Source organism: Carcharhinus amblyrhynchos, chromosome 3 (assembly GCF_965287045.1).
Source record: "Carcharhinus amblyrhynchos chromosome 3, sCarAmb.v2.hapA, whole genome shotgun sequence".
NCBI lineage: Eukaryota > Metazoa > Chordata > Chondrichthyes > Carcharhiniformes > Carcharhinidae > Carcharhinus > Carcharhinus amblyrhynchos.
Genome location: NC_137326.1, coordinates 113137601 through 113209689, shown reverse-complemented (window position 1 = coordinate 113209689; position 72089 = coordinate 113137601).

Here is a 72089-nt window from a genome sequence, read left to right as displayed (position 1 = left end):
AAGAACCTTCCTCTCATATCCAAATTATACCTCTCCTCCCTCACCCTTAAATCATGTCCTCTTGTATTTGTAACCAATCTAGGGAGCAGTCTCTCACTATTGACTCTGTCTATTCCCTACAGTATCTTATATACCTCTATCATGTCCCCCCTCAATCTCCGTCTTTCCAAGGAGAACAGTCCCAGTTTCTCCAACCTTTCCTCGTAACCCAGCCCCTCCATGCCAGGCAACATCCTGGTAAACCTCCTCTGCACCCTTTCCAGAGCCTCCACGTCCTTCCGGTAGTAAGGTGACCAGAACTGGACGCAGTACTCCAAATGCGGTCTAACCAACATTCTATACAACTGAAGCATTAGACGGCAGCTTTTAAACTCTATCCCCCTTCCTGTAAAGGCTAGCATTCCATAAGCCTTCCTGACAACATTCTCCACTTGTGTCGCAACCTTCATGGATTTGTGAACCTGCACTCCCAGGTCCCTCTGTGTTTCTATACTCCTAATTTGTCTACCTTTAATCACATAGCTCCTCTCTACATTATTCCTTCCAAAATGCATCACCTCGCATTTGTCAGGATTAAATTCCATCTGCCACCTATCTGCCCAATGCACCAACCTATCTATATCCTGTTGTATCACCTCACAATCCACTTCGGTACCCACCAACCCTGCCATCTTGGTGTCATCAGCAAACTTGCTGATCACACCACCTACGCTCTCTTCCAAGTCATTTATGTAGACTACAGAGAGGAGAGGTCCCAGTACTGAGCCCTGCGGCACACCACTGGTCACTGGCCTCCAGCCGGACAAAGTCCCCTCCACAACTACCCTCTGTCTCCTATTACCCAGCCAGTTCTCAATCCACCTAGCTACCTGACCTCGTATCCCATGCGCCTTAACCTTTTCTACCAGCCTACCATGAGGGACTTTGTCAAACGCCTTACTGAAATCCATATAGATGATATCAACGGCTCTCCCATCGTCAACCGTTTTTGTCACCTCCTCAAAGAATTCCACCAGATTCGTAAGGCAAGACCTCCCTCTAACAAAGCCATGTTGCGTATCCCCAATCAGACCGCAACGCTCCAAATGCTCATACATCCTACCCCTAAGTACTTTTTCCATTAATTTCCCTACCACCGATGTCAAACTCACCGGCCTATAATTTGCAGGGTTATTCCTGCTACCTTTTTTGAACAGCGGTACCACATTTGCTACCCTCCAGTCTTCTGGGACCTTACCTGTGTCCAAAGAAGAGACAAAGATTTGCGCCAGAGGCCCAGCAATTTCATCTTTCACCTCCCTAAGCAGCCTGGGATAAATACCATCAGGCCCCGGAGCTTTATCCGTCCTTACGCTACCTAAAAGCCCTAGCACTTCCTCCCTCGTAATAGATATTTCCTGCAGCTGATCCTCAGCTCCCTCTAACAGACCGCACGATTCCGAACCCCTCTCCTTCGTGAATACCGACGCAAAGTATTCATTCAGGAGCTCCCCCATTCCCTCCGACTCAATACATATCTCCCCACTTTTGTCCCTAAGAGGACCAATTTTCCCTCTAACTACTCTCTTGCTCCTAATATAGGAATAAAATGCCTTCGGATTTTCCTTAATCCTACCAGCCAAAGCCATTTCATGCCCTCTCTTCGCCCTTCTAATTCCCCTTTTTAGCTCCCTCCTACTCTCTCTATATTCCTCCAGCGCACTCTCCGTACCCAGTCGTTTCGACCTAACATACGCCTCCCTCTTCTTCCTGACCAAGTCTTCAATACCCCCTGTAATCCACGGCTCTCTAATCCTACCTTTCCCATCCTTCCGCTTAACCGGAACATACCTCCCCTGCAACCATTTCATTTTGCCCTTAAAAGCCTCCCACTTGCCAACCGTGGACTTGCCAGCTAACAGTCCCTCCCAATCAGTGTCCTGCAGCTCCCTCCTAATCCTGCCATAGTTCGCCTTTCCCCAGTTCAGCACACTCCCGTTCGGCCGGCACTCGTCCCTTTCCATTTTTATCCTAAAGTAGACGGACTTGTGGTCACTATTAGCCACATGTTCGCCTACCTCTACCTCTCCCACCTGCCCCGGCTCATTACCCAACACTAAATCCAGTATAGCCCCTCCCCTAGTCGGACTAGTTACATACTGCTCTAGAGACCCTTCCAAAACACATTTCACAAACTCCTCTCCCTCTGTACCCCCAGCTCTAGGCCCCCTCCAATTCACTCCAGGAAGATTAAAGTCACCCACTACAACCACCCTATTCTTCCTGCACCTATCCAAAATGCCCCTGCAAATGCCTTCCTCCACTGACCTCGGGCTGTTGGGTGGCCTATAATACACCCCTAGCAACGTAATCTCTCCCTTTTTATTCCTCAACTCCACCCACAGTGACTCAATCCCTATCCCTTCTATATTGTCCTCCCTCTGCACTACTGTGATGCTTTCCTTGACTAACAGTGCCACCCCTCCTCCTCTCTTCAACCCTCCTCTGTCACACCTAAAACACTTGTACCCAGGAACATTCAGCTGCCAGTCCTGCCCTTCCCTTAACCATGTCTCTGTTACAGCCACCACATCTAACTGCCTCACAAGCATCAAGGCCCTAAGCTCATCCGTTTTCCCTACCACACTCCTAGCATTGAAACAGACACAGTTCAACCCACAAGTGTCCCTCGGAACCTCCTTCTCCCTGATACTTTTCCTTTCACCCGACTCTCTCCCAGCCACCTCCCCACCCCTCCTCCATATTAGTTTAAACCCTTCATAAACACCCCAGCTAACCTCCCCGCTAAGACATTAGTTCCCCTCCCGTTCAAATTCTCCCCACCCCTCCTGTACAATTGCCCTTCTCTCCTAAACACCTCCCAGTGATCCACAAAAGTAAAGCCCTCCACCCTACACCAATCCCTCAACCATGCATTCAGCTGCATGATCTCGTCATTCTTTGCCCTGCTGGTACTGGGCAACAACCCAGAGAGTGCCACCCTGGAGGTCCTACTCTTTAGTTTGGCCCCCAACTCCCTAAATTGCCTACGGACCTCTACCCTACTCCTCCTTCCTATGTCCCCCTCCCCTACATGTACTATGACTTCAGCCTGTGCCCCCTCCCCTTTCAAAATTCCCTCTACCCTGTCCGTTACGTCCTTGACCCCTGCTCCAGGGAGGCAGACCACCATCCTGGAGTCACGCCTCTGTCCACAGAACCTCCTATCGATACCTCTGACCCTCCCGTCCCCTACCAATATCACCTTGCCAGCCCCCTTCTGTCCCTCTAAGTCAGTCTCCTCCTCCTGCCTATCTTTCTGTGCCCCTGTCGACGAACCATGGGGGGCCCCTGGGGAGGCCGGGGGACCCTGACTACTCTTCTTCTTCCTCTTTCCCCTCCTAACAGTCGTCCATCCTCCCTTCTCTTCAGCCCTTGAGACCTCCTCCTGCTCATGGTTCCCAGCCATTATCTCCTCGTTCTCCCTGACTAGAAACGCATCTTCCAGCCGCCCCTCGAGTTGCCTGACCCGGGCCCTCAAGCGCTGCAGTTCTAAACATTTACTGCCGATGTGGACCTTGGGGACACGTGACACCACCAGGAACTCCCACATGTGGCACCTGACACAACTTACATTCCTCCCTATATTCCCTATCGTGTCCCAACCTCCTGTAAGTGCCCAAAGGTAGAAATCTGTCACTCACCTTCTCTAAGCCTACTCTCTCCTAAGCCCAGCGAGCCAAAGCCCTTCTCACTCAGTTCCGCACTCACTCCACTGCCCGCTCCCGACGCTGCCCGCTCTATGCTGCTACCCCTTTTTTATACCCCCCGCTCCCCCTTAACGACTATCCCCTGGCCTAACTTCTGGTACGGAAGTAAACTACACTCTAACAAGCCCCGAGAACCGGAAGTGCAGAAAAAAAAGCGGTTTTTTACTTTAAATCAGTCACTCACCACAGCACAGCCACCAGGTTCAATGCTCCGGAGAACAATGAGCAATAATAAAGTAATTGTCCCTAAGGAGAAGAGAGGAGAGATGATGAAGCATATCCAAATAAGCCATCAAGAAATTGAATTGATTCTGAGAAAGGCAAGTAATTTTTTTCCCAAAAGAGAAAATTGTTTCACTGACCAAGCACGAACAATGAAATTAAAGATCACATTGACCAGTGTAGTGCATGCATGCCAAGCTGAACAGGCTCGCAGACTGTTGATGGCACATGATATCCCAGACAGACCATAGATGAAGTTGGGAGTAAGCATTTTACTTTGGCACAAACTGATTATCTGGTCACTGTAGGCTATTATTCTGACCACTGGGAATTAGATTAAGGGCAGAATCTTACGCTTCCTCAAGGCCAGGTTCTGAGACACGATGAGGGGTAGGGCACTTTGAGAACTTGCCTGCCAAATCCAGATGCAGTTTCACATTTGGGCAAGGAGGGCTTCGAGTGAGAAACCCACCAATTAACTGATTAAGGCCCTTATCCTGTCCATACCTCAATTTTTAGGCTGATAGGAGTGGGTAAGGTGTGAATGTGGCACTTACACTTTTCCCTATATTGGATGGGTGGTGGGGGGGAGGGGGTGGGCGCCCAACTCTGAAGATCCTCCTCCTCCCTGGATGTACCTATCCCCCACTACCAGGACCCCAGGCACCCCCCCAGTGCTGCAGAAATGTTTCTGGCCACTGCAGCCCTATGCCTGGCCGGGTTGAAGAGCTGTTGATCAATTTAATTGATGAACAGGTATGAAGCTGAGTGGTTCTCCTAAGCACTCCAATTATGCTACATGATGCTTTCTTTGGTAATATTTGCAAGAAAACATGGTGGGATCAGCAGCCCACATAATCTAATTGCATTTCCCTACATGCCATCAACCATATATACAGTCATTGATGCACCGATGTGGCAAAAGCAATGGGAGGAAATGTCTTCATATGGTTCAGATCAGCAGTGCACTGCAGTGACATCTTCGAAAAGAACATCTATAGATAATATATGTTGTGGGATTGGCACAGTCAGTAACTGCAGCTTTGAAATTGTTTTCACCTCCTTCCAGGCACACTGAATCCAACATATGGGGATGATTTCGTGGAATAGCAATGACTTACTATAGTGTCAGTTTTACCGTAGCTCCGATCATTATTCTTTTATTGCCTCCGGATCTGTGCTTTGACTTCGGATTTAATTAATTTAATCATATTTGTTGCTTCTTCACCTTCACCCTTTCAACTTAGAAACTACCTATCTATTGCAATGCCTTATTTCTGACTCAGTTCCAGTAAGAGTCCTTGCTGGAAATGTGGAATCATGGAATTTTCGCTCAGAGGTCTTGGGGTGATTTTACTAAAAAAATTCTAAGTCCTGGACGGGTGTGAAAATGGAGAGGCTTTCATCCGTTTTTTGGGTGAGCTCAAATCAGCTATCTTTTGCACTTAGAATAAAATCCTCAAAAATGGTTTCTTGCCTGTAGTGGGAGGGTGCAGGGCTTAAATTGCCCGAATGCTGGATGAGAGCAGCAAAGGGTGCAGTTGCGTATGTGCAAGTCTCTAGCAGCAGAGGCCTGTCACTCAACCATTGCTGCTGTCAGCCAGCCTAAACAAAGCAACCCCTCTCAGCTACGGAAGAGGCCTGCAGCCTACTGTGAGCCCCCACCCACCACCCCCAGCCCAATCGCCGGTCTGGTCATCCCCCCCACCATCTCCCGTAGCCAGCCTTAGGTGTCTCATCCCTGCCCCTACCAGTCCCTGATGTAGAGTGTGCTGTGCCCCCCCAACCAACTGCCCCCATCCCCGGTCTACCCCACCCTACCAGTAGGCCCTGCCCCTTGGCACTGCCTGGTGGGCTGTGCCAGGGTGCCCCTGATCTCCCCAGAGGCTTCAATGGCCTCCTGTTCTTCCATGAGGCCTGTTGCTGGCGACCAGCTAGATTGTCGCCGGAGAGAACTTCTCCTAGCGAGGCCATAGAGACAAATGAACCGAGATGATAGCACCCCGGACTCATTCATTCAATTCTAAATAGATGCAAATTTGATTTAAACAAATTATTCAACCTCTCGCCGGAAATGGGTGTGAGGCTGATCGTGCTGGATGTGTGATGCTGGTAAGATCATGAGATGTCAGAAATTGAGCGTGAACCTGATTGCTCGGCTCTCGCATGATCTTACTGACTTGTCCAACCCATCGGCTGGAGGGGAGCAATTGTGTGTCTGTACGTATGTGTGAGCGTGTGCATGTGTGTGAACGTGTGCATATGTGTGAACGTGTGTGTGAACTATACAGTAATCCCATGTGCAGTCTAATTATGGTCCTCTGCAATTCCAAAATTACTCCCTTTCTTTATATTCTCTACTTGTAGAGACACAGCAGGGATTTGTCTATTTTTATGGTATTATACATTTGTGCTCCATCTTTTTAAAAAACCTGTTATTCTGCAAATGAGATTCCTCTGCTCAATTTAACGTCTTATATTTTTGAGGCCTGTATTGTTATTCTGTATTCTTACTTCCAAAATCTATCACTTCATTCTTTTTTTACACTGAACTGCATCTGCCCATTCCCTGACACTTTTTATATTTTACCAGTCTACGTTTAGTTATGTTCTTTCAAAACCAGCAATCCTCACTCATTCCCAACTCAGGAGGATTGGAGATTAATATAATTGCGGAAGACTTTGGGCTGACTGTAAAAGTGACAATTTTTACTTCATTTCAGCCCTGTTAAATACTATGGTTGCCCTAGGCATTGCTACTGCTGCAGCTTCTGCTCCCGCCTTGCCTAGCCTGTCTACTCCACCATCTTGACTCCTGTAGTCCTTTAATGCATCGGTGCTTGTGCAGGAGGTGAAAGCCCATCCAAGGATAGACTACATTACCCAGAATTCACCCTGGCTGTCAAAACAAATGGCTCCTTTGGACTCAGGTACTTGCTCCAGTGCAATCAATTCAAAAGTGCTGGTACTTTATCTCTGATGTGGGTATGTTGGCGTTGGACTGGCGTAAACACAGTAAAAAGTCTGACAACACCAGGTTTTAGTCCAACCGATTTATTTGATAATAGACTCACAAGCTTTCAGGGTTAGCCCCTTCGTCAGGTGAATGGAGAGTTCGGGGCTAACCCCGAAAGCTTGTGAGTCTATTATCAAATAAATCGGTTGGACTAAAACCTGGTGTTGTCAGACTTTTTACTTTATCTCTGAGCAGAGTTCCCACCATGTGCTTGTTTGTGAGTTCATAGAGGCATGAGGCAGCTACATGAGAGGGGGCACTGTTGTCCCAGCCCAGGCCCCCAAAGACGAGGTCCAGCGATTAGAACTGTGTGCAGCCTTCTCCTGGGCCTTGGCTGGGAATGAGGGTTTAAACTGTCGAATGCAAATTCATGTATATATTGCCAAGACCTGTACACAGAAAGTGATGTGCTGGTATTGTGGAAGTTATCATGTGTCTGAGTACAGGCATGCTGTGTAAAAGCTGCTAAAGCTCTTATAATAAATTGTTTAAGTTGTAGTTCTTCTTGTTATTCATATATAACCCAGCAACTTCACGGAACTCACAACCTTTCAGATTCAGATGAAAGAAATCTCCCTCTAAGCTATGGTACGTGATATACCTGTGTGGATATTAGGGAAAGACAAAATTCAACTTGGCTGTGTTGCTTTTCAACTAAATAGCCCACTGAGACTGACTGCAAATGTTCACAAATGAACAATGGTTACTAGGATTGGGTACTAAAGTGCATTTTGAACTCTACCTCACTAAGATGTTATTGCCTTTGGGAGCAGACGAGTGAAGGAGCAGAGAGACAGATAAGAAATTACCTGTTAAAAACCTGTTTAAATAAGTTTAAAGCACTTTCGTAGTAAGAACTTACCTTGTAGAACCGTTTAAATCATTTAAAAGCATTTTTGTGGGCTTTTTGTATTTATCGCTTTAAGAATTCTAAGGGAGTGGATAGCAGGGAGTTGTGGGGGAGCAGGCTTTAAAACAGTGCCAGGTTTAAAAGGAGGCCTGGTGTAGACAGCGGGCAGCGTCAGAGCGGGCAGTGGAGTGAGTGGGAAGCAGAGTGAGCTATTAGGGCTTAGGATCAAAAGGGCTTGGGAGAAAAAGGGCCAGGTAAGTTCATGTGGAAATTTTCAATATTACTACAGTGAATAATGGAGGGGCATGTGATGTGTTGTTTCTGTATGATGTGGGAGCTGGTGGACCCCAGGGTCCTTCCCAGTGACCATGTCTGCAGTAAGTGCAGGTGGCTGGAGGAGCTCCAGCTCAATGTAGATGAGCTGGCCTCTGAGCTACAGACACTGAGGCTCATCAAGGGGAGTGAGGGTGCCATTGTCAATGGGGTGCAAGTGACATCCACCCCCCCTAGACTGGCTAACTCTAACGGTCAGGAACAAGAGGGGGCTGCTGAGTGGAGGAAGGGGGGTGGGGAGCGGAGGAAGGGGGGTGGGGAGCGGATGCCTCAGCCTCTCAATCTGCATAACAGGTTTGAGGTTCTTGCTTCCAGTCTGGTCGAGAACGAGGGAGGTGAGGTTGGTGAGCAAACTGCACACAGTACAGTGATGCAGCAGGACATAGGCAAAGAGAAGGTGAAAAGGAACATAGTAGTAATTGGGGATAGTGGGGTTAAGGGTATTGACACTGTCCTTTGTCACAATGACAAAGTGCACAGAAGGGTATGTTGTCTGCCTGGTGCTCGGGTCCAGGATGTCACATCTGGGCTGCAGAGGAACCTGGAGTGGGAGGGTGAGAATCCGGTCGTTGTGGTACATGGGGGTGCCAACGACGTAGGCAAAATGCGAACTGAGGATCTGGGGAGGGAGTATGAAAAGCTGGGAATGGAATTAAAAAGTAGAACCGACAAGGTGGTTGTCTCTGGGCTACTGCCTGAACTGAGTGCAGACGGGCGTAAGGTTGATAAGATTAAGGAAGTGAATGGGTAGCTCAGGGGTTGGTGTGGGAGGAATGGGTTTGAATTTATGGAGCATTGGCATCAGTATTGGGGTAGGTGGGACCTGTTCGGGCGGGATGGGGTTGGTCTGAACCATGCTGGGACCAGAGTCCTGGCGAATCGTGTAAATAGGACTGTAGAAAGGGCTTTAAACTAATTGGCGGGGGGGAGGGTGCGAGGGTAGGTGACATTACGGGGTCTAAAGTTAAGGAGAGGGTACAGGTAAGGGAAGAAGCCGAGGATGTCCCAATAATAGAGGGAGTAGGGGGCGTGAGTATGGTTGGTGGCGTTCGGGCAAATAGGGTCCAGGTGAAGGCTGGGATGAAGGCACTTTATCTGAATGCACGAAGCATTCAGAATAAAGTGGACGAGCTGGTGGCGCAGATCAGCACAAATGGATATGATCTGGTGGCCATTACAGAGACGTGGCTGCAAGGTGACAGGGACTGGGAGCTGAATGTCCAGGGGTATCAAGTGCTTAGGAAGGATAGGCGGGAGGAAAAAGTGGGGGGCGTAGCTCTGATGATTAAGGATAGCATCAGGGTGGTAGCAAGGGATGATATAGGAACCAAAGAGCAGAAAGTGGAATCGTTGTGGGTGGAGATTAGGAACTGCAAAAGGAGGAAGACGCTGGTGGGTGTCGTCTATAGGCCCCCGAATAATGATCTGGAGGTGGGGCGGGCTGTTAACGTGCAAATAAGCGCGGCGTGCAGGAATGGAACGGCCATAATTATGGGAGATTTCAATCTACATATTGATTAGTCGACCCATGTTGGATGCGGTGGGCTCAAGGAGGAGTTCTTGGAATGCTGCCGGGATAGTTTCCTTGAACAGTGTGTGTTGGCGCTGACGAGGGAGCGAGCTATCTTGGATCTGGTGTTATGTAATGAGGCAGGTAGAATGAGGGACCTTACGGTGAAGGATCCTCTTGGGGAGAGTGATCATTGTATGGTGGAGTTTCTGATGCAGATGGAGGAGGAGAAAGTGGGTTCTCGGACACGCGTCCTTTGTTTGAACAGAGGGGAGTACGGTAGGATGAGAGGAGAATTGGCGAATGTTGACTGGGGGAGCGCGTTGGAAGGTAGGTCTGCTGAGGAGCAGTGGAGGATCTTTAAGGAGATCTTTCTTGGTGCTTAGCAGAAATTTATTCCGATGGTCAAAAAGGACCGTAGGAGGAGAGGTAATAAGCCGTGGATAACGAAGGAGGTGAAGGAAAGTGTTAAATTAAAAGCGGAGGCGTTTAGAGTAGCTAAGAGTGGTGGGCGAGAAGAGAATTGGGAGAGGTTTAAATGTCAACAAAGATTGACAAAAAAATTGATAAAGAAGGGTAGGAGAAACTATGAAGCTGGGCTAGCGCTTAATATAAAAAAGGATAGCAAGAGTTTTTATAAATATATAAAAAGGAAGAGGCTGGCTAGGGTGAACGTTGGACCCTTAGAGGATGAGAGGGGGGACTTAGTGGTAGGGGATGGGGAAATGGCTGAGGTCTTGAATAACTTTTTTGTTTTGGTCTTCACGGAGGAAGACGTGAATAATTTGCCGGGTGTTAGCGATGGAAAGGTGGTAGGACTAGAGGGTCTCAATGACATTATTGTTACTAGAGAGGCGATGCTCAACAGACTGGAGGGACTGATTGTGCACAAGTTCCCAGGACCGGATGGAATGCATCCGAGGGTCCTGAAAGAAATGGCAGAGGTGATAGTGGATGCCTTGGTGGTTATTTTCCAAACGTCGCTGGATTCCGGGGAAGTGCCGGAAGATTGGAGAATGGCTAATGTTACGCCGTTGTTTAAGAAGGGTGCCAGGCAAAAGGCAGGGAATTATAGGCCAGTTAGTTTAAAGTCTGTTGTAGGTAAAATGTTAGAATCCGTCATCAAGGAGGAAATAGCGAGGCATCTTGAGGGGAATTGCTTGATAGAGCAGACGCAGCACGGTTTCGTTAAGGGGAAGTCGTGTCTGACAAATTTATTGGAGTTCTGTGAAGATGTGTCTAGAGTGGTGGATAGAGGAGAGCCGGTGGATGTGGTCTTTCTTGATTTTCAGAAGGCGTTTGACAAAGTACCTCACAAGAGGTTATTGCAGAAGGTCAGGGGGCATGGAGTTGGGGGTAGGGTGTTAGCGTGGATAGAAGATTGGTTGTCAAATAGGAGGCAGAGAGTGGGGGTTAACAGGTGCTATTCGGATTGGCGGATGGTGACTAGTGGAGTGCCCCAGGGGTCGGTGCTGGGGCCTCAGCTATTTACCATTTATATAGATGATCTGGAGGAGGGAACCGAGTGTATGATGTTGAAATTTGCTGATGACACCAAGATTGGTGGAACGGCAAATTGCGCGGAGGGTGTGGAGAGTCTGCAGAAGGATCTAGATAGGCTGGGCGAATGGGCCAGGAACTGGCAAATGGAATTTAATGTTGGCAAGTGCAAGGTGGTCCACTTTGGTAGGAATAATGGTAGGAAGGACTATTACTTACGGGGCGAAAAACTGCAGCAGGCGACGGTGCAGAGGGACCTCAGGGTCCTTGCGCATGAGTCGCAAAAACCCAGCCTGCAGGTGCAGCAGGTGGTCAGGAAGGCTAATGGGATGCTGGCCTTCATAGCGAGGGGGATTGAATATAAAAGTACGGAGGTCTTGCTGCAGCTGTATAGGGCATTGGTGAGGCCGCAGCTGGAGTACTGTGTGCAGTTTTGGTCGCCGCACTTATGCAAGGATATTTTGGCCTTGGAGGGAGTGCAGAGGAGGTTTACTAGGCTGATGCCAGAGTTGAAGGGGTTGAGCTATGAGGAGAGGCTGAATAAACTAGGCTTGTACTCGTTAGAGTTTAGAAGAATGAGGGGAGATCTCATTGAGACATATAAGATGATGAATGGGATGGATAGGATAGAGGTGGAGAGACTCTTCCCGCTCAGAAAGGACAGTAGGACTAGGGGGCACAGCCTCAAGATAAAGGGGGGGGGCGGTTTAGAACGGAGTTGAGGAGGAACTTCTTCACTCAAAGGGTGGTGAATCTCTGGAATTCTCTGCCCGTTGAAGTGGTGGAGGCTGCTTCGCTAAATATTTTTAAGACGCGGGTTGATGGGTTTTTGATAAGCGAGGGGAATAAGGGTTATGGGGAGAGGGCGGGAATGTGGAATTGAGCCACGACAGATCAGCCATGATCTTATTGAATGGTGGGGCAGGCTCGAAGGGCTGGATGGCCTACTGCTGCTCCTATTTCTTAAGTTCTTATGTTCTTAAAAGGGATGAAAGAATATCTGGGGGAAAAAGAAAAAATGCAGGAAATGATCTGGTAACCAAGTCTGATGAATAGAGCAATGAGGATCTGTCGATGTTCCCTAAAAAGAAAGTAAGCATATCAAAATGACTAGATTTTCACAAAGCTTTAGTTTAAATGATTGAAAGAATTCTTAGAAGTAAGTTTGATTTTATAAGCATCTAGCATAGAAATGTTTTACCTTTTTCATATGCATGAGAAATGATTATAAATTGTCGTGAAACAATATTGTAATAAGACAGACTTTGAACATACCGATGAAGCATCAGAACACACAACTTGATTTTTAAAAATTAACTTGTCTGTTAAATTGCGGGTGGAGACTGAATGAGAAACCTTGTGAAACTAGTGACCAGCAATTAGCATTTGGGATTGTCAGCCTATGATCATACTGTCTCACAGTTGAATGCTCTCTGATGTTCTGATTAATAGCTGAGACGACCAAGCCTGTTAATAGGCTGTGACCCTAGACAGCTTCTATTCCACCTCCATTCGATTAGGCATGCCAGGAATATTACATTTGATGAGTCATATGCCCATGTCAGCTGCTATTTAAGAATTTTGCTGCATTTTTCAGCGGTTATGTGCCAAAGCAATGACTGAAATAAAACCCTTGACATTTATATAAGCTACTTAAATGTTTGCTGAAGATATACAAATTGTATTCAACACTGAATGACCAGATATCATAGATAAATGCCACATTCGAATCACAGAAAATTTTGAATAGTATAGCATGCATTACCTTTCTGATGGCCGAAGAAAACGAAACTGCTGCCTAACAAAAACTACTGACAGAAAGTGAGAAGCATGTGGATTCCTGGGACATTCAAGGTAGCATTTCTGAATGAAATAAATTATTTAACAGCTAAAATATTTTACTAGTAAAAGGAATGGAAGTCTTTCAGTAAAGCTGCAGAACTCCAAAATTACATCTTTATGCATTTCAGAAGAAAATTTTCAATCTTTCATCTGACACTTTAATCTTCCTTGCTCAAAGCAAAGGACATTTGTTTACAAATGTTGCCTATCAACTTATCAGCACTCGTTGCTACTGGATTTTAATTAAACTTTCCTGGATACCGTGTTCACTGAAGACCAACATTTCCAGAACGATCAATGTGCATCATTAATACTCCTACAAAGTGATGAGCTTTGCTTGGGACATTGGTTATGATACCACATTTAAATGAAACTTAGTGGGCCAAATTTTACTGGTTCACCCCACTCATCAATGCGGAGGAGACAGGCAGGAGCTACATTTCGGGATGGTGTGGGGCTTACGATTACGCAGGGATGGGTCTGTGTTCAGCCTGCCTACAAAAGGAGAAGTCTGATAGCTCTCTCTCCCTCTCTGTCTCTCTGTCAGGCCTCTGCTGTTGCTATTGCGCATGTGCAGTGTTAGAGGCCTGCGCATGTCTCCCTCTGCAGGCTGACTGGCGAATTAACTCCCTGGTAGGGGTTAGGCACAGTCCAGCCGATTTTCTTCATGTACAATGTGCATGAGATTGGGCATAAAATCTTGCCCAAAAAATGGATCTGCAACTCTCCCACTTTCACGCTAGCTGGACACTTAGGGCCCGATTTTACCATTTTCATTCTAAGTGCTGAATCTGGGTGTATGGCAGATCCGACTTAGAAATCTGTTTTCAGGTGCCCCCCCATATGCATTCAGCCTGAAAAAAACATCTCCAGTCCCACTTGCACTGTGGGTAGGGTTTAGCACGGCTGACCAAGATTGGTGGAACGGCAAATTGCGCGGAGGGTGTGGAGAGTCTGCAGAAGGATCTAGATAGGCTGGGCGAATGGGCCAGGAACTGGCAAATGGAATTTAATGTTGGCAAGTGCAAGGTGGTCCACTTTGGTAGGAATAATGGTAGGAAGGACTATTACTTACGGGGCGAAAAACTGCAGCAGGCGACGGTGCAGAGGGACCTCGGGGTCCTTGTGCATGAGTCGCAAAAACCCAGCCTGCAGGTGCAGCAGGTGGTCAGGAAGGCTAATGGGATGCTGGCCTTCATAGCGAGGGGGATTGAATATAAAAGTAGGGAGGTCTTGCTGCAGCTGTATAGGGCATTGGTGAGGCCGCAGCTGGAGTACTGTGTGCAGTTTTGGTCGCCGCACTTACGTAAGGATATTTTGGCCTTGGAGGGAGTGCAGAGGAGGTTTACCAGGCTGATGCCGGAGTTGAAGGGGTTGAGCTAAGAGGAGAGGCTGAATAAACTAGGCTTGTACTCGTTAGAGTTTAGAAGAATGAGGGGAGATCTCATTGAGACATATAAGATGATGAATGGGATGGATAGGATAGAGGTGGAGAGACTCTTCCCGCTCAGAAAGGACAGTAGGACTAGGGAGCACAGCCTCAAGATAAAGGGGGGGGGGCGGTTTAGAACGGAGTTGAGGAGGAACTTCTTCACTCAAAGGGTGGTGAATCTCTGGAATTCTCTGCCCGTTGAAGTGGTGGAGGCTGCCTTGCTAAATATTTTTAAGACGCGGGTTGATAGGTTTTTGATAAGCGAGGGGATTAAGGGTTATGGGGAGAGGGTGGGAATGTGGAACTGAGCCAAGACAGATCAGCCATGATCTTATTGAATGGTAGGGCAGGCTCGAAGGGTTAGATGGCCTACTCCTGCTCCTATTTCTTATGTTCTATGTTGTTATGAAAGGATCGGAGCTCTGAACTGCGCATGCACAGTTGGAAAACAAAATTTGAAAAAGTGCACCCGTGTCAGATCACTCCTGGGCTACAAAAAGCGGAGAAAGCGGCCCTGGAGCGAAAAGCAGGAGCAATGGCCCCCACAGACATCATTGCCCCCTTATCCAACCCCCACTACCCACTCACATCACTGTCCTCCTTATCCACACCCCACTGTCCACTTAGATCGCTGTCCCCCTTATCAAGTGCCCCCCTGCTACCCAGACCAATCGCCACCCCTGCCCCGCTTCCCCCCCACGATCACCTGCAGAGTGGCAGCGGACCCCCACCCACCCCCCCATACGACCCCACCAGAGATACCTCCCACCAGGGATACATCTGCCCCTCCCACCAGGGATCCATCTGCCCCCCCAACACTCCCCCCCCCCGCCCCCGTCAACCAGGGATCCATCTGCCTCCCACCCCCAGAATGGTCTGGCCTCCCTCAACTACCCCCCACACCAATCTGAGTAAGAGAACTGTTGGTAGCTCTGAATGCACTCTTTAGCAGCTGGAGCGCCTGATTCAGACTTTTATTTAACAGGTCCATTACAGATTGGCAAACGCAGTGGTAAAGGGGGAAATACTGATAAGGTTGGGCGGGCAGTTCATTCATTCAATTTAAATGCATTTACATAACCGTTGTACCCATTTTGGGCTCGAATCGAATCGCCACCATTCCTGGGTTTCGGTAAAGTGGCAGTCTGCGCGATGTGAGTGCGGATCGCGTTAATGGCCTCAAATCTGACCTTACCATGTTTTCGTGCCCAAAAAATGGGCGGGACGCAATGGTACAGTCGGGCCCTTAGAATTATTCTCTAAACTTCCACCCAGTGGCTCTAATTTTGAGGCTCTAGCTGGACTGTGGAGCCACACTTGACAGTTGAGTAGGTTAGAAAATAAGACATCTCATTGATTTCATTTGGCAATTTTTCATAATAAACCGGTAGTACTATTGGTAATGATTTTGATATTAATATTATATATTAATTGATATGTCATGTCATAATATTTTATTATAGTGTAGAATATTTATTTAATTACATATATTTTGGCAAGGTTCCAACCATTATGTGAGGCTGGCCCATAAATCAAAGTAAAAAGGAGTCCTGGGAACTTGCCTGTATTAGTAGGCTTCTTGAAGATGTGGGGGGAAATGCTACCATAATTTGGCAGTGTGAAAACTTGAGTGAATCTTGCTGATGGCTCCAGTGTAATTTTTGACTGAACCTTGAGCCTCATTGACAAAGGTGTTTGTGGCTGTGAGAATCAGACTGCGCCCCTCGTGGCGTCCCACTGATTCGCCTGTCATGGCTCAAGTTAGTTGCACCAATCACTGGGGAGCTCCATATGAATGGCTCCCCGCACTGATTCCACAGATACTGCAGGGGATGGCAGCCAGGAAGGCTGCACTGCAATCCTCGGAGGGAGACCTCAGCAAACTTCTTGATGGAGTTCAGCAGAACCTGGATGCACTCTATCCCTGCACCAGGAAAAGGCTGCCCACCAAGGTCATCATGCCTATCTGGGAGACAATGGCGAATGCTTGCTGCAAGAGGATGGGACAGCATTGTCACAAGAAGATGAACAATCTTCTGCGCTCAGTAAATAAGTGTCAAGCAGCCTTTTTCTGGACCATCTTGCTCACCCCTTGCAGCTCTACCTTCATCTCTCACCCATCCTCTCTGGGCTTTGCCAACACCTGTAAGGAGGCCCTAGTCTCCCTTCCACCAATCATCATTTTCCCCCAACTCGCTGCCATGCTCCTCACACTCCAACTCCCAATCAAGACCCACACCTGCCACATCTCAGCACCATTGTAAATGTCAACACTGTTATCTGCACTCTCCCTATCTATGTCATTGAAGGACAAAATGAACTACAATAGATGTGAGCAAACAGCTGGAATAATAGCGGAGCTCAGAACCCTCACACCTTTTGAGCAGAGAACCCCTGAGCTGACCATGAGGAGGAAAAGCACATCTGCCCTGATGGTAATGTGGAGGCAGCAGACAAACGTGAGACTCCTCAAGACATGCTGCCATTCCTCAAGTCTCAAGTGAACAATCAGTGCTCCTTCCCAATAACCCTGTCATCCACTAATGCCATCTTCCTTCGCTTGTAGGCAATGCAGCTGAGCAGATCAGACCATTCTCATTCCCCTGGACCCAACAGACTCAAGCACCTCCAAGGGCGACTTCTCAGACTCACCATGGAAGAGGTGTCACAGCTGTCATGTGCTCCTGGCACCAGCACTTACACCTTGCTGAAGTCACTCAGTAGGCAGACTTCTGGGTCATTCACTGTTGAGTGTCTCACAGCTAAAGTTTCACAGCAGGTGGAGGCAGGAATATCCTGGGGATCCAGCACTCAGAGGGATGCTGGAGGCCAAGATTCTGCTGGGCCCCTGGACGATGGAGGAAGGTTCAGGAAGAAATGACGGCATTCTTTCCCAGATTGCAAGGCTGACTGGAGGAGTCCCAAAACCTTCTGTCCGAGGAGATGGTACCATCATTCCAGTGCAATGAGCCCAACACTGCATAGGTAGCATGCATGGCAAGAAATGTCTGCACCACAGTTTACCTCATGCTCTCCATGTCTGAGGACATGAACTCCATGGTGCAGGGCTTCAACTACATGGTGCTGGCCCTACTGGGAATCCACATGTGTCTATGCCAGAGGACTGTGGGGCTTTTGGTCCTCACTCAAGCTGCCCCTGTATCCCATGGAGGACCACCAGACCCATTGGGTACCTGAAGTGATAAAGCTCATTAGGTACACACTTTGGGGTCTTCCACCCAGGAGACCCTTAGGTGTCCAGCCTTTCTGAGTCCCCCCTGCCTATGAGCGACACTTGAAATAGGACAACAGCTGTGCTAGCTGAAAGCAGGTCAGGGTCCTCAGGCTCCAAGCCCCCCCGGGATGCCCGCCAAGATCATCTCAGGTAACAGGGCATGTAAGTCAATAGACTTCTCAACATCAACTGTGGATCCTGGGGAAGCACCTAGTCATAGTGGGAGGGTGAGGAAGATTAAGAAGTAATAGGCACCTAGTTGACACAGGTGAAAGTAGGCACGTGTATAAAAATCACCACTTTATATAGTAACAAATAATAAATCACTCCTTTCGCTCGCAGAGACTTCATCCCTGTCATTTTATGCTGCCAAGCTCGGCAAACCTGCAAATGTCCAGCGCTTTATTCAGGTGTAGTGTGAGAATGGCTGTGCTGTGATTCTCCCACACTGAGGACAGAGTAAAGAAGCCCTGCTCTGGCAACGCACACCCATAGCTCTGGTCACCCTTCCTGAAAGCCTGTTTGTGGAAGGGGCAAACCCCCTTCTATCCATCCATCCATCCATCCATCAGGACTAGAGCAGTTCAATTTAGCATCTCTTCATCTAGTGAGACAAGCCAAGGGGCTGTTGAGTGTTGATTGCCTGCCCACCTCAAGCATAAGATGGAGGTGAAAACTTAGTAAAATACTTAGAGGAACTTGCAGTGCCTCAAACTATCATTCTAGCTTTGATGAACTCCAAGATTCATAGGCAGGCTGCCCTCTGGGTATGAATCAGACATATCGCTGAGGATGAGAGAAACAGAATCAGGCCAATGACTTCAGCACCCTGCCATTGCAAATGTGCAAACTAATGACTAGCTAATGGTGGCAGAAATTATTGGTTTGATCTTGCAGGATACTGCGAGGCCTGGACAGAGTTTGACCCTGCGCCCGTTCTGGGAGACCTCACCAGCTGCTACTCCCACTTGTCCCCAAAACAAGAGGCAATCAGGCATCCCTTGGTTGGCGCCCAATTCTGGCCCTGTCCTCTGCCCTTCATTCTTCCTCCTCCTCCTCCACATCTTCAGGCCCACTGCCCACCTCAACATAGTCCTTATCTGAGGAGATGTGGCACTCATCCATCTCCTCCAGGTTTACGTTGTCAGCCCTCTGCAGCACTACATTGTGGAGAGACCACAATAATGCAAGAGAACCTCTGGGGGTCATATTGTAAGGCATCCCCTCACCATTGTAGGCACCTTAATCGCATCTTCAACAGCATAATCACCGGCTCCACCAATATGCGCGATGAAGTGTGAGCCTCATTATATTTAATCTCTGTTGGTGTAATTTCTTCTGTATTGGTGTCATCAGCCATCTTCTGAGTGGGTACCCCTCATCCCCAAGGAGCCATCCCTCCAGTCGCCGCTCTCCCTCAAAGACAGCTGGGATTTATGAGTGGCCCAAGATATAATTGCAATGGGCATTCCCTGGTAAATGAACAAACACCTGCATGATGCACATTGTGTGGCCACAGATCAGTTGGACGTTGAGGGAATGGAATTCCTTATAGTTTCTGGATAGTGCTGTATGCTGCCATGGTAACTTAAGAGTCATGTGGGTATAGTCTATCAGACCTTGCACGTGGGGCATCCCTGTTGGGTGGGGCAGTCCATGGCTCGCCTTCCTCCGTTCAAAGGTAATAAACACATCAGCCCTGGCACAAGAGGCATTGGTCACTTTTGTAATAATTTGTGAGTGGCAGACTGGGAGATGGCGCAGATGTCCCTTTTGCTGCCCTGCCCTAGGGTAAAAATTCAGATTGCCTCTAGATTTAAGGGTCATAGGCATTGGGTGTCCTCCTGTAGTGTCATCTCATGCAGTATGTGGCAGCAGTAGTCCACTGTCCTCTGGGACAGACACAGTTTTCTATGGTACTACAGCTTGGAAAACTGAAGATAGGAACACCGATGCCAGAAGGTTCTTGGTGGTCCTGTCTCTGAATGTTATTTTCCATATGTGATCCTACTTCCTGAACAGCTGCAGGCTGCTGGTGCTGGCCATGTGCAGCAGCACATCATCCTCTCTGCTGCTGGTCAATTCCAATCAGTAGAAACACCAACTCTATAGGCTACATGAAAGAGTGAGAATATCACAGTGAGTGCTGAGAAGTCCTAACAGAGCCCTGAGCCTTATTGTTCCATGCATCTAAGATTTCTACCCAAGTGCTTCCCATTACCTGTGTGAATTTCTACTCTCCCTCACACAATGCCCTCTGACAGTACAGCCACATCCCCTTGCAGCTTCCTCTGTACTCCAGCAGGATAAAAAGTGTTGAGCCTCTATTGTATTATGGCATTTAAACTGCACATCACCACCACCCTCCCCCACCACAAATTCCACTTCCAGAGAACATAAATCCCAATCTTGCATAGCACAGAAGTGCATCAGAGAAAACGCATGATGACATGGTCTGCATCCTGATGGGGAACCTCAGAAATAGTGCCAGCCATAATTCTGAACAGAGAGATTGGTGTCAGCTATCAGCATCCTTCCTTGCCTGGGGATGCTCCAGTGTGGGCTGTGTACTGCTAAGGCTTAAATTGAAAGATATTTCTACGTTCTTGGGACTTAGTGTTGGAAAGATTTAATCTTTGTCCCCAAACTGTACACCTAGCTATAGCTCTAGTTATTAAACTGGCACGCTGGACTCCTCAAAGAATTGTCAGTTAGCTGCTCAGGAAACAACGTTCATCTTGACAAGACACAATTGAGTCCTGAGAAGTTTGCAATTAGCTTTTCAAGCAGAGGGCAGCCTCATTGTTTGGGGCTTTCAGTGCTTCAGTGCAGTCATGATGTGGAGATGCCGGTGTTGGACTGGGGTAAACACAATAAGAAGTCTCACAAAATGAGGTTAAAGTCCAACAGGTTTATTTAGCAGCACAAGCCACAAGCTTTCAGAGTGCTGCCCCTTCATCAGGTGAGTGGAAGTTCTGTTCACAAATAGGGCATATAACGACACAAACTCAATTTACAAAATAATGGTTGGAATGCAAGTCTTTACAGGTAATCAAGTCTATAAGGTACAGACAACGTGAGTGGAGAGGGAGTTAAGCACAGTTTAAAGAGATGTGTATTATCTCCAGCCAGGACAGTTAGTGAGATATTGCAAGCTCAGGCAAGTCATGGGGGTTACAGGTAGCATGACATCCTCGTAAATCTTTTCTGCTCTATTTCTAGTTTAATAATATCCTTTCTATAATAGGGTGACCAGAACTGTACACAGTACTCTCAAGTATGGCCTTACCAATGTGCTCCAGTTTCCTCCCACAAATGAAAGAGTTGCATCTCCAATTTTATAGCATCAAAGGGGCAACTGTTGTCAGCACCACTAGACTGTTATGATCAATATAAACAAATATTCATTTAATATTGATGTTTTGGTATTCAGATGTTGAGCCATACTGCAAAATAATTACAGTGGCTACAACATTAGAGTGCACACTTAATGCTATTGCACTACAGTCGGTTAATGTGATTCTAAGGGCTTCAGAACTGAGTTAACATCTAATTCTGATCACAGATCCTGTAGACAGTCCTCTCAGATTTAGTGTTAATAAATTCAAGTAGGATCTGGGTTTGCAACCTTATGCAAAACATCATCTGTGATAGAACTGCATGCAGCACAAGGATATATATGTCAGACCTCTTTGAATTGTCATACTTCATATGTTATTTGGTTCATTAGTTTGTTTGTCAAAATAAGAGTGGCAAGATTGATAATTCAATGCCTGTTGGCGAGGGAATTGGCTGATGTAGTTTGTTTTTTTGCTGTGCGGATTAACAGAATCCAAAGAGATAGAATTCCCAAAATAAATGAGACCTTTGTATTTAACAAAGAATGAAAATGTTTACATTTATAATATTTATTCACCGTGAAATATTATTGCAGTTGCAGTACTATGATGATTCTGTATGACAAACTAAGCATCTGCTTCACCCTTACCCAGTGGAAATTTAATCAGCGTTTCCCACTCTCTTCTCCATTAAGGATTTTTCTATTACAATTCAAAGCGCAGGCTATACGCAAAAGAAGAAAGCAAACTTCGATTTATTAACACCTTTAATGTCCTCAGGATTTTCCACAGCACTTCAAACCAATAAATTACTCTTAAACAGTAGGTAGTTTTGTTGTTTAAGCAGATGTGAGATCAAATTCTGTACAAGGAGGTCCCATAAACAGCAGTGGGGTAAATTACTCTTTCAGTGGTGATGTCTGGGTGCCTGGTGTTGTGAAACTTCTTACTGCTGAATGTTGGTCAGGACATCAGACAACCTTCTCTACTCTTCTTTGAATTGTGTCGTTGAATCTGTTGCTTCAACTTGAGCAGACAGTTGGGAGTTTGGCTTCATGTTTCTTCTGAAAGACAGTATTGTTTGAAAATATTTTTCCATCCTTTGACCAGATTTCTCATTCTTGTTGATTTGATTTGACTTATTATTATCACATGTATTGGTTTACTGTGAAATGTATTGCTTCCTGCATGCTATTGCAGACAAAGCATACCATACATAGAGAAGGAAAGGAGAGAGCGCAGAATGTAGCATTCCAGTCATAGGTAGGGTGTTGAGAAAGATCTATGTAATACAAGGTAGGTCCATTCAAAAATCTAATGGCAGCAGGGAAGGAGTTGTTTTTGAGTCGGCTGGTATGCGTCCTCAGACTTTTGTATCTTTTTCCCGACGGAAGAAGGTGGAAGAGAGTATGTCCTGGGTGTGTGGGGTCCTTGACTATGCTGGCTGCTTTGCCAAGGCAGTGGGAAGTGTAGACAGAGTCGATGCTGGATGGGAGGCTGGTTTGCGTGAGGGACTGGGTTTCGTTCACGACCCTTTGTAGTTTTTTATGGTCTTGGACAGAACAGGAACTATACCAAACTGTGATACAACTAGAAATAATGCTTTCTATGGTGCATCTGTAAAAGTTGGTGAGAGTTGTAGTGGTCATGCCAAATTTGCTTAGCCTCCTGAGAAAGTAGAGTATTGGTGGGCTTTCTTAACCATACCATTGGACAGGTTGTTGGTGATCTGGACACCTAGAAACTTGAAGTTCTTGACCGTTTCCATGTCATCTCTGTTGATATAGACAGGGACAAGTCCTCCACCACGCCTTCTGAGGTACATGAGTATCTCCTTCATTTTGTTGACATTGAGGGAGAGGTTGAACACAGTTCAGCAGTTGTCCAATGATGGGGAGAAAGGATGCAAGTTATTTTTTAGTGTTAGATAATTGAATCCGCGTCTTCTGAGTTTTCATGGATTCTAATAGTCCTGAGTTGTGAGAATCAAATATGCCAACATTAAAGCAAATTGCCTTATTTCCATCTTTAAATCATTTAGAAAGTCAAAGATGAATTTTTCAGCATCAAGGATCAATCATCCTTGACATAATTCTTGACATCAAGACCATACTTAACTGAATGTGGCATTAAGGAGTCCTAAGAAAACTGGAGTCAAGGGGAAATAAATCCAAAGATGTGAGCATTACATGGATTGGCCATGCTAAATTGCCCCTGAGTGTCTAAAGGTTTTTGGTGGATTGTGTGGGGTTATAGGGATAGGGTGGGGGGGAGAGGTGGGAGGATAATGGGTGTGGGCCTAGGTAAGATGCTTGTTCAGAGAGCCAGTGGAAACTCAATGGGCCGAATGTCCTCCTTCTACACTGGAGGGATTCTATGATTCTAAACCCAACACTGATTAAAGTCACACCTGGCATAAAGAAAGGTGAATGTACTATTTGGAGGTCAGTGATCTTAGCTACTTGACATCACTGCAGGAGTTCCTGAGGGTGGTGTCCTAGGCCCAACAATTCTTCACCTGCTTCACCTTCCTTCCATCCTAAAATGGGGATGTTCCCTGATGATTGCACAATTTTCTGCGCCATCGTGACTTCTCAGGTACTGAAGCAGTTCAAGTCAAATGCAGCAAAGCTTGGATAATATCCAGACTTGGGCTGACAAATGGAATGTAATGTTCACACTGCAGCAAATGGTCATCTCTAAGAAATGAGAATTTAACCATTGTTCCTTGACATTCAATGGCATTACCATCACTGAATACCCCGCCAACAACATCCTGGGCGTTTACCATTGACCAGAAACTTAACTAGCCATATAAATACCATAGGTACAAGAATAGGTGAAAGGCTAGGAATTATGTGGTGAATAACTCACTTCCCAACTCATGTCTGTAAGTCAGGAGTGTGCTGGAATACTCTCCACTTGCCAGGATGAGTGCAGCTCCAACAATATCCAAGAAGTGCAACACCATCCAAGACAAAGCAGGCTGCTTAATTGGCAGCCCATCCACAAACATTCATTCCTTCCAGCACCGACACACAGTAGCAGCAATGTGTATAAACTTATCAAGGCGCTTCTGACAGCACCTTGCAAACTCACGACCATTACCATCTAGGAGGACATGGGCAGCAGATATGTGGGAACGTCACCACCTGGAAGTTCCCCTCCAAGCCATTGGAAATATATCACTGTTGTTTTGCTGGGTCAAAATCCTAGAACTCCCTCCTGATCAACAGTGTGTGTGGATGTACCTACATGGACTGCAGCAGTTCAAGAATGCAGCTCATCACCATCTTTTAAGGGCAGTTAGAGATGAAGTGAAGAGAGGCAGTGAAGCCTACAACCCTTGAATGTCTCAAATAAAATGAGCTGAAACTATACTAACAGGTCAGTTTGCTTATAATGGGTTCACAAAGGTTTAGGAAATAGCATCTAGCAGTCTTCTGCTCTATTCCTGAAATAGTTCAACCCCTTGATAATAACAAACAAAGGGTGGGATTTTCCTCAGTCTGCGGTGTGTTTCATGGCAACGAGAGGTGGTGTGACAATCACTGGAGATAGGGTAGGGTCTTATGCTCCGGCCATTGTCGTGGGTTTCCCATTGAATGCAAACGCATGGCAGGTGTGCGTTGTCGGCGGGACTGTAAGATCCCACTGGTATAAATGTAGCAAGATTTTAGTACTAATCTTTGAAAATATAAATGAAAACTTAAAGGATTCATTTATAAAAGATTTGTGTCAGTTCTATTGGTGAATAACTGTTTCATGATGAATAAATTATTTTTAATGAAAGACAATGAGGTTGCAATTCTCCCATCCCGCTGCACTAATTTTTTAGTGCAGTGGGCTGAGAGAATCTCATGGCGGGCGATGCACAGGATTCACGTATGCGTTCCCACTGTGATAGCATCTCTCAATGTCAGATTTCTGGCGGCATCTGCTTCGCGCCTGAAATCAGCGGAGAGGCACCAAAATGACTTAAATATTTATTTAAGTATCTTTTCACATACAATTAGCAGGCCCCGCAATGTGGGTGTACCTATACTACATGGACTGCAGCTGTTCAAGAAGGCAGCTCATCACCATCTTTTAAGGGCAGTTAGGGATGCATCTAATGCTGCTGTAGCCAATGAAGCCTATAACCCTTGAATGAATCAAATAAAATGAGCTGAAACTATCACTGAAGTCTCTGGGTCCGCTAGCATTTCCCACCCTGCTGGGTGTATTTCACTCCGGTGGGGTTTACAGTAACTCCCCACTTTTGGCGAACCAACAGCCTGACCCCGCTGGAGTGAAGGGGGCAATCGGGGCCTCTCACAGGGTAGGGCATGGGGGGTATTGGCAGTTTGGCAGTGCCAGCCTGGGCCCCTGGCACTGCCCAAGGGACAAGGTGCCAATTCCCAAGGGGCTTTTTAGCACTGTGCATCGGTCCTGGGGCAGTGCCAAGGGGGAAGGGCAGATAGATATTAGTCCAACACTGAGAGAGTTGAAATAATATCGTAAAGATAAACATTAACATTGTTTCTTCAGTGACCTTGTCCTTACAATTGCATTTTTGATCCATTCCCTTGTGTTATAACACCAAGATAGTTTCTACATTTCAATGTCATCTGAATTCAATGTTGTCAAAATATTTTTTACAAATGGAAAAAGAAACAAGGATATTAAACATTATTTTTAAAATTGCTTGTTATTTTAATAAAAAGCTTAGTGAACAAGATCATTCTTTGAAATTAGTATTATGGATCCCGTTGGAGTTCAATGCAAGGTCATCCTAAATCATAGAATTGTAGAATAGATTTATGTGCCAGAATTTTACTGTCATGCCTACACCGGAATCACGGCTCGCTGAACAGAATTCTCTGTTGGCCTCGGGTGGGATTTTATGAGCCTTGCCCGCGTGAGGCCATAAAACACTGGCCTTAGAATCCCTACAGTGCAGGAAAAGCCATTTGGCCATCAAATCTGTACCAACTCTCTTACTGATTATCTTACCCAGGCTTCTTCCCTTCCTTATCCCTCAAACTGCGCACACATTTATCAAGGCTAATCCATCTAACCTGCACATTTTGGGACACCAAGGTACAATGGTCAATCCACCTAACCTGCACATCTTCGGACTGGAAGAGGAAACCAGAGCACCTGGAGGAAACCCACACAGAAATGGGGCAGAATGTGCAAATTTCATACAGACAGTCACCCAAGGCCGGAATTGAACACAGATTCCTGGAATTGTGAGGGAGCAGTTCTAACCACTGTGCCGCCATGCCATCCAGAAGGAAAACTTGGAATGTCAGTTCTTAACTATTTATTTTTGTGATTTGGAAAAAATGGGAAAGGAGATGAAACCTGGCGAGAAGAGAGTTCACACTTGTTGACAAAATGTTAAGTAAATTTTAAAACACACAACAAAAAAGGCAATAGTACAAAACAACATTTACAACTAGCTGTGATAATGATGACCCAGACTGTACACTTAAATTACTCTCAATTCAAATACATCTACTTGCCTAATCTTCGAGATTACACCTTCCCAAAACAACATCCCATTGGTATTAACACTATGGGCCAAACCCAGCAAATAACTACCATACCAGACCTGAACCTTTCTTTTGAGAACTGTTCTAGTTTAAGCGAGACCTTAATGGGTTTGATACAGACAGCTTGATTCTGTGAGAGAGCTCTATTTTGTAGCTAGGTGTGGCAATGATCTATATCCCTAGACTGCTAGTCTTCATTTTCCTTAACAAGGAGGCAAGTTTACCATCGCATTGTGCTGGCTTTTGGGCACAGCATGGTGGTAAAGTGGGGCAAAAAGTGCCATTTTATGAGCCTCTCGCCAGAAATGGGCAAAAGGCAGATTAATGTATTTAAATTTATTTTAATGCTGTTTAACATAGAAACATAGAAGATAGGAACAGGAGGAGACCATTTTGCCCTTCAAGATTGCTCCGCCACTCATTACGATCATGACTGATTGTCAACTCAATAGCCTAATCCTGCTTTCTCCCCATAACCTTTGATTCCATTTGCCCCCAAGTGCCAAATCTAGTCACCTCTTGGACACATTCAATGTTTTGGCATCAAATAATTCCTGTGGTAATGAATTCCACAGGTTTACCACTCTTTGGGTGAAGAAATGTCTCCTCACCTCTGTCCTAAATGGCCTACCCTGAATCCTCAGACTGTGACCCCTGGTTCTGGACTTCCCCACCATCAGGAATATCGTCCCTGCATCTACCTTGTCCAGTCCTGTTAGAATTTTATAATTCTCTATGAGATTCCCCCCCTCATTTGTCTGAACTCCAGCGAAAGCAATCCTAACCTAGTTAGTCTCACCTCATACATCAGTCCCGCCATCCCCACAATCAACCTGGTAAACCTTCACCACACTCCCTCGAGAGCAAGAACATCCTTCCTCAAAAAAGGAGACCAAAACTGCACACGCTGCCCTAGCTGTGGCCACACTAAGGCCCTGTATAATTGCAACAACACATCCCTGCTCCTGTACTCGGAACCTCTCGCAATGAAGGCTAACATACCATTTGGCTTCTCTACCTGCTGCACCTACATGCTTACCTTCAGTGACTAATGCACAAGGACACTCAAGTCCCGCTGCACACTCTCCACTCCCAATTTACAGCCATTCATGTAGTAATCTGCCTTCTTGTTTTTGCTTTCAAAGTGAATAACCTCACATTTATCCACATTATCTGCCATTGATTTGCCCACTCACCCAACCTATCCAAATCATTTTGAAGGATCTCAGCGTCCTTGCCACTGTTCACCGTCCCACCCAACTTGGTACCTATTATATCACCTGCAAACTTTGAGATGTTACATTTTGTTCCCTCATCCAAATCATTAATATATATTGTGAATAGCTGGGGTTCCAGCACTGATCCCTATGGCAATCCACTAGTTACTGCCTGCCAATTTGAAAAGCACATGTTAATTCCTACTCTTTGTTTCCTCTCTGCCAACCAGTTTTCTATCCATCCCAGTAGACTTTCCCCCATCCCATGTGCTTTAACCTTGCATGATAATCTCTTACGCGGGACTTTGTCAAACACTTTTTGAAAGCCCAATATGCTACATCGACTGGCTCCCCCTTGTCAATTCTACTCGTTACATCTTCAAAGAATTCCAACAGATTCATCATTAAGCATGATCTCCCCTTCATAAATCCATGCTGACTCTGTCTGATCCTGCCACTGCTTTCTAAATGCCCCGCTATAAAGTCCTTGATAATGGATTTGAGAATTTTCCCCACTACCGATGTTAAGCTTACTGGTCTAGAATTCTCTATTTTCTCTCTATCTCCCTTTTTGAATATTGGAGTGACATTAGCTACCCTCCAATCTGCAGGGACTGTTCCAGAGTCTATAGAATCCTGGAAGATGACCACCAATGCATCCTCTATTTCTAGAGCCACTTCCTTAAATGCCCTGGAATGTAGATTATCAGGCCCTGTGGATTTATCCGCCTTCAGTGCCATCAATTTTCCCAGCACCGTTTCTCTAATAATATTGATCTCGCTCAGTTCTCCCCTCTCGCTAAATCTTGCATTCTCCAATATTTCTGGCATCTGATTTGTGTTCTCTTTTGTGAAGACAGAACCAAAGTATGTATTCGGTTGGTCAGCCATTTCTTTGTCCCCTATAATACATTCCCCCATTTCTGTCTGTAGGGGACCGATATTTGTCTTCGCCAACCTCTTTCTATTCATGTATCTAATTTCCTTTGTGAGCCATGGATTAGCCCTCTTAGTAAAAAGTCTGACAACACCAGGTTTTAGTCCAACCTATTTATTTGATAATATACTCACAAGCTTTCGGCTTGTGAGTATATTATCAAATAAATAGGTTGGACTAAAACCTGGTGTTGTCAGACTTTTTACTGTGTTTACGCCAGTCCAACGCCGGCATACCCACATCATTAGCCCTCTTACCCATTTTGCTTTTGTGAGAGACAGGAATAAACTGTTGTTGCAGTTCCCCCATTTGTTCCTTGGATGTTTGCCATTGTCTATCCACTGTCATCCCTTTAAGTAACGCTCCGTAGTCAAGGCCAGACTCATATCCTCATAGTTTCCTTTATTAAGATCCAGCACCCTAGTCTCCGAATCAACTACTTCACTCTCCGTAATGATAAAAAATTCTGTCATGTTATGGTTGCTCATCCCTAAGGGGTCTTGTACAGCTAGATTGGTAATGATTCTCTTCTTGTTACACACTACCCAGTCTAAGATGGCCTGCTCTCTAGTTGGTTCCTCCACAATTTGGTCAAGGAAACCATCCTGTATATACTCCAAAAATTCCTCCTCCAAGGCATTCTGGCTAATTTGGTTTGCCCAATCTGTGTGTGGATTAAAATCACCCATGATCCCTTCTCATAAGTATCTCTGACTTCGAGCTTAATGCCATTCCCAACATCACCACTGCAGTTTGGGGATCTATATATGACTTACTAATGTTTTTTGACCCTTGGTATTTCTCAACTCTCCCCATACAGACTCCATGTTGTCAGAGCCTTTCTCACTATTGTGTTAATTTCCTCTTTAACCAGTAGCACCATTCCACCATCTTTTCCTTTATGCCCGTCCTTCCTAAATATTGAATACCCTGGGACATTCAATTTCCATCCCTGGTCACCCTGCAGACATGTCTCTGTAATCCCAATTATATCATATCCGTTTATATCTTTCGACTTTATTACAAATGCTCCACACATTAAGGCAAAGAGCCTTTAAGCTTGTCATTTTAACATTGTTTGCCTCACTCCCAGTATTTTTCTCTATAGCCCTGCTTGAACTTTGTCCTTGGTTTCTCTACCTATCACTTTTCCTATTCCCTTTTCTACCTTTTGGTTTTGACCTTGTTCCCTTCTCCTCTGACTCCTTACATAGGTTCCCATCCCCTGGCATATTAATTTAAACCCTCCCCAAGCGCTCTAGCAAACAGTCCCCCTAGGACATCAATCCCAGATGTAACCCATCCAATTTATACACATACCACCTTCCCCAGAACCAGTCCCAGTGCCCCTCTCTGCATCCAGTCTGGTCCAGCCTTGTCAGAATTTTATACATTTCAGTGAAATCCCCTCATTCTTCTAAACTCCAGTGAATACAGGCCTAGTCAACCGAATCTTTTCTCATATGACAATCCTGCCACCACAAGAATCAGTCTGATAATTTTCACTGCACTCAAGCATATCTTTTCTTACGTAAGGAGGCCATACCTGCATACAATAATCCAGGTGTGGTGTCACCAAGGCCCTGTACTGTTGCAGTGAGACATCATTGCTCCTGTATAATTGCAATGATTTGGATACAGGGATAGAAAGCTCTAAAGCCAAATTTGCAGCTGACACAAAAATAGTAAGAAGTCTCTCAACACCAAGTTAAAGTCCAACAGGTTTATTTGGTATCACAAGCTTTCGGAGCGCTGCTCCTTCATCGGGTGAGTGGAGAGTTGAGTTCACAAACATGGCATATGTAGACAAAGACTCAATTGCAAGATAATGGTTGGAATGCGAGTCTTTACAGGTAATCAAGTCTTTACAGGTACAGAGAGAGAGATAATCACAGGTTAAAGAGGTGTGAATTGTATCAAACCAGGACAGTTAGTAGGATTTTGCAAGCCCAGGCCAAATGGTGGGGGTTGCATGTAGTGTGACATGAACCCAAGATCCCAGTTGAGGCTGTCCTCGTGTGCGGAACTTGGCTATCAATTTCTGCTTGGCGATTCTGTGTTGTTGTGTGTCTTAAAGGCTGCCTTGGAGAACGCTTATCTGAAGATCAGAGGCTGAATGCCCTTGACTGCTGAAGTGTTCCCCGACAGCAAGGGAATATTCCTGCTTGGTGATTATCAAGCGATGTCCCGTTCTCTTTAACCTGTTATTATCCCTCTCTCCACTTGCATTATCTGTACCTGTAAAGACTTGAAAGACTCGCACTCCAACCATTATCTTGCAATTGAGTCTTTGCCGATACATGCCCTGTTTGTGAACCCAACTTTCCACTCAACTGATGAAGGAGTAGCGCTCTGAAAGCTTGTGATACCAAATAAACCTTTTGGACTTTAACCTGGTGTTGTGAGACTTCTTACTGTGTCCACCCCAGTCCAATGCAAGCATCTTCACATCACACACAAATAGGTGGTACAGTAAGTTGCAATGAGGAAATAAGAACCTTACAAATGGATTTGGATAGGTTAGGAGAGTGGGCCAAAATGTGGCAGATGGAGTTTAACATGTAAAAGTGTGAGGTCATGTATTTTGGTCGCAAAAATGGGAAGGTGACTTATTATCTAAATGGGGAGTGACTTATTATCTAAATGGGGAGTGACTTATTATCTAAATGGGTTGCTGTGGTGCAGAAGGATCTGGGTGTCCTTATTCATGAGTCACAGAAAATTAGCATGCAGGTACAGCAGATAATAAAGAAAGTAAATGGAATGTTGGCATTTATAGCTAAAAGAATAGAATATAAAAATAAGTATTGTTGCAACTATACAAGGCATTGGTGAGGCCTTGTGCACAGATTATTGTGCACAGTTTTGGTCCCCTTATTTGAAGAAATATGTAGTGGTACTGGAGGCAGTTCAGAGGAGGTTCATTAGATTGAATCCAGAATTGAGGGATTTTTCGAATGAAGAAAGATTGAACAATTTAGGCTGAAACTCTCTAGAGTTTAAAAGAATGAGGGGAGATTAAATTGAGGTGTACAAGATGATAAAAGGTCTGGATAAAGCAGAATGGATGTTTCCTCTTGTGGGGCATTCTAGGATGGCAGGTCATAGTCTTAAGGTAAGGGTAACAAATTTAAAGCAGAGTTGAGGAGAAACTACTTCTCCAAAAGGGTTGTCAATTTGTGCAATTCGCTACCCTAACGTGCAATGGATGCTGGGACAGTGAGTGAATTTAAGGAGGAGTTATACAGATATTTAATTGGTAATGGGTTGAAGGGTTATGGAGAGAAGGCAGGAAAATGGGGATGAAGAGCATAACAGCCGTGATCGAACGGTGGAGTGGACTTGAAGAGCCGAATGGTTAATTTTGCTCCCATATCTTATGAATTTATGACAGCCCACATATCATTTGCCTTCCTAACTGCATGCTGCATCTGTATATTCACTTTCAGCGATTAGTGTATAAGGACACCCAGGTCCTTTTGTACATCAACATTTCCCAATCTATCATCATTTAATGGATGCACTGCCATTCTGTTTTTTCTACCAAAGTGGATAACTTCACACTTAGAAACTAGAAGCTGGAGTAGGCCATTCAGCTTTTCGAGCCTGCTCTGCCATTCATTTTAATCATGGCTGATCATCAAATTCAATATCTTGATTTCCCCTTCCCCCATATCTCTTGATCCCTTTAGCCCCAAGAGCTAAATCTAATTTAGTTTTGAAATCAGACAACATTTTGGCCCAAACTACATTCGGTGGTACTTATCTTCACTTATCTACGTTACATTGCATTTGCCATGTATTTGTTCACTGAGCTTTTCTAAATCGCCTTTTTATATCCTCTTCACCAATGATATTCCCATGTAGTTTTGTGTCATCAGCAAACTTGGAAATATTACATTTTGTTCCCTCTTCCAAATCATTGATGCATATTGTGAATAGCTGATTCCAAGCCCTGATTCCTGTGACACTCCAATAGCCACTACCTGCCACTCTGAAAAAGACCCCTTTATTCTGACTATCTATTTTCTACCTGTTAACCAATTCTCAATCCATACCAATATATTACTTTCAATCCCATGTGCTTTAGTTTTGCACACTAACCTCTTATTTATCTACTCTGCTTTATCAAAAGCACTCTCAAACTGCATCCACTGATTCTCCTTTGTCAATTTTACTAGTTACATCCTCAAAAAATTCCATTAGATTTGTCAAACATGATTTCTTCCACCTTGCCCCGGCCCACCCCACCCACCCACCACACTCCTTTGTTTTAATAGCAGAGTTACATTTGCTTCCCTCAATTCTGATGGGACTGTTTCAGAATCTCTTGGAAGATGATAGCCAGCACAACCGCTATTTCCATGACCACCTCCTTCAATACCCTGGAACGTAGGCTCTGCAGATTTATAGGTTTTCAAGTCCCATTGATTTCTTCAGCATGTAAAATTCTATGCTGGATACATATTTGGAAGTAATTAATTTAGAGAGCTATGGAGATAGGGCTGGAGAATGAGACCAACTGGGTAGCTCTTTTGGGAGCAGACATGGTGGGCCAAATGGCCTCCTTCTGTGCTATAAAATTCAATGAGTTTACAATTTTTAAAAATAATGTTTTCATTCAATTCTTCCTTTTCACTAGACCCTTGGCTCCCTAGCATCTCTGGGAAGTTATTTGTCTTTCCTTCCATTAAGACAGAACTAAAATAGCTGTTTAATTGCTTTGCCATTTTCTTGTTCCGTGTCACAAATCCTCCCTTTCAGACTGTAAGAGACATACATTTGTTTCCACTAATCTTTTTCTTTTTATATACTTATAGAAGTTTTCACAGTCTTTTATGTTTCTTCCAATTTTACTGCCATACTCTATTTTCTCTGTCTTAATTAATCACTTCGTCCTTCTTTCCTGAATTCTAAACTGCTCATAGTCCTCAGTCTTGCTGTTTTATCTAGCAACTTTATATGACTCATTTTGTTCTTTTAAGAACATAAGAACATAAGAAATAGGAGCAGGAGTAGGCCATCTAGCCCTTCGAGCCTGCCCCGCCATTCAATAAGATCATGGCTGATCTGTCGTGGCTCAGTTCCACATTCCCGCCCTCTCCCCATAACCCTTAATCCCCTCTCTTATCAAAAACCCATCAACCCGCGTCTTAAAAATATTTAGCGAGGTAGCCTCCACCACTTCAACGGGCAGAGAATTCCAGAGATTCACCACCCTTTGAGTGAAGAAGTTCCTCCTCAACTCCGTTCTAAACCACCCCCCCTTTATCTTGAGGCTGTGCCCCCTAGTCCTACTATCCTTTCTGAGCGGGAAGCGTCTCTCCACCTCTATCCTAACCATCCCATTCATCATCTTATACGTCTCAATGAGATCTCCCCTCATTCTTCTAAACTCTAATGAGTACAAGCCTAGTTTATTCAGCCTCTCCTCATAGCTCAACCCCCTCAACTCCGGTATCAGCCTAGTAAACCTCCTCTGCACTCCCTCCAAGGCCAAAATATCCTTGCGTAAGTACGGCGCCCAAAACTGCACACAGTACTCCAGCTGCGGCCTCACGAATGCCCTATACAGCCGCAGCAAGACCTCCCTACTTTTATATTCAATCCCCCTCGCTATGAAGGCCAGCATCCCATTCGCCTTCCTGACCACCTGCTGCACCTGCAGGCTGGGTTTTTGCGACTCATGCACAAGGACCCCGAGGTCCCTCTGCACCGTCGCCTGCTGCAGTTTTTCGCCACATAAGTAATAATCCTTCCTACCATTATTCCTACCAAAGTGGACCACCTTGCACTTGCCAACATTAAATTCCATTTGCCAGTTCCTGACCCATTCGCCCAGCCTATCTAGATCCTCCTGTAGACTCTCCACACCCTCCGCACAATTTGCCGTTCCACCAATCTTGGTGTCATCAGCAAATTTCGACACCATACACTCGGTTCCCTCCTCCAGATCATCTATATAAATGGTAAAAAGCTGAGGCCCCAGCACCGATCCCTGGGGCACTCCACTAGTCACCATCCGCCAATCCGAATAGCACCCATTGACCCCCACTCTCTGCCTCCTATTTGACAACCAATCCTCTATCCACGCTAACACCCTACCCCCAACTCCATGTCCCCTGACCTTCTGCAATAACCTCATGTGAGGTACCTTGTCAAACGCCTTCTGAAAATCAAGGAAGAACACATCCACCGGCTCTCCTCTATCCACCGCCCTAGACACATCCTCATAGAACTCCAGTAAATTTGTCAGACACGACTTCCCTTTAACAAAACCGTGCTGCGTCTGCTCTATCAAGCAATTCCCCTCAAGATGCCTCGCTATTTCCTCCTTGATGACGGATTCTAACATTTTACCTACAACAGACGTTAAACTAACTGGCCTGTAATTCCCTGCCTTTTGCCTGGCACCCTTCTTAAACAACGGCGTAACATTAGCCGTTTTTCAATCTTCCGGCACTTCCCCGGAATCCAGCGACGTCTGGAAAATAACCACCAAGGCATCCACTATCACCTCTGCCATTTCTTTCAGAACCTTCGGATGCATTCTATCCGGTCCTGGCGACTTGCCCACAATCAGCCCCTCCAGTCTGTCGAGCACCGCCTCTCTAGTAACAGTAATGTCATTAAGACCCTCCAGTCCTACCACCTTTCCATCTCTAACACCCGGCAAATTATTCACGTCCTCCTCCGTGAAGACAGAAACAAAAAAGTTATTCAAGACCTCAGCCATATCCCCATCCCCTACCACTAAGTCCCCCTTCTCATCCTGTAAGGGACCAACGTTCACCCTAGCCAGCCTCTTCCTTTTTATATATTTATAAAAACTCTTGCTATCCTTTTTTATATTAAGCGCTAGCCCGGCTTCATAGTTTCTCCTACCCTTCTTTATCAACTTCTTTGTCAATCTTTGTTGACATTTAAACCTCTCCCAATCCTCTTCTCGCCCACTACTCTTTGTTAGCCATTGTTGGGCTGTTTTCCCTGTTGTGTGTTTGTGTCAGATAGGAATGTATAACTGTTGCAATGCATGCATTTGTTCCTTAAATGTAGGCCTTACCTATCCAAATCAATAGTTTCCGATTGGTCTACTTCATTTTTCGACCAAATAAAGAATTCTACATGCTATAGTCATTCTTCCCTAAAAAACCCCACACAACAAGATTATTAATTAATCTCTTCTCATTGCACAACACCAAATCTAGGCTAGCCTGGTCCCTAATTTAAATGGTTTAAAACCCATTTTATATGCCTTCTAGGAATTAATTCACCACAGTATTTTTGCTAATTTGGTTTGCCCATTTTATACATAGATTAAAGTCACCCCTGAATACTGGAGTACCCTTTCTACATGCATCTCCAATTCCCTACTTAATGCTGTCCCATATCATACTACCACTATTTTGGAGATCTATAGGTCTATAGCTTTCTTCCCCTTGTTGCCACTTAGCATTACCAAGACTGATTCTACATCTTGATTTTCTAAACAAATATCCTTTCTCACTATTGCATTGATTTTATCCTTTACTATCAACATCACTTCACCTTATTTTCCTTCTTGTCAGTCCTTCCTAAATTTTGGATACCTTTGGATGTTTAGTTCCCAGCCTTGGTCACTGTTCAGCCATGTCTCTGTAATTGTAATTGTGTCATATCTGTTTACAACTACTTGCACGGTTAATTCATTGATCTTATTGTGAATGCACAGTGCATTCAAATACAGTCACTGTAGACTTGTTTTTTTTTAACTTTGGTACATATCTCTTTTGCTCTGTGGCCTTATTTGCTGCAGCCCTTGTTTCTTCTGCCTTCCACTTTTGTTTTTCATTTTTCTATATTTGATTTCTAAATTTCTTTCCCTCTCTTGCTCAGGTTTCCATCCCCTGACACTCTAATTAAATTTCGCCCACAGTACTAATGAATAAATACCTCTATGAGGATACTAATCCAGGCCTGCTGAGATTCAGAACATCCAGCTTGTACAGGTCCCACCTTCCTCAGAATAAGTCCTACTACCTAGGAATCTAAATCCCTCCTTCGTATGCCATCTCTTCAGCCATGCATTCATCTTGTCTATCCTTCTACTCCTCCTGATGAAAATAAACCTACTTCTGTTCTCATGTACTCTAAATTACATCTCTAAGCTTAAGCCTCAACCTTTTGTTGTTGCTCTATAAGTGCTTGAAAGTGTATCTGTTTTACAGCCTGAAGACAGGTCATGGAAGGAATTAGGCCAGCCAGTGTAATATCACGATGAGAAACATTTCCAGTCCTGTCCACCATGAACACATGTCCCATCTATGTTTCTATGGAGTCATATAGATCAGTATTTTCCAAGAAAATTATCCAAGAAAATTACAGTTGAACCCTTCATAATTGATGAAAACTCTTAAATCCTTTTCAACATTTGTAGAAACAATTTAAAAATCCTGAGAGATTGTAAATAGATTGCATGTTTTCTTTACTGTACAGCTTTTGGGTCAAAGGCTGCCATGCAAGGACAAATTAGTTGAGTCCTCTGGTGAAACTCAGTCATGTTGAAAACTGCACACAGATGGTAGATCATTTTTGTTTAATGTGATGTGATTTTCATTATGGTTAATGCAAAGTACAATGGTCTACAAGGTTATTTGTTCAAATATTCCAGTATATGTTTGTTTCCAAATAAATGGGATATCAGCCAAGAACTATTAATCTGACTCTTTTTTCATTAACATTATTTGTTTATGGGATGTACACATCCCTTGTTAGGCTAGGATTTATTGTCCATTCCTAATTACCCTTGAGAAGGTGTCATGTGCGACTATCTTGAACTACTGCAGTCCATGTGTTATAGAAACACTGACATGCTATGAGAATGGGAATTTGACCCAGCGACAGTAAAGGAATAGTCATGTAGTTTAAAACTCGGATGGTATGTGGTTTGGACAGGACTTCTTGGTGTTTGAGTTTCTGCGTTTCAGAGAAGTTGTGGAAGGAATCTTGATTAATGCATTTGTAGATGGTGCACACTGCTGCCACTGTGCATTTGTGGTGCAGAGAGTGAATGTTTAAGGTAGTGGATGGGTGGCAATTGAGTGGGCAGTTTTGTTCTGGATGATGTCAAGCTTCTGGAGTGTTGGTGGAGCTGAACTCATCCAGTCAAGTGCAGAATATTTCATCATACTCCTGCCGCTGGCCTACCCTACCTCTCTACCTCCTGGTTTCACCTTTCATTTGCTTCCTGTTGTCCAGCCTTTGGGCAGCTTGTCCTACCAGTGATCTATATATGTCAAGTTGTGAGTGGTCCCAAGAGGGTGATAACAGCATGTACTCACTTCAAAGTCATGGAAGAAGTGGAGCCCACTAGGTGCAACTTATATACAGTCGTAAAAGTGAATATTCTAATTTCTTGCTGACAGGGAATTTGCCAAGATGGCATTTTAATGAGCATGCATGACATGCAATTGCATGCAAAAGGTCTTCCCAAAATTGTTAATTGTGAAGCTAGACCTGTCTTTAAGTCCCCAGAACTGAATCTCTACAGTTCGTCCTATTGTTGTGAAACTGACCTTTGGCCTCATGAAAAATTAAGCTCTGTGTCCACCAAGCTTGCAATTTGATTTGATTACAACTCATCAATTCATGGCACACTTGGGGAATATTTCTATAATGCAAAGTTATTTGGTGACAAGAATTTAAAACACTTTTTCTCCCAAGATAACTATAATTGGAGTAAAAAGCAAGTTTTAAAACTTATCCAGGAAGTGAATTATCTTATTAAACAAAATTTAATTATTTTAGACTAATTTCTTGATAGCAGTACATGTTCATAAATTTGTTCCAATTTCCAAATGCCATCAATTTGAGTGTGTTCAAAGAAAATAGAAACAATACAGCTCAATTTTCATATGATGTTGTAATTTCAACAAGGATGCACTGTCTCGGTTCTTAATAAACTATTTGTTCATTGTTAAGACATTATTGCTGATTAACGTCATGTCATTTAATGAATATATGGTTTTAGTATAACTATGGCACAACTGAGAAGTCTAACAGAAGAGTATTTACACTTTATGTCATATAACTAACAATGGTTGTGGCTTACTTGGTACATTAAATTGTCTAAACTGTAAATAGTACACATTCCTAAATAATGGTGTTTTTGTGAGGTATATTATTGTGTTCTGTCTTCATAGAAGGAAATCTTCTGTTTAATTTCAATGCACTATAATATCTTAAATTTTTGTGGGAACCATACTAAAAGAAAGTACACCACTAAAAGCATTGCGTGTGAACTGTGGATCAGAAGTTCATGAATGAGCGAGAGAACAGGATTAAGGCAGAGTGGGAGGGAGCAGAGGGAAGGGATAGGCATCTGCTAAACAGGAAACCAGTAATCAAGCAATAAAGAAGGCAAAGGCTGCTGAAAGGAAGTCTGAGGAGAGAGCAGTGTGCACTATGATGCTCTATTTCATGAAATGGATTGGGCAAGTTGAGGGCCTGACCTGCCACATTGGGTGGAAATCCTCAGTTGAGGAAAAAGGAAGACATGTCAGAAGTGCTGTTGTGGAAAGTTGCTTCTTTGGAATAGATGTGACAGAAACAGAAGAATAGAATGGAATCCTCATAGGAAGCAGGGTGTGAGGAAATGTAGACATGTAGTTGATGTGGCTGTGGGAGTCCATGGGTTTGTGGTAAACATTAATAGATAGACTATCTCTCGAAATGGAGACAGAAAACTCAAAGAAGGGAAGAGTCAGGGATGGACCAACTGAAGGTGAAGGAAGGGTGAAAACTTTAAATAATGTTAATGAAATTTTCCAGTTCATTGCAAGAGCGTAGGCAGCACCGATATGTTCATCAATGTACAGGGAAAAGAGATACATAGAACATAGAACACTACAGCACAAACAGGCCCTTCAGCCCACAAGTTGCGCCAATCACATCGATACCTACCAAGCCATAGAACTATCTGTAACTTCCAATGCCATTAGATCCCATATACTCATCCAGAAGTCTTTTAAAAGACTCCAGTGAGTTCACCTCTACCACCACCGACGGCAGCCGATTCCACCCACTCACCACCTTCTGAGTGAAAAAGTTTCCCCTAACATCTCCTCTGTACTTGCTTCCCAGCACTTTAAACCTGTGTCCTCTCGTAGCGACCATTTCAGCCCTGGGAAATAGCCTCCGAGAATCCACTCTATCTATTCCTCTCAACATTTTATAAACCTCTATCAGGTCGCCTCTCAACCTTTGTCTCTCCAGGGAGGAGAGACCTAGCTCCCTCAACCTATCTTCATAAAGCCCGCCTCCCAATCCAGGCAACATCCTTGTAAATCTCCTCTGCACCCTCTCAATAACTTCCACATCCTTCCTGTAGTGAGGCGATCAGAACTGTGCACAGTACTCCAAGTGGGGTCTGACAAGGGTCCTATAAAGTTGCAGCTTTACCTCCTGACTCCTAAACTCAATCCCTCGATTAATGAAGGCCAGTACACCATATGCCTTCTTGACCACATCCTCCACCTGTGAGGCCGATTTAAGAGTCCTATGGACCCGGACCCCAAGATCCTTCTGCTCTTCAACCCAGCTAAGACTCCTACCCTTGATATTGTACTCCTGCATCCTGTTGGCCCTGCCAAAATGGACCACTACACATTTATCCGCATTGAAGTACATCTGCCACTTCTCCGCCCAGTGGATGAGGGAGGGGCTCTGAGTAATGAATCACATATCCCACAAGAAGGCAGGTATGAATAGTACCTATGCAAGTCTTTATTCTTCCTGCCTCCTCACAGCATCCAGTGCCTTAAAAACATTTTTATATTCCTTCAGTTCACTTTTGGTCATTACCTTGAAACGTCAACTCTGTTTGCCTCCAAAGATGCTGCCTGACCTGCTGAGTTTTTGCCGTATTTTATATTCTTATTTTTAGTGTCTACAGTATTTTATTTTTGTTTTGATTTAGGTTCATTGTGCTTATATTCAACTGCATTTTTTCTAAAAATACTTCTTGTGTGACTCATTGCTAAATTCCTATGGGTTGACTATATTTTAGTATACTGACTCACTTGTAAACAGTTTGAACCCCGAGTTCAATTCCCACCATGCAGATATTGAAAGTTAAACTCAATAAAATCTGAAATTAAAGTGTAATGATGATCATGAAACCATTGTTAAGTATCGTAAAAACCCTTCTAGTTCACAAAGGTCCTTTAGGGAAGGAAATCTGCCATCCTTACCCTATTTGTGACTCCAGATCCACAGCAATGTCGTTGACTTTTAAATGCCCTCTGAAAAAGCCTAGCAAGCCACTTTGGGCAATTCGGGTTGGGCAATAAATCCCACGAGCAAATTAAAAAAAAATTAAATGATTCAGGTGCCTTTTTTCAACTGCAGTATGTGGATCCCAGATTGCAGATTGGGCTGGATGCCCCTCAGTCCAGATCTAGGAGCCAAAAGTTAACTAATTTGTAGGCATATTATATTGGCACATGATATAAGCATTTGACCATATATATTTTTTAAAAAGAATTCCTGACTGCCTCTGCCCCTCCCAAAGCTAATGAACCCACCCATTCCACTTTAACAAAAAGAAAATTGACGTCAGGAGGGTGGAAGCAGTTGTTCACCTGCTGTGTCATAAAACTGTCTTGGTATAGATGAAAGATATTCTGACCTTGTAACAACAAAGGCTTTGGATCCATCCAACATCAATTTCTGTTCGAAGGTACTGTTTATTTCTCTTCTTGATCGACTGTGGATCCACAGTCTCAGCTGCCTCACTTTCAAGAACTGATCTGTTAACTGCAAAGAAACTGGAGTGGTCAGTTCACTCCAAAACAGACATGCATTTGGAACATATATTTTCCAGATGCACCTCTTTGGTTATTTTCATAAAATTACAGTAATTGCATAAATTCAATTTTGGGTGGCTGGAGAATCCAGAAACTGTAGAAACCCTGTATGTCGATGTCTCCAAACCTACATTGATTACAGGCAGTTACTACAATTACTCTCACAGCAAGCACTAAGTGCATCATTATCACAGTCACTGCTTCTTCTAGGTTCACAGGTCAAGCAATGATTGACTGTAAAAAGTTCATTACTGACAAACAAAAAGTATTTCAATAATAAACTAGAATAAATGACTGAAATATAAGGTGCCTACATTAAAGCATGTAGTTAATGTTTTTAGTAATGTTATTCAAATGAACCAAATGGTAAAATGGCAGACAATAAAAAGGAAATCTATTTTTTGCTTTCAAATACTGTTCAAATTACAACGTAGTTGTTCATAATGAACTGTGAACAATCAGTAAACTGCTTTAATTACAGTAATATAATTATGGGCAGTACATTGGCACAGCACTTTGTAACAGCAGCTTCCCATGATTTACTGAGTGGTAGGTTTGGTAGGTTTGCATCTACGATCTTCTGCACACCATGGTCTTGTGACTATTTTATGGGGAGAAAGTGAGTCATCTTCATACATGACCCCAGAGGACCAGAATATGAAGACAAAGCTATACATGTGATGGCTAAATTTAATAAGGACATAATTAGAGATCTGGGATAAACCTACTGGAATTTTGATGCACCAAGGAAGGTGAAAAGAAACAAAAAGCTTTTGAAAAAGACAGTATTCTCTGCACAACAAAAAGAAAAGTTTAGAAGTGACGTGTTTAGCACCCTAGCTGAATGGAGAAAATATATTTGGAGTTGTGTTCCTAATTGACCTGACAAGGTGAGTTCCTGATTCCCTCTACCCTTTCGGTATAAAATGCTCTAAGGAAGTTCAGTTTCCTCATTAAGGGGTAGTCAATGGGCAAGTTCTTTCCATAACATAGCAGCATCATTAAAAGGCCACAGTGGCATTCTATTCTCTCAGTAAAAAGGAGAAATGAAGAAGCAATTGAATTGGACATTTTAAAAATATTAAATAATATTGGAAATGTATTTTCTTTCCTGTGCCTTTGCTTTTTTTGATGATAATTGTGTTGGAAATGTTGGATGAAAATTACAATAATTCTTCTGATCTTCAAGTTGGATTTACATGCCATTTAACTGACAACTCTAACATTTGACACCTGGCCTCTTGCAGTTATTCTTTATCAGTGGGTAACATTTTTCTCTATAGGTTTTGACTAATGGGCTTCCCAGTAATCATTACTTTCAATCCTGACATGTGAAAGCAGCTCAAACGCAAGTTTCGTAGAAATCTCAATATTGTCATATTCATTTTAAAAAAAATCTTCAATATAACATTGTTGAGTTAAGGGTATTTTCTCCATGGTTTCTTCACTTGTAGAGAATGATTGGAGCTATGTTCTGTTGCATTTTCATCCTGTGATCACTGTAGTATAATGCCAGTGTTGAAGGAATGTTAAAACCATTATTGCTTTCATGGGAATTTACCAACTGCACATAGCATCCAAACTCAGGCATTATAGTGGAGGGTAGTTCCTCAAGTATTGATTTATTTGGATGTGGAAAACAAAAGAACAAAGAAAATTACAGCACAGGAACAGGCCCTTCAGCCCTCCAAGCCTGCACTGACCAAGCTGCCCAACTTAACTAAAATCCCCTACTCTTCCAGAGACCATATCCCTCTATTCCCATCCTAGTCATGTACTTATCAAGATGGCCCATAAATGTCACTACTTCCGCTTCCACTACCTCCCCCGGCAACAAGTTCCAGGCACCCACTACTCTCTGTGTAAAAAATCTGCCTCGTAGATCTCCTTTAAACCTTGCCCCTCGCACATTAAACCTATGCCCCCTAGTAATTGATTCTTCCATCCTGGGAAAAAGCTTCTGACTATCCACTCTGTCCATGCCGCTCATAATCTTGTAGACTTCTATCAGGTTTCCCCTCAACCTCCGTCGCTCCAGTGAGAACAAACCAAGTTTCTCCAACCTCTCCTCATAGCTAATGCACTCCATACCAGGCAACATCCTGGTAAATCTTTTCTGTACCCTCTCCAAAGCCTCCAAATCCTCTGGTACTGTGGCGACCAGAATTGAACACTACATTCCAAGTGTGGCCTAACTAAGATTCTATAAAGCTGCAACATGACTTACCAATTTTTAACTTCAGTACCCCGACCGATGAAGGCAAGCATGTCGTATGCCGTCTTGACTACCTCCTCCGCCTGCATTGCCACTCTCAGTGACCTGTGCACCTGTACACCCAGATCTCTTTGCCTATCAATACTCTTAAGGGTTCTGCCATTTACTGTATATTTCCTATCTGCATTAGACCTTCCAAAATGCATTACCTCACATTTGTCCGGATTAAACTCTATCTGCCATCTCTCCTCCCAAGTCTTCAACTGATCTATATCCTGCTGTATCCTCTGATGGTCCTATCCGTAAATCCACCAACCTTTGTGTCGTCTGCAAACTTACTAATCAATCCAGTTACATTTTCCTTCAAATCATTTATATATCTTACAAATAGCAAAGCTCGCAGCACTGATCCCTGAGGAACATCACTTGTCACAACCCTCCATTCATAAATGCACCCTTCCAAAGCTACCCTCTGTCTTCTTTGACTGAGTAAAAAGTCTGACAACACCAGGTTTTAGTCCAACCTATTTATTATACTAAATAAATAGGTTGGACTAAAACCTGGTGTTGTCAGACTTTTTACTGTGTTTACGCCAGTCCAACGCCGGCATACCCACATCATGACTTCTTTGACTGACCCAACTTTAAGTTAACTTATGTTAATGCAATATAACATTTATCTTTTTTCTTCAAGTAAGGGATGTGGCTTTGCTGGGAAGGCCAGAATTTATTGCCCATCCGAAACTTCCTATATTTCACAGACATGAGCATACTTGGCTGCTAAGGCCAGCATTTATTGCCCGTCCCTAATTGTCCTTGAGAATACGATATTGAACTATCTTCTTGAACTGCACTGTACAGCTGGTATACCCACAGTGCTGCTAGGAAGGGAATTCCAAGTTTTTGACCCAGCAACAATGAAGGAACAGTAATATAGTTCCAAGTTAGGATGTTGTTTGGCTGAAGGGGAACTTGTAGCTGGTGGTGTTTTCATGCACTTCCTGCCCTTGTTGATCTTTTTGGTTGAGGACATGTGTTTGGAAGTTGCTGTCAAAGAAGACTGGGGGAGTTACTGCAGCACATCTTATATATGGTGCTCACTGCTATCACTATGTATCAATGGTGGAGGAAGTGAATGTATAAGGTGATTAAAGGGGTGATAATCATGCAGGCTGTTTTGTCCTGAATGGTGTTGAGTTTCTTGGATATTGTTGGTGCTGAACTCATCCAGGTAAGTGGAGTGTATTCCACTCCAGATAGGTATATGTAGGTGGTGGACAGGGTTTGGGGAGTCAGGAGAGGAATTACTCAGCAGAGAATTCCCAGTTTCTGATTTACTCTCATAGCAAACTCACAAGCTTTCGGGTTAGCCCCTTCGTCAGGTGAATGGAGAGTTCTGGCCTCAGACGGAGCATATAAAGCACAGACAGTTTAGAGATTACTGATTAGAATGCGAATGATTTGCATTCTAATCAGTAATCTCTAAACTGTCTGTGCTTTATATGCTCCGTCTGAGGCCAGAACTCTCCATTCACTTGACGAATGGGCTAACCCGAAAGCTTGTGAGTTTACTATCAAATAAATCGGTTGGACTAAAACCTGGTGTTGTCAGACTTTTTACTGTGTTTACCCCAGTCCAACGCTGGCATATCCACATCATTACTCACGTAGCAACAGCATTTATATGCCTGGCTATTGTTTCTCTGCCTTTTTGTTAAGATCACGTTTCAGGTCAAGCCTAAGATGGGATGCAATGTCTTATCTGGTCAGTTTGAATCGTGTTTATCTCTCTTGAGGGGCCCATGAATTGAATGCAATTGGATTTTGAATTTGGTTTTTGGAGGAAGCAAGGAATGGATTTAGGTCTGCATGGTCCATTCTGAGCATTGGCTTTGTAACTTTAAGGATGGAGTAATTTTTTTTTAAATTATATGTGTGGCCCAAATATAGTTCTGGTCAATGATAGTCCCCAGGGAGCTGATGTTTGGAGATTCAATGATGGTGATCCGTTGAATGTTAAAAGTAGATTCTCTCTTATATGAGGTAGTCATTGCCAGACACTGGTGTGGCCTGAATGTTCCTTTCCACTTATCAGCCCAAGCCTGAATGTGGTCATGTCTTACTGCATTTAGACATGAACTGCTTCAGTATCTGAATGTTGTTGAACATTGTGCAATCATCAGCGAATATCCTCACTTCTAATGTTATGATATTCTGGAAAGATGGTCATTGATAAAAAAAAGCTGAAGATGGGTCATTAACCACTACTCTGAAGAATTCCTACAACAATGTCCTGGGATTGAGATGATTGGCCTCCAGTGACCATAATCATCTTCCTTGAGTTAGATATGAATCCAGCTAGTGGGGAGTTTTTATCTGGTTCCCATTGACATCAGTATTGCTAGAGCACTTTGATACCACATGCGGTCAAATTATGCCTTGATTTTATGGACAGTTACTTTCAGTTCATCTCTTGAATTCAGTTCTTCTGTCTATGTTTGGACCAAGACTCTAGTGGCATCTGGAGCCAAGTGGCTGTGCTGGAAGCCAAGCTGCTCACTGGTGGGTAGGTTACTGCTGTGTAAGTGCCATTTTGATAACACTGTCAATTACACCATCCATATTTTGCTTTTTGCTGATGGTTGGGGGGAGACTGACGGGAGGGGTGGGAGCAGCGGCAGCAGGTGTAATCAATAATTCTCCATATTGTTAGGTACATGCCAGTGTTGTGGCTATACTGGAACATTTCCGCACTCTAGTTTTACGGGAACTATGTGGTAATTTGGTTATATAAGAATTAGGAACAGGATTTCGCCATCTGGCCCTCGAGCCTACTCTGCTATTGAATAAGATCATGGCTGATTTTTTTGTGGACTCAGCTCCACTTACATGTCCGCTCATCGTAACCCTTAATTCCTTTACTGTTCAAAATTTTGTCTATCTTTGCCTTAAAAACATTTGACGAGGTAGCCTCAATTGCTTCACTGGGCAGGGAATTCCACAGCTTCACAACCCTTTGGGTGAAGAAGATCTACTGCTGTTATCAAGGCTCAGTTATCTACAGATGGATCAAAGGAAGCTGCCTGGATTGTATTGCCAACAGTTCCACAGTGTACCTACAGAAACACATGCAGTATACATAAGCAAGCCATTTAAATTTGTCCTAAAGATCACAGGAACCGGCTGGAAGCAGGGCAGAGATGACAGACTTTGAAAAAATACTATTATGGACCTACTGAGTTCAATTCACTTTCAGTTTGGTCGTTATTGTTGGTAGAATAATGTGTAACGTCTTCTTACTGTGTATCTTTTTGACTTGACGGCTGGGGGCCAAATTTGGCAGCCGCCTGCTATATGGGCAGTCAGTGCCTGGGCATTAAGCAGGGTTGTCATGTCTCTGACATCACTGACTCAAAGAGTAGGGGAAATGGCTGTAAATCACATGAGGATAGATACAAGTCCAAAAGGAAGACTGCAACTGGCAATGGGACATGGCTATCAGATGTTTGGTCAAGTAGCGATGAGGAGAAATGTCCTCTGTAGGAAAGGTGGAGCCCAGACCAATATGAGAAGAAGAGAGAGGAAAGATGGGCAGCAAGACAACAGAAAACATAACCGTAACACAGCATCTACTACTCAGAACTACATGGAGATGGATGACTGAGACTCAGTACCACTAAATGATTAATTAAAGGTCACTTGGGTAAGTTAACAAGATTACTGACATGAATAATATGCTAAGTACACCAGAATGCAGTTGGTGTGGGCAAGAAGGTGGGAGTAGACAGGTTGTTTTTCCATGGTCCAGATGAAAAATGAAGGAAAGGAATGTGCAAAATCTCATTTGGGGGTGTTGGTGCACTTGGGGAACTCACCACCAATATGTCACCTCCCCTTCCTTCCTTGCCCCTACTCTCTAAATCCCAGTATCTCACTTCTCTTTGCTCCCTGAAAGCCCAGGACTTGTCTCTCTGCATCAGCAATTGCTCCTGCTTATGCTTCTTTCTGCAATAGCTATTACTGACCTCTGCCACTGCCATTATTGCTAGAGCTAACGGTCAGTTAAATTGGTCGGCAGATCTCAAGTGGAGGACTTTCTCCTACTGAGGGGTGGAAGTCCCACTTTAAATTAGTGTAGCTTATCCCCAGCTTGTTTTGGCCTGGGGCTGGCCTTTTTTCTGGTGTGTTCTGAACTTGCCTTGTAAAATGCAGCTAATTTTTTTTAAAACCTGTTCATTTCAGTGGTTTTCAACATTACTACTTTTCAAGAATAAGCATTGTGACCATTTGCAATATTGGCAGTATTGCATAGTATACTGATCTGTTTCATGTTTTGTATCTGACATTAACATCACCTGATCCAGGACCGAAATAATAGGTTGGTTGGTGACAACAAGAACGGCTTGTCATCTAAGTAAATGATCAGAAATTAAGTAGATGGGAAGGCTCAATTTAATACAGCTATATGCCAAATTTTATTTGAGGTTTCTCAACAATATGTTTGAGTTCTTTATTTCTCATAATTGTGAATTACCAACAGTATATGTTGAGGTATATCTGAATTGGAGGTGGTATGAGCTATACCACATTTTTAGTGAAAATTTATTTCACTAAAAATGTGATCTAATCTAAACTGGAATTCACTGAATCTTAAAGGTGTAGAAATAATCTTGCTATTCGCTGCCCTAGCTTTGCGAATGTTCAGAGGAATGATATCAATTGCAAAAGATGTCAATGCGAATATCAAAATTACTGCCAAACTCCTACAAACCAGGTCCGGCAAACTGAACGAGGAGCCATGCAATCAATCTGCCTTCCATTGACATAAACAGTGTTATATGACTGCTAGTCAGTCCATTTAAAATGAGAAATTATGCAAGCAGTATGTTAGTGCAGTGGCGAGGAACATTGTAACCTGTTTCCAAAAGTTAACTTAGTGTACGGAGGAAATTCAGTAATAACCTGCTCACTGGCTTTCAGTTTGGACTCCACCAGATCCATTCAGCTCCAGACCTCATTACAATTTTAGTTCCAACATGGACAAAATAGTTGAACTCCAGAGGGGAGTTGAGAGTGACTATTCTTGACATCAAGGCAGCATTTGACCAAGTGTGGCATTATGGAAATCCAGCAAAACTGGAGTCAATGGGAATCAGGAGCAAGGTCTGCATTGGTTGGAGTCATTCCTAGCACAAAGGAAGATGGTTGTGGTTTTTGGAAATCAATTATCGTAGTCTCAGGACTTTGTTGTAGGAGCTCTTCAGGGTAGTGTTATAGGCCCAGGCTTCTTTAGCTGCTTCATCAATGACCTTTTCTGCATCATAAGTCAGAATGTTCGTTGATAATTGCACAATGTTCAGCACCATTTGCGACTCTCCAGATACCTGAACAGTTTTGGCCCATATGAAACAAGAGCTGGACAATATTCAGGCCCAGGCTGGTGTGGCAAATAACATTTATGTCAGGCAATGACCATCTCCAACAAGAGAGAATTCAGAAATCTCCCCGTGACATTCAATGGCATTACCACATTTGTATCCCCCACCAACATCCTTTCCATAAGTTTATTTATTAGCGTCACAAGTATGCTTACATTAACACTGCAATGAAATTACTGTGAAAATGCGCTAGTCACTTTGGTACCTGTTCGGGTGACATTGAAAAGAGAATTTAGCATTGCCAATCCACCTAACCAGTGTGCCTTTTGGACTGTGGGAGGAAACCAGAGCAGCTGAAGAAAACCTATGCATCCACAGGGAGAAAGTGCAGACTCCGCATAGACAGTGACTCAAGCCAGGAATCGAACCTGGGTCCTGGAGCTGTAAGACAGCAGTGTTAACCACTTTGCCACTGTGCCTGGGGTTTACTATTAGCCAGAATATAAACACTGTGGTTACAAGGACAGATCAAAGTCTGGGAATTATGCAGAGAGTAACTCACCTTGAGACTTCACAAATGTGGCAAGTGTGAGGTGGCACACTTTGGTATAGGGCATTGGTGAGGCCGCAGCTGGAGTACTGTGTGCAGTTTTGGGCGCCGTACTTACGCAAGGATATTTTGGCCTTGGAGGGAGTGCAGAGGAGGTTTACTAGGCTGATACCGGAGTTGAGGGGGTTGAGCTATGAGGAGAGGCTGAATAAATTAGGCTTGTACTCGTTAGAGTTTAGAAGAATGAGGGGAGATCTCATTGAGACGTATAAGATGATGAATGGGATGGATAGGATAGAGGTGGAGAGACTCTTCCCGCTCAGAAAGGACAGTAGGACTAGGGGGCACAGCCTCAAGATAAAGTGGGGGGGGGAGCGGTTTAGAACGGAGTTGAGGAGGAACTTCATCACTCAAAGGGTGGTGAATCTCTGGAATTCTCTGCCCGTTGAAGTGGTGGAGGCTACCTCGCTAAATATTTTTAAGACGCGGGTTGATGGGTTTTTGATAAGAGCGGGGATTAAGGGTTATGGGGAGAGGGCGGGAATGTGGAACTGAGCCACGACAGATCAGCCATGATCTTATTGAATGGCGGGGCAGGCTCGAAGGGCTATATGGCCTACTCCTGCTCCTTTTTCTTATGTTCTAAATCCTGTCTACAATCTACAAAGCACAAGTCAGGAATGTGATAGAATTCTCTCTTCTTGCCTGGGTGAGCACAGCTTCAACAACACTTAAGAAACTCAACACCATCCAGAATAAAGAAGCATGTTTGATTGGCACATGTTTTTCAGGAAATGTCAGTTTTCAATCAGCTGAAGAAAGGCAGTGGGGAGGCAGGCTACAGATTGGGTAGTCAGTTAAAGCTACCCCCGGGCACCACCCTAGCTCTATAAGAAGGTCAAATGGCAAAAGGGGGCTCTGAGTTTTGTAGGGACGTGTCCTTGATATTGTGGAGATGAGAGGGAGATTGGGCAGTCAGTGCCTGGGCATTGAGCAGGGTTGTCATGTCTCTGTCATCACTGACTCAAAGAGTAGGGGGAATGGCTGGAAATCGCATGAGGATAGATACAAGTCCAAAAGGAAAACTGCAACTGGCAATGGGACATGGCTATCAGATGTTTGGTCAAGTAGCGATGAGGAGAAATGTCCTCTGTAGGAAAGGTGGAGCCCAGACCAATATGAGAAGAAGGGAGAGGAAAGATGGGCAGCAAGACAACAGAAAACATAACCGTAACACAGCATCAATACTCAGAACTACATGGAGATAGATGACTGAGACTCAGTACCACAGGAGGACTGTGACTCTCAAGACATCTGTGACTTGTCACCAAAGACCTTGCACTTTGCAGCACTGGTCCCAATATTCTGTTTCTGACTCCTTCCAAGGATCCAAAAGAGAAAATGCTGGAAAATCTTAGCAGGTCTGGCATCATCTGTAAGGAGAGAAAAGAGCTTAACGTTTCAAGTCCAGATGGCCCAAAGCTTTGACAAAGGGTCATCTGGACTCAAAACATCAGCTCTTTTCTCTCCTTACAGATGCTGCCAGACATGCTGCAGTTTTCTAGCATTTTCTCTTATGGTTTCAGATTCTAGCATCCATAGTAATTTACTTTTATCCTTCCAAGTATCAGCTGCAGGCCTTAATAGCATCTCACAATTGGCAACCCACCACTGCATCTTGCTCATCATTAATGATCTCTTTATCTGAGCTAGACAGTATGTTAACTTCATAGCAGATGAGGCTTTGCAGGGATGGAGGGTATGAATCATGTGGCCATTGCTGCATTTTCCTCGGGATGTGGCTTCATCAGTTGCAGCTGTACAGTCATCAAGGCACCTGAGGACTGTCCACTCAGATTCATCAGTAAGAAAGGATTCCACTCATTTATTGATCAACAGGCCTGTGGCCAGAACAGTTCTCATCATGTACTTGCTCACTCTCCATGCTGCTGCTGTGACTTCATCTTCTAGCAATCGGGTGGCTCAGATCTTCAGTCCAATTCCCAACATGTGTTGATGGATCTGAAGGGACAAGGGAGGTCCTTTGAAGAGGTTATTACTCATCCCACGACAGCACCCCAGACAGACGTTGGGGTCCTACAATTAATAGCACCGGATCAGAGGGCCAACTATTGTGTAGGCCATCAAGCTTCTGAAGATGCATTTCCATTGCCTGGATTGATTGGTTGGCACTCTCCAACATTGTGCTGCAAAAGTCTTACTCAATTGTGGTGTTCTGCCATGCTTTCCGTTATATGGCCTTGTAGAGAGGTATGCATCCGGACAAAGACTGCTCATCAGGGCAAAAGCAGGAGCAGGATGTAAAAGAGAAGGATGAAGAGGAGGCAGATGACATTGAACAGAGAGATGTCCCTGCTGCGCAATGAATTGGCCTCTTCCTACCACTCTCCAGGACGAGGACTTCATTTCTCTCCCTCATAGCCTCCATCGTTAGATCCAGTTTGGCATTGCTAAAGCAAGGGGCAACCTTGCCCTGGATGACAGGCCTCTGGACCCTTATGCCATCTCACTTCCCTTTGATATTGCAGAAGGTTTTGACACAATCAGCAGATTTCTCCTCTAAGATAACAGCTGCCTCAATGATGACTGCTGCATCTGACCTGCATTCCTTCCCACTTTCACCGACATGGAAACCTGCTGCCATAACAATTAGGATCTTACCAATACGGGGAATCTTAACTTTAACCAGTTTCTCACTAGAGGTGGGATTCTGACTCAAAATCAAACCCACCTCTATGGCAAAAATTCAGCCCAATGACATAGCAATGCTACAAAAATATTTTCCATTTACCTGCTAGTCTGACATTAACAGACTTGAATGGATATTTAATGATCTGACATTTTGTTCTTTCAACAGAAGGAACCACAAGCAAGGCAACAATCCTCCGTCCACACACACATAGACCAGAGCGAAGAACCTCATTGGACACATTTATACCCTTAATTCTGCATACTACTCTCACCGTCTCCCAAACCTGAAAAGAAGCAGCCACTCCAGGGAAGCATGGAAAACATGTCGATCTGCAGGTGAGAGTGAAACAATGTGGTCCCTTGGCTCCTCCCCACCCCTCCCTAGCTTACTCCCAGCAAATGTCCAATCTCTGGAAAACAAGCTAGACAAACTTAAAGCCAGACTCACTTTCCAAAGAGAGCTGAGGGACTGCCGTGTGCTCTGCTTCACAGAAATATGGCCCACTCCTGCTTCACCAGATTGTGCCATACAACCAGAAGGCTTCCCAATCCACTGAATGGACTGCACAGTGGCCTCAGGCAAGACTAGGAAAGGTAGGGTCTGCCTTCGAATCAATACCTTGTGCCACCAAGACATAGTTACACTGGCGAGTTTCTGCTCCCCTGACCTAGAATACCTTACGCTAAAATGCTATCCCTACGACTTCCCGCTAGAGTTCACCTCTGTTATCTTGACAGCAGTTTCCATCCCATCCTTTGCGGACATGAAGACTGTGCTGGATGAGATATATACTGCCATGAATAGCCTTGAGACAAAACATCCTGAGGCCTTGTTCATTGTGGCCAGGGACTTCAACCAGGCCAAGCTCAAAAGCGTTCTGCCAAGATTTCAACAACACACCTCCTATTCCACCAGAGACCCAAACATCCTAGACCATTGCTACAAAAATATCAAAAATGCCTATCTCTCCATCGCCCGCCTGCACTTTGTTAAATCAGATCACAAGGCTGTGCTCCTGTTCCTGGCTTACAACAAAAACTGAAATGAGAGATCTCCTACAGGACTGCTTAGAGTCAGTAGACCTATCAGTATTTAAAAACTCTGCCATCAGCCTGAACAAGTACGCCACTACAGTGACTGACTTCATTGGTAAGTGTGTAGAAGACAGTGTGCCAAAAAAGCAAATCCGTGTGTTTCCTAACCGGAAACTGTGGATGAACAGGAATATCCGCAGCCTGCTGAAGTCCAGGTCCGAGGCTTTCAAGACAGGCAACCTTGACATATACAGGAAAGCCAGATATAATCTACAGAGATCCATCAAAGATGCCAAAAGACAGTACCGGACCAAGCTGGAATCCCAGGGTAGCCACAAGGATTCCTGCTGACAATGCAAGGTCTGCAAGTCATAACAGGCTACAAGGTAAAATTGCCAGCTCCAATGCACCCCTCCCCAATGAGCTGAATGCAATGGGCAAGAGGTCAAGAAGAGCATGCCCTCTATCCTGGAAACCTCAGACGCATCAGATGTTACGATTGCTGATGTCAGAGTAGCCTTTTCAAAAATCAACCCAAGGAAAGCAACTGGCTCAGATGGGGTACCTAGTCGAGCGCTCAGGTCTTACGGGGACCAGCTGGAAGGGGTGTTCCCAGACATCTTCAACCTCTCTTTACACCAATCTGAGATCCCTACCTGCTTCAAGAAGAAGACCATCTTCCCGGTACCAAAGAAAAGCTAGGCAGTGTGCCTTAATGACTATCGTCTGGTGGCTCTGCCATCCATCATTATGAAGTGCTTCAAAAGGTTAGTCATGGCACAAATCAATTCCTGCCTCCCAGACTGCCTAGATCCACTACAGTTCACCAATGCTGTAATAGATCTACAGCAGACGCCATCTCCCTGGCCAATTGCCAATCTCCAAATGTAATTCTACAACTCATTTGCTTCATCCTGAGCCACAATGTCTTTGCCTTCAAAACCAGTTCTTCATCCAGACATATGGAACAGCCATGGGGACCAAATTCACACCTCAATACGCCAACATCTTCTTGCACAGGTTCGAACAAGACTTCTTCACGCCACTGGACCTTCAACCGATGCTATTCACGAGATACATCGATGACATTTTCTTCCTTTGGACTCATGCTAACAATTACTGAAACAACTATATGATGACATCAACAAGTTCCATCCCACCACCAGACTTACCATGGATTACTCTCCAGAATTGCTTGCATTCTTGGACACATGCATCTCCATCAAGGATGCTCACCTCACTGTACCGCAAGCTCACGGATAACCTCACAATGCTCCACTTCTCCAGCTTCCAGACAAACAATTTAAAGAAGCCATCCTCTACTGATAAGCCCTCTATGTACACAGGATCTGCTCATATAAAGAGGATTGCAACAGACACCTACGGACATTTAAAGATGCCCTCGTAAAAACAGGATATGGCGCTCGACTCATCGATCGACAGTTCCAATGCGCCACAGCGAAAACCTTACCGACCTTCTCAGAAGACAAACACAGGATATGGCGGACAGAATACCCTTCACTGTCCAGTACTTCCTTGGAGCAGAGAAGCTATGACATCTTCTCCAGAGCCTTCAACATGTCACCTATAAAGACAAACATCTCGCCAAGGCCATTGAATAACCGCGCAAGCTCAAACAGAACACTGTACGCAGCAAACTACCCAGCCTTCAGGAGAACAATGACCATGAAACCACACAACCCTGCCACAGCAACTCTTGCAAGATGTGCTGGATCATCATTCCAGAAGCCATTGTCTCACGTGAGAACACCATTCACCAGGCACACGGAACATACTCTTGTGATTTGGCCAATGTTGTCTACCTGATGCGCTGCAGGGAAGGATGTCCCAAGGCATGGTACATTGGCGAGACCAAGCTGATGCTATGGTAACAGATGAATGGACACTGCTCAACAATCACCAGGCAGGAATGTTCCTTCCTGTCAGGGAACACTTCAGCAGTCAAGGGCATTCAGTCTCTGATCTTTGGGTAAGCGTTCTCAAAAGCGGCCTTCAAGACACACAACAACGCAGAATTGCTGAGCAGAAACTGATAGCTAAGTTCCGCACACATGAGAATGGCCTCAAACAGGATCTTGGGTTCATGTCACACTATCTGTCACCCCCATGACTTGCCTGGGCTTGCAAAATCTCAATAAGTGTCCTGGCTTAAGACAATTCTTTAACAGGAATTTAACCTGTGCTTAACCTTCTCTCCACTCACATTGTCTGCACCTGTAAAGACTTGGTTACTTGTTAAGACTCACATTCCAACCATTATTTTGTAATTGAGTTTGGGTCTATGTCTGCCCTGTTTGTGAAACAAATCCTGCACTCACCTGGTGAAGGAGCAGCACTCCGAAAGCTTGTGCTACCAAATAAACCTGTTGGACTTTAGCTTAGTGCTGTGAGACTACTTACTGTGCCTACCCCAATCCGATGCTGGCAACTCCACATCATTTCTTTACACCCTGGCTCTGACTTTAACACTACATTCTGCACTCTCCCCTTTCCTCTATGTACAGTATGCTTTGTCTGTTTAGCATGCAAGAAACAATACTTTTCACTGTATACTACTACATATGACAAATCAAATCAAAATCAGGAGGTACAATTTTGCATAAAATCTTAATGAACAGGACTGTGGCACAGATTCAAAATAAACCTTTATTTTAGAAATGTACTGAACAAATTAAAATCGATGGAGTAACATTAATAAACAACATTTGTTGGATTAATGATGAATTAATCTGTTTTAACAGCATTGGTTAAGTGATTAAATATTAGCCACCAGACATGATAATGCTGTGGGACCGTCTACAGACAGATGGGACCTCAGTTTTAGCATCACGTCTGAAAGACAACAGCCGTGGCAATGCAGCACCATCTTAGTTTTATGCTGGAATGCTGGCCTAAGTTAAATGCTTAAGTCCTGAAGTGTGGCTTCTACCTTTGAAGCAAAAGCACTACTAATGACACTAGCTTACTTCGTGTTTGCGTTTCCTGGATTGCACTTAGGCAAAAATCAGGCTGTAATTTTTGTGTTTTTTTGTGCCTATCTTGGTAAGGGAAACTTATACTGAAGTTTCTATTGAGCTCATTTGCTGAACTCAATACTGAAACCAGTATGAATGCAGTGCCACCCTATTTGCCTTTCAACTTTTTAAAGCTGTATTTAAAATGGTGTATTTCCCATAATAAGTAAGTACTTGTGTCAGTATTGCTGTTTAAGGGACTTTGTTTTTTTATAAAATTAGGAATGTGAAATAAAACCCTCAGATGTTTCACAGCAGCAATACTCCATCGTTTAATGATCTGGCAAGGGTTGTCAGAATGTGCAAATTTAGGGGGAAGAAGTGTGAATCACAGTAAAATCTGGGTTTGATCGGAGGTTGTCCAATTGAGGTCCCTGATGATTTACCAGTAGACTTATTGGGAAGGAGCTTTTTGTCGTTTAACCTCTCAAATCATACATGCAACTGTAAAAACAGTGACTCCATTGCTACATTCAATAACAAAGATTTATTTGCATAGCTTCAGGATGGGTATCAAATAAGGCAGAATTTGAAATGTGTCAAGAAACCATTACCAATGGTATTATATTTCAAGTTGTTCAGAACTATCATCAGGAATTAATATCATTGAGATGTACTTTGTTTTATGCATGACACTTTTTTCCAGTACTAGTGAATTCAGTCTTGTCATGGTACCTCAAACTCAGGGTTGAATTTTGTTAACAGCGTGCTGTTCCAAGTGGTCGAACTGGAAGTGTACACCATCTTTTGCTTTTTCCCATTTCCCATGTGATTATAATTAAAATTTAAAGTGTTGATGGCATGTGCATGAGACACATGTGATTTCATGGTAGGGGATGTTTTCAAGTGGGGAAATCTGCCATCAGCTGACAATGCTGCTGCTATGGGTGGGCTATAAGATATTCTCCTGGTCAAGTAGAGAGCCCGGCATCTTGGTCAAAATGTTCCTGTCCAACTCCATTGCCATTAACATTGTGAGATAACAAAGTTGGCATGAGTAATTTTTTCACATTTACATTTTACTTATAATTAATTCATATTATATTGTTTACAATTCTTCCTGTGTGCCCCATTATTATTTGTTGAAACTAGCTTGGTAAAGATCGAAAAGTACTGGCACGCATCACGGTTGGCAGCATTGATGGTTACAGAGAGTGAGGGAGATTTCCTTTATTTGGAGCAAATAACGTTGAGCTTTTGTTCATTTATTGAATATTCATGTTACTGTCCACTGCTGTACTTGTCATTCTGTGTGAGATGGCTGAAATTGTAAGCTCAACTAGCCCTCTCTTTGTAAAAGTGAATTTTCGAGATTACCCTCAGTGGGAATAATTGAAATGTTGTAGGTGAACTCAAAGGACTTTGCCAGCCAACAGCCTGAGATGAATATACAAATGGATGGAGTTCATACCAGCCTTTAGTTTGCTAATTTTCTTAATTTGACTGATTTTTCCTACTCCTGTGTCCAACACTCCTAGACTCTTCCCACTTCACTGTTCTCCTGATCCCACCATCTGTCCTCCCTTGGATCCCTCTTACACTCCTCTGTAATCCCACCTGCACCACATATCGCTGACCCCACTGCTGACTCACCCTTGCTGAGCCTCCAAGCAAGCTGCCATTCTCTTGCTCCCTTCCTTTATGCTATAAGGCTGACTTCAGGCACAATCACACAAACTCACTGGTGCATGTCACCTTTTAAAAAAGGAAACATCATGAGATTCTTGAATGCCATTGACTTTATCTTGGAGGTTGGGCTTTTTTAAAACAAGTTTTACGCTAATGAGTTTATAATAACTTTACAATAAACCCCAGAGCATGCAGAATCTCATTGGGGAACAACCTTTTTGACAAAGAAGGACAGTTTATTGAACAAGTATTTTGTATTGGTCTTCACTCTAGAATATACAAGTAACATCTCAGAAATGGCTATAAATCATGAACCGGAAGAGAGGGAGGAACTCAAGAAAATTGCAATCATCAAGAAAATGATACTTAGCAAATTGCTGGAACTGTGGGTTGACAGTCCCTAGGTCTGGATGGATTTCATCCTGGTGTCTTAAAAGAAATGGATAGTAAGATAGTTGATGCTTTGTTTTTATTTTTCCAAAATTCACCAGATTTGGTGAAGGTTTCATCAAATGGAAAATAGCTAATGTAACTGCTTCAATCAAGAAGGGAGAGAGACAGAAAGCAGGAAACTGTAAGCAAGTTAGTTTAATGTCTGTCATAGGGAAACTGTTAGAAGCTATTATTAAAAATGTTGGGCAGGATTTTCTGATCCTGCCCACCCTGGGACTAGAAATTCCCACCTGAGGTCAATAGGCCTTTGACTTGCCTATTAACTTAACCATCTCGCCTGCAGTGATTCCCATGACAGGTGGGATTGGAAGATTTAGGCTGTTATAACAGGGTATTTCAATAAAATTAAGGTAGTCAGATCAAGAACATGGTTGTATGGAAGGGAAAGCATATTTAGCCACCTTATTTGAGTTCTTTGAAGAAGTAACAGCTGCTGTGGATAAAGGGGAACCACTTTGAATATACTCCACTTAGATTTTTGGAAGGCAATTCCTGATCAGTGGGAGAAGTACTTCCAGCTTCCCTGCAACCAACTAAGCTTGACTTATATCTTTTTCTTACAATTCTAGTCCTTAGGCCATCCTTTTAGCCAGTTGGTGACCCAGTTTTGGCTTTTGTTTACTATCAGTGCTAAACTCACTGGAGCCAAATGCAATGTGTGTCCCATACACAACCTCAGCTCATTTCTGTGTCTTTATCTCCTTAAAGCTGCACTGCAGTATTTTACTGTTAAATATATGCCAAATTAAAGACTTAACATTCCAATGACACACAAAATTTAAGATTTTTAAAATCCATTTCTGGGATGGGGGCATATTGGCTAGGCCAGCATTTAATCCCATCACTAGTTGCCGTTAAGAACATGCTGGTGAACTGTCTCCTGGAACCACTGTAGTCCCTGAGGTGTATCTACACCTCTAGTGCTGTTAGGGAGGAAATTCTCGGATTTTGATCCAATGACAGTGTAGAAATGGTGACATATTTCCAAGTCATGATGGTAAGTGACTTGGAAGGGAACCTCCAGGAAGTGGTGCTTCCAGATATCTGCTGCCTTTGTCCTTCTAGATCATACTGTCATAGGTTTGAAAAGTGCTGCCTAAGGAAACTTGGCAAATTCTTGCAGTGCATTTTGTAGCTGATACACACTGCTGCCACTGTTTGTCAGGACTGAGGGGATTGAATATTTGTGGAAGAGGTAGCAATCAAGCATGCTTCTTTGTCCTGGATGGTGTCAAGCTTCTTGAATGTTGTTGGAACAGCACTTGTCCAGGCCAGGGGAAATAACTCCATTCTAGATGGTGGTGAGACTTTGCGGAGTCAGAAGGTGAGTCAGTTGCCAAAGGACTCATAGCCTTTGACTTACTGTTGTAGCCGCAAATTTTGTATGGTTGGTTCCATTCAATTTCTGGTCAATGGTAATCCCCTAGGTTGTTGATGGTGGGCTATCAGCGATGGTAATGCAGTTGAATGACAATGATGGTTAGATGCTCTTTTGTTGGAAATGGTCATTGCCTGGAGCTTGTGTGGTGTGAATGTTACTTGCCACTTGTCAGCCAAAGGATAAATATTGTCCAGTTCCTGCTGCATTTGGACATGGATTGCCTCAATTACTACTGAGTTGTGAATGGTGCTTAACATTGTGCAGTCATAAGCAAACATCCCCACTTCTGGACCTATGATGAAAGGAAGGAAATTAATGAAGTAGCTGAAAATGGCTGGGCTTAAGACATTCCTCTGAGGAACTCCTGCACTGATATCCTGGAGCTGAAATGATTGACCTCCAACAACCACAACTACCTTCCTTTGCGCCTGGCATGACTCTAAGCAACGGAGAGTTTTCCCCCGATTTCCATTAACTCCAGTTTTTCTAAGGCTCCTTGATGCCATACTTGGTCAAATGCTGCCTTGATATCAAAGGCAGTCACTGTCACTTCACCTCTGGAGTTAAGATTTTTTATCCATGTTTGAACTAAGGCTGTAATGAGATCAGGAGCTTAGTTACCCTAGTAGAGTCCAAACTGAGTGTCAGTGAGCATAATTGCTGAGTAAGTGCCACTTCATAGCCCTGTTAATTACTCCTTCTATCATTTACTGATGATCTACTTGGGGGAGTAATTGCCCAAGTTGGATTCGTCTTGTTTCTTGTGTACAAAACATACCTAGGCAATTTTCTGCATTGCTGGGTAGATGTCAATGTTGTAGGTGTTCTGAAACAGCTTGGCTTCAGATGCGGCAAGTTTAGTTTTTAGTGCTATTTTAGTGCTGGGATATTGGCAGGGCCTGTTTCCTTTGCAGTATTTAGTGTTTACTTGATATCATGTAGACTGAATCAAATTAGATGAAGACTGAAAAATGTGATGTTGGCAACTTCTAGAGAAAGCCAAGATGAATCATCCAGCAAATGCCTTATAAGGGTGGCATGGACAAGTCAGGTCAAAGGGCTTGTTTCCATGCTGTAAACCCCTATGACTTTTCTCTTTTGCTACCTGCTCCATCATTGAGGATGAGGATATTTGTGAAGCCTCCTCCTCCAGAGTTGTTTAATTGTCCATGATCATTCATGGCTGGATGTGGCAGAACTGCAGAGCTTAGATCTGATCTGATAATTGTGGAATTGCTTAGTTCTGTCGGTCACTTGCTTCTTAAGTTGTTGGGAGCAGAAGTAATCTTGAGTTGTAGTTTCACCAGTTGACATCTCTTTTGCATGGGGTGGCTTTTTGGAAATAAACAGCACAGGTTTTATTGGACTCATAATGCTACTATTACAAACAATCAAGGAAATTTGCTTGTAGAAATATTGCAAGGTATATATTGCCCTAAATCGATTATGCACACATTTCCTCAGCAACAACAGAACTATTATTTTGTAAGTTAGTCCAGGCATATGCTAAACTAACTATAAATCTTTCCAGAGCTTCCCCACAGCTGTAGCCTGTCAGCTCCATAACTTCTACATTGCATTAAAACACTCATACAATTTAGCAAGCATTTAATATGCAACTGTGGATGATGTATTTCAGGAAACAAAACATGCATATTGAAAGAAAGAAAGAGAAATAGCTGCAATGTTACATGTTGAAGGAATGCTTGAAAGGGTCTTGATTTCAAAGAGATGGAGGTTTGAGATTATTTGCACGAACCGTAGTTATCCATCTGCTTTGCCACCATTCATTCTGCAATGCCATCCACCAGCTCTTCTTATTGTGAGTGACTCTGGTAATTCTGCTGTCCATTACAAGAAAAGAGCTACAATAAGCCTGTCGGAGTCAAGAAAAGGAAATGCTTTCAAGTTAAAGGAAACAGATTGCATTGCAGTTGCCTATCCCAGTCCCTTGAAATAAGTGCTTAGAACACCCTTGTGGGGCAGATATTGGGAGGGGTAAGTTAGAGAGGAAAAAATCCTAGGTTAAAAATAAGTGCAAGTGAGATTCTCTGCAGTGTGGATGCTGAAATTCAACTTTTGTGACGCTCAAAATGGGCATAGTGCCCAACCTGCTCCATTCTTTTTATCAACTTGAGTTTCATGGATGGCACGGTGGCACAGTAGTTAGCATGCAGCCTTACAGCTTGGGTCACTGTCTGTGTGGAGTCTGCACATTCTCCCCTTGTCTATGTCGGTTTCCTTCGGGTGCTCTGTTTTTCTGCCACAGCCTAAAGACATGCAGGTTAGGTGGATTGACCATGCTAAATTGCCCCTTTGTGTCAGGGGGACTAATAAGGGTAAATGCATGGGGTTATGGGAGTAGGGTCTGGGTGGGATTGTGGTTGGTGCAGACTCGATGGGCTCAATGGCCTCCTTCTGCATTGTAGGATTCTATGATTCATGCCTGATGTTTCCCTTGAAACCAGAACTAGACAAAACACGTTACCCCTTCCTGGGGATGTTTGAAAAAAATAAACAATCTAATATGACAATTAAGTGGATCATTGCATTGATTGTATTGGTGCTCAGTGCTTTTGTCAATTCTCCAATAAATCAACCTAAACACATGCACTAGCTAATTTGAATGTAAGAAACCATGTAAGATTTAGTTTAAAATGACTACATTGTGTGTATAAAAATGTTATTCCTGCTTCTATGCTAGAATCCATCATCGAAGAAGAAATAACAAGACACCTAGAAAAGAACGGTTTGATCAAGCAGACGCAACACGAATTCGTGAAGGGGAAGTCATGTTTATTGAATTTATTGGATTTCTATGAGGATGTGACTAGTGCGGTAGACAGAGGGGAACTGATGGATGTGGTGTTTTTAGATTTCCAGAAGGCATTCGATAAGGTGCCTCACAACAGGCTGCTGCAGAAGGTTAGGGTGCGCGGAGTTGTGGGTAAGGTGTTAGCGTGGATTGAGAATTGGTTATCTAACAGGAAACAGAGAGTTGGAATCAATGGATGCTTCTCTGGTTGGCAGTTGATGACTAGTGGAGTGCCGCAGGGATTGGTGCTGGGGCCTCAACTGTTTACCATTTACATAGATGATCTGAGGTGGGGGCTGAGTGTAGGGTAACAAAATTTGCTGATGACACGAAGATGAGTGGAAAAGCGAACTGCGTGGAAGGCGCAGAAAGGCTGCTGAGAGATCTGGATGGGCTGAGTGAGTGGGCGAGGACCTGGCAGATGGAGTATAACGTTAGCAAATGTGAGGTTATCCACTTTGGTAGAAATAATAATAGGAGGGATTATTATTTAAAGGGTGAAAAGCTGTAGCATGCTACAGTGCAGAGGGACCTGGGGGTCTTTGTGCACGAATCAGAAAAACCCATTCTGCAGGTGCAGCAGGTGATCAAGAAGGTGAATGGAATGTTGGCCTTTATAGCGAGGGGGATAGAATATAAAAGCAGGGAGGTCTTGCTGCAACTGTACAGGGCACTGGTGAGGCCGCAACTGGAGTACTGTCTGTAGTTTTGGTCCCCGTATTTGCGCAAGGATATATTGGCCTTGGAGGGAGTGCAGAGAAGGTTCACCAGGCTGATACTGGAGATGAGGGGGTTAGCTTATGAAGAGAGATTGAATAGACTGAATCTGTACTCGTTAGAGTTTAGAAGGCTGAGGGGGGGATCTTATAGAGACTTACAAGATAATGAAGGGGCTAGATAGGGTAGAGGTAGAGAGATTCTTTCCGCTTAGAAAGGATAGCAGAACTAGAGGGCACAGCCTCAAAATAAGGTGGGGGGCAGTTTAGAATGGAGTTGAGGAGGAACTTCTTCACTCAAAGGGTGGTGAATCCCTGGAATTCTCTGCCCATTGAAATGGTGGAGGCTACCTCATTGAATATATTTAAGTCACGGGTAGGTAGGTTTCTGATAGACAAGGGAATTAAGGGTTATGGGGAGAAAGCAGGAAAGTGGAACTGATTCACTTCAGATCAGCCATGATGTTATTGAATGGCAGGGCAGGCTCGAAGGGCTAGATGGCCTACTCCTGCTCCTATTTCTTATGTTCTTATGTACCTTCCACCCCACTAGCTCCCTTTTTCTTCCATTTACGTGTTCCAGGTCAGGGATGTTAATGCTAGAGAATAGAATTCTTTCCATTTCAGGTGTCCAGTGTTAACATCAAGCACTTTTAGTTTATGTATAATAGAGGCAGATGGTTTATTGATCCTAATACCTCAGTTCTAACTTTAAACAAGCACGTCTTGTTATGCCAGGTCACACTTTTGCCAGTTTACATAATAGTCAGCCTGTGGCCTTAGAATGAGATTGCTGATTAGTGAAAAATCAGGCATGGTTTTGTATTAGAGCCTATGCCGAATATGGACTGGATTGTGACTGCTTAAAACGTAAGATGCTTACATGATAAAAACAGAAAATGTTTCAAAAAACTTGGCAGATCTGGCAGCATCTGTGCAGAGAAACTGAATTAGCCTTGAAGAAAACTCATTTAGACTTGAAACATTGGGCGGGATTTTATGGCCTCACACATTCTGAAACTGTAAAATCCCTCTTACGTCCAACGGAGCTTACCATTGCCCACCCCTTGCCTGCCCCGATTCCTGTGGCGAGCAGGGTGGGAAAATTCCAGCCATCAAATCTGTTTCTCTCTCTCCACAGATGGTACCAGACCTGCATTTTCTGTTTTTATTTCAGATTTCCAGTATCTGCAGTATTTTGATTTAACGAGATGTTTAGAATCAACAGACGAAGTAGACTCTCGTCCAATGATGTTTCAGCATAGCCGCTAAACTTTTAATAGTGTAGAGTAAGATTGTTTTGTGCATGATTTCAGCCCTGCACCATGTTCTTCTTACACTTCCAAACAAGTATTTAATTTCTTCATGCAGTTCCAATAGAGAGGCATAATGGTTAAAAACTCAATTTATACCCAACTTTCAGAAAATTTGATCAATCCCATTGACTTAAGATAAAGTTGGGGTGTAATATTTTTAAAAATATTTTAACTTTTTTTCAGAATGTTGCTCTAGGAACATTATGCCAATAATTAAATACAGTATACACCACTGGTGTAATTACAAGTGGCGAGATTGATTTTGCTAGTGCACTCATTGATAAAAGGTAGTTTCCAATTTCCAGTTTGAACTAATTCAATGGGATTAAGATTTCAAAAGTAACTGCTAAGTAATCCAAACAATATTTTTATGTAAATAGAAAAGGGGTCCTTGTGCATGAGTCGCAAAAACCCAGCCTGCAAGTGCAGCAGGTGGTCAGGAAGGCGAATGGGATGCTGGCCTTCATAGCGAGGGGGATTGAATATAAAAGTAGGGAGGTCTTGCTGCAGCTGTATAGGGCATTGGTGAGGCCGCAGCTGGAGTACTGTGTGCAGTTTTGGGCGCCGCACCTGCGCAAGGATATTTTGGCCCTGGAGGGAGTGCAGAGGAGGTTTACTAGGCTGATACCGGAGTTGAGGGGGTTGAGCTATGAGGAGAGGCTGAATAAACTAGGCTTGTACTCGTTAGAGTTTAGAAGAATGAGGGGAGATCTCATTGAGACGTATAAGATGATGAATGGGATGGATAGGATAGAGGTGGAAAGACTCTTCCCACTCAAAAAAGACAGTAGGACTAGGGGGCACAGCCTCAAGATAAAGGGGGGGCGGTTCAGAACGGAGTTGAGGAGGAACTTCTTCACTCAAAGGGTGGTGAATCTCTGGAATTCTCTGCCCGTTGAAGTGGTGGAGGCTGCCTCGCTAAATATTTTTAAGAAGCGGGTTGATGGGTTTTTGATAAGAGAGGGGATTAAGGGTTATGGGGAGAGGGCGGGAAAGTGGAACTGAGCCACGACAGATCAGCCATGATCTTATTGAATGGCGGGGCAGGCTCGAAGGGCCAGATGGCCTACTCCTGCTCCTATTTCTTATGTTCTTATGTTCTTATGTTCTTATATCATCAAATTTCACATTGTAAGTAATGTGTGCAGTGCATTTACTACTTAAAATCTCGTGAATATCACTATGCATCTCCATCCAGCCCATATTCCTTATCAGAAATACTGAATGGAATGAATTCTCACAAATAAAACTGGATGGAAAAGGTTAAAAACAGAAAATGCTTTACGTAGAAAAACATCAGTCACGAATAATTGGATGCTTTTTTCTTGCCTTGGTACAGGATGAAAAAACTGTCTCTGACTAACTGCCTAAAGGTAGCAGTTGAAACATACCAGGAGATAGAAGCAGGAAAATGCTCAGGAACATTTGCTATCTGATAAACAGTAGCAGAAGTCAATTTATTGCACCAATCGTTAAATAATGGCACTGATTATAAGGCTGCTAACTGCAGCAGCTGTAATTGTCTGTCATAAATCTTTGTCGTCTGTGACAGCAGAACAATTAAATGAGCCATCTGCTTCAGGGCAAATGACTTTCGATAAATATCAGCTCTGCTGAAATGTACTTGGATGTGTCTCAATATTTTGGAGAGCCATTCAAGTTGCTTCCATAAATGTGAAGTTATTATTGGTTCGTATTGATTTTGCCACCCTTATTTAACGCCAATGTGAGTGACTCAAGGCTGAGATGAATAGTGTCTTCTCCTTATCTGATCAACTCTCTCCTCCTAAGTGCATGTTCTAGTGAAAAAATAATTACAGTTCTTTTCAGAGAATTCTGCAGAGAAATGCAACCAACAGAACTCAATAAGCCACAGATATTTTTTAATAAAGCAAGTATACAAGTGAAAATGTATTTCAGAATCTGAAATGCTTCTTTTAAATTCAGTACTGTTAAAGGCAGTTCAATATGCTGTCAACTTTGCAATTTGTCACTTTTTAACAGCTGTATTTGTTCAGAATATTGGCTGTTACAGAATTTGATGACCAGAATTGCATTGTGAAGAAAGCATTGAATTCAAGAGGGTGAAGTGGAGGTCATTACATTTCGGATCAGTCAATGTAATTATATTACTAAGGCCAGGAAAGGTCTGCTGATCTCATTTAAGTTTTATGGTGAGAAATTTGAATCTTATATTGCTATTTTCTCGCTGAGACATGATGGTCACATCTTCCCTTGGGCACTGTGGGTTTTTCATGATTGTTCCGATGGAAATGATATTACACAAGAAATGATATTTGATTAGAGAGAACAAGAGAAGTAAAACATTCAGTTGACCATCATACAGACTTGTGTGCTCCAAAGTAATTTTTTGAGGCTGCTTTGGTGCACAAAGGTAATTGGTCTGCCTATGATAAATGTGTAATATTTCCATTGTTATTGTTTAAGTAAACCTTATTAAGTGAGGGATCTGGTGGGTGGGGGGTTGAGTACAAATACTCATTTATATTGTATAACAGAAAATGAACTTTGGTCGTTATTGTATCTTCAGGTCCCCGAGGAGTTTTTAAGTTAAATTATATATATTGCAAGCTGCACTACTGGGAAAAGAAGGAGGGGCAGCATGGTGGCACAGTGGTTAGCACTGCTGCTTCATAGCACCAGGGACCTAGGTTCAATTCTGGCTTTGGGTAACTGAGTTTGCATGTTCTCCCCGTGAATGCATGTGTTTTCTCTGGGTGCTCTGGTTTCCTCCCACAGTCCAAAGATGTAGAGGTTAGGTTGACTGGCCATGCTAAATTGCCCCTTAGATCAAGGGGATTAGCAGAGTAAATATGTAGTGTTGTGTGGTTAGGGCCTGGGTGGGATTGTTGTCGGTACAGGATCGATGGGCCGAATGGTCTCCTTCTGCACTGTAGGGATTCTATTCTATGAAAAAAAGGAAATTGAACAGCACCAGATGGAATATGATCCTCACTCCAACCAAGTTTTATCAGGCATTGATGATAGACCACTACCATTTGTCCTGGGGAAATACCCAGTGGTAGTTTACATTAAAAACAAAGGGTAAATTCGAACTACAGCTGGTATTAGTGCATCTAGGAGCTACTTGGTGAGATATCCCACCCTTTAGCATTGAAAATAACACACTAATGGCATCCTGACAAGACCCTCAAGCCCGCAGTGACCTTGGCCACCTCCATGTGCATCTGAGGCACCTCTGCTCTTGGCATCTTCCTTCTCTTCCATGTCCTGTTGCTTCTTTTCCTCTGATAAGTTGCATCCATCCAATGCTTCGCTATCTTCAAGGCTCACACCTCACTGGAGCTTCATGTTATGAAGAGCATAGCACCTCACAGGAGTATTTGGCAGGGTGCCACTTGACTGATCTGTTCAGAAAACCGATGACCTATTCATTGGTTGCCTTAGTGAGCAGATAGTTTAGTTGTAGTGTCCCTGTGTCTTTGTCTTGATTTTTTGTGGAATGGAGACTAGCCATTTCTTTAAGGAATAATCTTTATCCCCTAGAGCCCATCCACTATGTTTGGGGAACGGAATACAGAGCTGCTGCAGTCTGGGTATGGCAGAGGATGAAGGAGCTGCCAGTAAAGCAAGTGCACATATGCAAGAAGCTCTTGCGCTCATAGACTAGTTGAAAATGAGAAAATGGAAGTCCTTTCTATTGGTGGATCTAACTGGCTGGTCATTTGGTGTCACATAGGTGCAATCAATGTTGATTGGCTCATGGTGGATATGGAAATCACTGCATTCAGTGTCTACAAGGCCTGGACTGTCTGGAATTGATGTATTGCCCAGGTCTCATAAATAGGGCATCATTGATCTGACAGATGCAGTCATAGTAACAATTTGTCTGATTCCACCAAGGTCCACAGCTGATCCTTGGAAGGAGCAAGAAGCAAAGAAGTTCAAGGCCATGGTGATTTTGACAGCGATTGGCAGGATATAGTAAGCAATGCTGAGGAAGTGTTGAGGTCTTTGGTGACAAGGGCAAAGGTCTCTGTAATCAAGATAAAGACCGGGGCCAGGACTCTCCTCAAAAAATTCTGTCAAATTTGTATAAAAACTGGAGTAACTCCCGTTCGTTTTTATTTAATGTGATTTTCAAAATGAATCTCTGAACACTGCAGAGTGACTCAGGGCGATTCATGCTGAAATTTAATGGGCGGGTCCTATTCCCATTGGAGAGTTTAGTAGCATGGTGTTGAGCATGCCACTATACATGTGCTGATCTTCATAGCAGAGATGGGCACATGAGCAGTAGCCATGCCCCGTCGGCTTCCTGATTGCTGGCCATTCCTACGACCCGCATTGCTGGTTGTGCGACCTCCCCCCAACCCCCAATTGCAGGCCTTTCGGATGTCTCTGGGCCAGCCCGATGTTGCCCATTCTCCCCGCCAGCCCCGATCTACCTGACTCCCCACCCCTGGCAGCCATGATCTCCCGGCAGTGATCTCCCCAACCCAGCAGTCCTGAGTGGCGCAACGGGCTGGGAAAATTGCCCCCCTTGAATGTCATGCTAGCGATATTTTCCCATCACACTACTGTGAATGGAGATTTGGCTAGGCAGCAAATTCTCTGACTTTGTTGCAGTGGGAATATGGCGTTAACAACAATAAGATTGCATCCAAAGTCTCTTTTGGCCCTGAATTTCATCATCCCAAGGTAGCTTCATCTGTGATGATAAATCCTATGCAGAGGGTGTGATGTCTGACCACTGTCCACAACCTGTGCTGAGCCGGTTGCACCTCTGCACCATTCACTCTTTCACGAGTCCCATCTAATTTCCTGGGCTGGCAATGACTGGTTCCCTGCTGTGTTTCTGTCTTCAAAATACAGCCTGTGAGCCCTTGTCAAAATCTGACCTTAACCTTCAAAGACTCTGATTGAACTCTGGCAATCTAAGTGAAAACTGATGTTGGTGGTTTTAAATACAAACATACCTTTGTCTTATCTAATCATGTCTTGACTCTAACAGTTATTGTAATTTAAGAAATTGTTTTTCATGGCATAAAGTGCATTTCCCTTGTTCAATAATCTGGCAGTAGTGATAAAAATATAATTCAAGCTGTTTGTAGCAACTGTAGTAGAACATTTCCAGGGCTCCACAAGGAGGGAGTTTGTAACAACAAAAACCAGCTCCTTGACAATAGTTCTATCTTTAACAAAATTGGCCAATTTTCACCATTCTTGATGAATTCCCTAACTGCCTATCTGCATTTGTACAAATACATTACAGATATGACTTCAATCTCTACTGTTGTGCAGCCATTTCAATTAAAACAAAATATCACAAGTGGTTCATTGCCACCCTCAGGTTGAACAATCACTCAGTCAAAGGAACATGCAAAATTCCCAGGTTCCAGAGTTCTCAAAAATAAAAATATCATCTGAAACTTCTGTATATTTTTCATACCATTAACTCCACCATTCTCTTTAGACATGATACATTGCTGTTTGTGGGAAAGGTACCCAGAAGTGCAGACAGGCCTACCTTTCATAGGAATCATAGAACCCTACAGTGCAGAAAGAGGCCCTTTGGCCCATCGAGTCTGCACCAAACACAATCCCACCCAAGCCCTACCCCATATTTTATACCCGATAATCCCGTTAACCTACGCATCCCTGGATACTAAAGGGCAATTTCTTAGCATGGCCAATCAACCTAACCTGCATATCTTTGGACTGTGGGAGGAAACCGGAGTACCCAAAAGGAAACCTACACAGACACGAGGAGAATGAGCAAACTCCACACAGACAGTGACTTGAGCCGGAAATCGAACCCAGGACCCTGGAGCTGTGAAGCTGCAGTGCTAACCACTGTAGTGCCGCACCTTTCTTGCATTAGCATCATGCAGTAACACATCCATTTCACTAACCACCAAAGCGAGGTTGGCGGATGCACCTCTGCCACTTGCCCACCTATGCCATTTCCAACCCAGTGGCTGCTCACTTGATTTCCTTTTGCTTTATTTTATGCCTGCAACTCTTTTTTTTGTTTCACCCTCTCAGTCGGCAAAGACTGATAAACACTTAAATATATATTTTTTAAGTCTGAAATAATTTTGTAGTCAACAGCAAAGTAAAGGATGTGCTGCTGACCTTGGAAGAAAACCGCCCACAAAGATCCAACAGTACTTGTGGTGAGAATTTCTTCTTTTCCCCATGGCAGCTTAAATCTGGCACCCAATCAAAGGATCTTTGGTATGCAGCAGCTATGATGCTAGCAAGTAAGGCGGCAACAAATCTAATTGAAATATTCAGACTCAGTGAACTGCAAATTTAAATATATTTACAATCCTTTACTTTTAATGTAAATTTTCAGATAGATAAATATGTGACTGTGTTTAGAAGCCAAACCAAACAAACTTTTTATTCCAATGCTTTTAAGAATATGTAGAATTTTTAATAATTGTGGAGAAATTTGACATTCCACAAGTATAAAAATAGCCTTCTGACAACAGTAAGGATCTTCAGCATCATAAAGCTAGAACTCTGTTAAAAGCCCAGTTACACTTCATTTGATAATCCATGCCAGTGGATTAATGACAGTGAATGCTGATAGTATCTATGCCATTGCTATGGCAAAATCTGGCCCAATAATTGCCCCCTTGCGTAGCCACTTATTGTAAAATTTCCTTCAAATTTGAATTGCAAGCCAGATTGTGCATTTCTCATGAGGCCAACAACTGGCTCGGGCTTGTGCTTGGAACTTGCATTTATTATTCAACTCAGTCTGCTCTGATGGCAAAAGATTGGGCCCAAGTCTCTTACAGAGGGCTAGCTTGCCATAAAACACCATTACTAATGCTGAATTTATTGGTATTGCAAAATTAGGTTACATTTTCTGCAGTTGCTAATTTGGTATCAACCCAAGATCACATGTGAAAATGCATTTAGTAACATTTCATCATTCAGGCCTTGCCAATATTTTAGTTGTATCATTGGTGCAAAATTAGAAACATGATACACAAAGGATCATCGAATTAAAGTAACTGACATTTTAACACAGTGTCTTTTTTTAGAACATGTAAATGTTCTAAACTTCCTTTAGTTTGTGGGTTGGGAACTTTGCTTTCTGACAAACCTCATGTCTCCAGTGCATGTGCCAGCTGGGAAGTAGCCATATATGTGCTGTTTGGTTGTTGTGTGTTCTTTAAGCCTGTGCAGAAAGGAAAATAGTGTGAAGAGGCAGGTCAAATGACCTCATATGGAGTGCCATCCTAAAGATTGTGTCTCAAGAAGTAAGACATGGGAGGGGGATGGGGAA